General features: G+C 33.9%; 3 protein-coding genes and 1 pseudogene across 3 annotated transcripts in view; all 4 read left to right on the top strand.

Annotated features, from left to right (window-relative positions):
- The window catches only part of LOC126713280 (3-oxoacyl-[acyl-carrier-protein] synthase I, chloroplastic-like), a 4235-nt gene extending 1305 nt beyond the window's left edge, over nucleotides 1–2930 (top strand). The window contains exons 2-8 of the mRNA XM_050412991.1: nucleotides 666–1021; nucleotides 1107–1538; nucleotides 1668–1841; nucleotides 1957–2070; nucleotides 2193–2294; nucleotides 2402–2468; nucleotides 2652–2930. Of these exons, the coding sequence (XP_050268948.1) occupies nucleotides 666–1021; nucleotides 1107–1538; nucleotides 1668–1841; nucleotides 1957–2070; nucleotides 2193–2294; nucleotides 2402–2468; nucleotides 2652–2719 (1313 nt within the window). The 3' untranslated portion in view covers nucleotides 2720–2930. The remainder of the gene's footprint in view (nucleotides 1–665; nucleotides 1022–1106; nucleotides 1539–1667; nucleotides 1842–1956; nucleotides 2071–2192; nucleotides 2295–2401; nucleotides 2469–2651) is intronic.
- Nucleotides 2931–30476: 27546 nt separating this feature from the next.
- Nucleotides 30477–35401, top strand: LOC126713279 (auxin response factor 9). Its single transcript, XM_050412990.1, has 14 exons — nucleotides 30477–30986; nucleotides 31111–31226; nucleotides 31461–31556; nucleotides 31904–31960; nucleotides 32083–32235; nucleotides 32320–32404; nucleotides 32592–32682; nucleotides 32793–32957; nucleotides 33077–33190; nucleotides 33281–33353; nucleotides 33434–33587; nucleotides 33688–34298; nucleotides 34409–34596; nucleotides 34814–35401. Exons 1-14 carry the CDS (start codon nucleotides 30932–30934, stop codon nucleotides 34950–34952), a joined length of 2097 nt encoding a protein of 698 aa, XP_050268947.1. The 5' UTR covers nucleotides 30477–30931; the 3' UTR covers nucleotides 34953–35401.
- Nucleotides 35402–43030: 7629 nt separating this feature from the next.
- LOC126697363 (cellulose synthase-like protein G3) lies at nucleotides 43031–48989 on the top strand (annotated as a pseudogene).
- Nucleotides 48990–59912: 10923 nt separating this feature from the next.
- LOC126697360 (uncharacterized) lies at nucleotides 59913–60583 on the top strand. The gene is made up of 2 exons (XM_050394328.1): nucleotides 59913–60134; nucleotides 60281–60583. The coding sequence occupies exons 1-2, from the start codon at nucleotides 59916–59918 to the stop codon at nucleotides 60581–60583; spliced, it is 522 nt and encodes a 173-aa protein (XP_050250285.1). The 5' UTR covers nucleotides 59913–59915.
- The last annotated feature ends 11506 nt before the right edge of the window (nucleotides 60584–72089 follow it).

Raw genomic sequence — 72089 nt, 5'->3', positions numbered from 1 at the left:
GATGCTCTAATGATCTCTCTTTCGTGAGTTCTACTTCTTTCTATAAACTTTTTGGGTTGCTCTTTAAATCACAATTTAAGGTCTTGTGCACTTGGTAGGTGTACTTGGTGAAATGTATATCACTCAACCATGAGAATGAAGTTCTCTGATGTAAAATGTATCTGATATTGAGAAAAAGCCAGAACAATATTTTGGGTTTTACACCTCTTAAATTGTGTACCTTGTAGATGAAGTATATCCAATCCCTGTCTATCCTATCTTTCCTTACCTTGTTTGCAATGACAGAAATGGGAGTATCTGGAACTCTCTCCATCATTGTAGCAACATGGAATGAGTATTTCGCAATGCCTCATCAAACTAATCGGGACCAGCAACATCATGCTCTAGCTATATTTTGTTGACTAATTTCCACCCTCACTTTGTCTCCCTAATTGCAACATTTATTAGCCACCGTTTTGGCTGGTGCACTTTAATGTTGTTCTTTATAGATACTGTTTGCAATTTCTAAATGTGCTTATTCTTGATTTATCTTCTTTTAATTCAGCTACTATTTTGTTTTTTTGGTAATGGTTGATTATGTATTATATATGTTTCTTTCAAGCTTGACGTCTAGCAGGGCATAATCTTGGATTATTACTAACTTGTTTTTTATTTCCCATTCTTAGCTCCAAAATGCAGAATAATTAAGGCCCAAGCTTCAACAATTTCAGCTCCCACACGGGAAACGGATCCTAAAAAACGTGTTGTCATAACAGGAATGGGCCTTGTTTCGGTTTTTGGCAATGATATTGATACATTCTATAACAAACTTCTTGAGGGGGAGAGTGGGATTAGCCTAATTGACAGGTTTGATGCTTCAAACTTCTCTGTCCGGTTTGCAGGTCAGATTCGTGATTTTTCTTCCAAAGGCTACATTGATGGGAAGAATGATCGCCGGCTTGATGATTCCTGGAGGTATTGTTTAGTTGGCGGCAAGAGGGCCCTTGAAGATGCCAACCTTGGAACTGAAGTTCTTGAAAAAGTTAGTCATTCTATGAGCAGCACATTATAGTTTTATCAGCTTGTACATTAAGCATTGTAGATTTATCATTTTGCATGCCCTGCAGATGGACAGAACAAAAATTGGAGTTCTAGTGGGAACAGGCATGGGAGGCTTAACAGCATTCAGCACTGGAGTGGAAGCTCTAATCCAAAAGGGATATAAGAAAATCACACCATTCTTCATTCCTTATTCTATCACCAACATGGGTTCAGCATTGTTAGCTATAGACAATGGCTTAATGGGACCTAATTACTCCATTTCAACTGCTTGTGCAACGGCAAATTACTGCTTCTTTTCAGCTGCTAATCACATTAGAAAAGGTGAGGCAGAAATCATGGTAGCTGGTGGGACTGAGGCTGCAGTCATGCCTACTGGGGTTGCTGGGTTTATAGCTTGCCGGGCTTTGTCTCAGAGAAATGGCGAACCCCAGGGAGCTTCGAGACCATGGGACAAAGATCGTGATGGTTTCGTCATGGGAGAGGGTGCTGGAGTGCTGGTACTTATACAATCATATAATGTTCTTTCAATTTAATGCGATTTAGCTCATGTATTTTCTTCCTTTCCTAACAATAGTTTGTCTAAATCTTATACTTCTAACAATACTAATTTTTCATAAACCAAAAAGATTATGGAGAGCTTGGAGAGTGCAATGAAAAGAGGAGCTAAAATATATGCAGAGTATTTAGGTGGTGCTATAACATGTGATGCTCATCACATGACTGATCCTAGGTCAGATGGCCTTGGAGTTTCATCTTGTATAAAGAAGAGTTTAGAAGATGCTGGAGTTTCTCCTGAAGAGGTAAAACTACTCATTGACCTCAAGGCTAAAGTATTTCTCAGCATCTATATTGAGATATTCTATAAGGTTATATACATTCTGATATATATAATCATTTTAAATTTATGATTTGCAGGTGAACTATGTGAATGCTCATGCAACATCTACACTAGCAGGGGATTTGGCTGAGGTCAATGCAATCAAGAAGGTTTTCAAGGACACATCAGAGATAAAGATGAATGGGACTAAGGCAAGAAACCTAAAGACCATTCCATGTGAAACCAATTCAAGTCTTTTAATGAGAACATATTCACCAAATTAAATGGTCTAAAGTGAAAAATAGCTAATTTGTTGTTGTTTTCCTTGTTTCAGTCAATGATTGGACATGGCCTTGGTGCTGCTGGTGGTTTGGAGGCCATAGCAACTATAAAAGCAATTAACACTGGCTGGTTGCATCCAACTATTAACCAAAATGTACTACACCTTATTCCTAGATTTCTCATATTCATATGCGTCATTTTAGCTAATTCCAATGGTTTCTTAATGCATTTCATGTTCATATATTTTTATTTCTTTTGTAGAACTTGGAGCCTGATGTTACAATCGACACTGTCCCAAACGTAAAGAAGAAGCATGAAGTGAATGTTGGTATGTCAATAACCTTTGTGCGTGTGTTTGTTTTGTAGGGAAGTTGATGAATTGCTTTCAATAATATTTTGCAACAAGAAGCAGTTTTTCTTTTTATCATTTTATGTTAGTAGTATCTGAATGATGACATAATGGTACATTTATTCCAACATTTGACTAATCAAAATTTTCGATTTTCTGCAGCTATCTCGAACTCATTTGGCTTTGGTGGGCACAATTCAGTGGTTGTCTTTGCCCCCTTCACACCCTAAATAAAACTCAACCCCACCTTCACCTTTATATAATTAGAATCATCAATTTTGAGATGTTAAAGTTGTTGGAAGGATAAAAGCGTTTACATGAGTATTGCAATCAAGTGTGCTATAATGAGTCCTGAAGGCAATGTTCCCTTCATCATTGTTTTGATGATTCAGATTTAGTGATTTTTTTCAGTGAATAAAGCATTCATGCCAAATTTCTCTTTGTTGTTCTTGTGTATTTGTGGGCTTATTTGCTAAGAATGGAATTTTGGATTATATTGTTACAGACTCATGTCTAGTGGGTCTGACTTGTCAGATTCAGGAAAACAAGTATGTTTTTGCCTATGGACTGATGGATACAAACTTTAAATGACATTATAGCTAAAATTACAAGGACACATAAAAGAAAAATAAATAAATTGATTTTGTTCATGGATCCAGTTTACTTCTAAGAGTTCACGGCATTGAGACCCTTCCTAGCCTTTCTTATTTTGTTCAATCTGCGTCAAAGTCTCTAAAAGAGACGGTCAATGAGGGTCCCATCCCAACATAGTGGTGCCTCCTTTCAAGTTTCAACAATTTTTCCCTGAATGACAGGGGAGATCATAGAATGTGAATTCAAAGTCTTGCCTTCTGTAATTTGACTCAGAAAAAAGGCTGATTATGAAGCTTGGTTTGACTGACTGTACAAAATATATTTAGTTACATAATTATTTCCTGAATTCTGCCATTTTCCATTAGCTAGTCCTATATAACTCTCCACCTTCTATAATTCCAAATTTATCCTACTATTTAAAAAAAAAAAAAAAGATGATACAATTTAAAAGGAAGATTTAAGTGAAATATACGGCAAAAACCTTATTCATCACATCAAACCTCAGGAGAATGTATCTATCATGACTGGAGGAAACTCTTTACATATATACACTATAGTACTCTAGGACTAATCAAGTTACAATTCAAATTCATTGCAATTACTTCTATAGTTTAGTTTGAACTTCTTCTTTTTTTCTTCTTCTTTTTTTTAATACGGTCCAGTTCAACCTAATAAACACCTAATATAGGATTCGTTACACAACCTCGCCACACCCATTTATACATTTTAATTCACATAATCCGGGCCTCCGGGGTACAATATGTCCATTAAATTGCATCATTGCATGTGTCATCCTTTGCTTTTACTCTGTATCACTGTATGGATGGAATATCACATTCTACCAATTGTTTGAGAAAGAATGTTAATCATAGAAGAGAGGATTAAATATGATAAGCAGGTTCTACTTTAGCAAGCCAACTTTTGCAATTACTTGCCCTCAGAAAGGTTTGTCAAAGAATCACTTTGGACTATAATTTTTGGCTGGTTGAAGGGTGCCCTTTGAGATTCTATTTGTAGATAGCCTAGAAGTAAATTAAAGTAATCCAGCTTTTACACTGTCATTAAAGTTAGTAAACCCACTAGTTTGATGCTGATTACTGCTCTGGTGAATATGACCAAGAAGATGGGTAAGCTTGATGTTGACATTGAGGACTTAGTTACTGTACCGTCTCTTCTAATCTATTAAATTAACTAAACCCCTAAGTAAGGTTCCTATGATAATACGAATGGATTAGGATGTTATTACCTAAATGACTTTTTAATCTTTTTTTAATCCCAAGCCACATTATAAGGGCCTTTAACACTAAAGCATCATGAGCTTTATAACAACTTATTAGTATAATGAAATGTTTAATTGTGGGAATATGCCTTTGGAAGATCCTGAGTTTACTTCTGCAATTCTGTGCCATGATGTATTCACATATCTGACTTTCAAACGTTTTGTTACCATAATGAAGATTTCAGTCTGCAATTTATTAATCATTCAATCCTTGCCTTTTTATTTCTAGTCCAAACCAACTTGATGCAGACTGAAATTTCCATAATGTTACTAACTTATATTTTAAATATATCATTCTGATTCCCAAGCATATAGAATAAACCTCATATTAAAAATAAGAGCTCAAATATTTTTTGAATAAAAATTTAGGTATATTTTCATAGAATAATAACTGATGGAAACCTTCAGACCACAAATTACAGAAGTTGAAGCATAAAAGGGCTCTTTTCAGGTTCATTGAACTAAGCCAAAAATTGAAACTGGAGAACAGAAACAGACCGTTCAACATGTCATTGCCTGAATAAAACAGCCAGATGAGTTTTAGTGCTGGATGATGATAGAATATGCTGTATTGAGTGCATAAAACTCACACTTCTGCGAAATTAAGGGAAGTGATTTAGCTAATTGTAAGTGGTGGAAAAAAGTGATAGGGTCATGTAAATGTGATATACAGCTAGTTACAGTTTGCCACATAAGATAATTGTGAAAATATGTGTGGAATTAGTTGTAATTCTAGAATAACTTGATCTATCCTCTTCATGACCAATCCGCCCAAGGACACCCAAATCCACACTCATTTTCATAACATGTTTGAGTGTCAAACTCGTGATTTTATATCAGTGCTTACACACATGACCACCATAGGTTCTTGGTGAAAAAGTGGATTTGGGTGCACTAATCACAAGCTGACACTTAAGCATATTATGAATTTGGGTGTGTCTCAGGAGTTTTCCCTTCGTGACACCTCTTCGAGACGGGAAAAACCTAAATAGGATAAGGCAGGTTAGGTGACACGGAGCTTTTTTGTGATGCCTATTTTTAGGCCAGTGGATTTCAAGCTTTTGAAAATCCTTATTACACAATCGATCCAACTCTTAGCCTGATTTTGATTTTTGAACACCATAATGCGACATGGTATTAGTGGAGGACCATCAAACCCGACTAAGCTTATCATCAATTGCAGGGGTTGAACAATATAGGATAAGGCGGGTTAGGTGACACGGAGCTTTTTTGTGATGCCTATTTTTAGGCCAATGGATTTCAAGCTTTTGAAAATCCTTATTACACAATCGATCCAACTCTTAGCCTGATTTGGATTTTTGAACACCATAATGCAACATGGTATTAGTGGAGGACCATCAAACCCGACTAAGCTTATCATCAATTGCAGGGGTTGAACAATATTGAATCATATGATTAAATACTAATAACATTGCAATATCTCTATAAAATGTGTCCCTTAACAAAAAAGCCACCACTAGCACTCCCCAACAAATTCTGAAACCAAAACATGCATCAACTGTGTAAAATGATCTTTAGACCCCACAAAGAAAAAAAAATGTGAAATGAAATCAGATCATGATGATGTTGAGCCCTTCAGCATCAGAAGCTGAAAAAAAAAAAAAAAAAGGACTTGAACGACATACAAATGTCCCTCATAAAATGTTTCCAACTGGCAATTGGAGATTAATTTCCCTTTCAGAAATTGCTTAGAAATTTTCGAAGTAAAATGTTTATACACCAAATTTTTGAGTGACATTTAAATTGGTTCCTTAACTTTAAAATATTTCAATTTTTTCCATCGACTATTTTAAATTAATAATGTCAATATATCCCTTCTACCACAATTCATTACATTTTTTCACTATTAACCCACCTAAAAACAATGTCTTTTCCCCCCTTATTTTATACAGTATCTAAAATGATATCGTTTTTAACACCAATATGCTAACATATGTTGATAGAATGGAGACATTGAGAATGTTGTAATATACTCAGTAGTATAAATTACAAGTTCCTCAAAAAAAAAAAAAAATAATAATAATAATAAATTACAAGTTTCAAAAGTTAAATGATCGATTTAAAAAAGGTCCCAAATTAATGGGTAAAAATAATATTTTAACCAAAATTCATGGAGAACGAAAAAAAAAATCTCAGTATCTTTGTTCCTGCACTCACATCACATTTTATTTTATTTTTTTATAAATACTTCCACATCACATTAGTAATGTTTAATGAAGGTGTTCGAATATGCTTAGTGAACAGTTGGTCTTCTAACTTCATAAAAAAAAGTTTTAAAAAAAAAGTTGGGTCTTCTTATAAATTGTCATCAAACTCAATTTGACTGATGAAAACGAAATTCAGCCATTCTAACACGGTTCAACAACTAATTATGCTTAACTTCGTATTGTTGGTCGGTAATCTAACATTAACCCTACCCCACATCCTCATATATAGAATATAGAGAGAAAATGCCATATTTAATCTCAATATTTAAAAAATAAAAAATAAAAAAATTTAAGTGCTTGTCTTGAATAAAATGTTATTTTCACACAAGTAAGTTGAAGACATTGTTATATATTTATATCCTCGCGTGCTTTTGACAGCGATTGCCAACATCATGCTAATGGCATGGCTCATAAGATCTTATTAATTAGACTTTGATACCACCGGGCCAAGTGGTACCCGATTCACCAAGTAATCGTCAGTGCGGGGTTCTATTCCTGTAATAAACATACTATTTTAGTTAATTTTTATTTTTATTTACAGTATTTTTAGTAAAAAATTTTTAATTTTAACAAAATAAACAGATCTTAAACCAATCTTAGTGTATATATATATATAACTCTTCCTTGGTCTTATCAAAAAAAAAAAAAAAAAAACTCTTCCTTGGAAAATAATGCAGACCCTTTTGTTTGTTGTGGCATCTGAAATGATAATAGCAAGGGCCCCTATTACCTTCTGAGAAAAGCAGAGGCTGCATGGAAGACAGGGTCGAATTGAACTATGTCTAGGACCATTGTATAGCTACTGACTACTGAGACAGAACTCCATTATTGGTCTTTGCAAAAGCTATCACACAGAGAGAGAGAGAGAGAGAGAGAGCTTTGTCAGAAAATCGTACATGTCAGATCTGTGAGGACGATTTGTTAGTCGAATCGTATGTGATATCGTTGTGATTCGATTATTGTCTGAAGAAAAATTCTAAGACCACCTCAAATGGAACGTGTATCACAACTTTCGGCGTGGCAGGCTGTATGTGATGAAGCAAAAGTAATGGATTCATATAAAAATAATAAATACTCGATTACAATTTAACACATAAAATAATTGTGACAAAAATTATTTCAATTTACGTGGTAGTAGAGTTATTCTTGTTTAAAACGGAAGGTCATTCTTTGTCGTCTTTTAAAATGAGTTGTAGAGGCGATACCAAGTTTTTGAGGACAAAATATGTGACATAACAAATGCATTCCATTGGGGGTGGCGTTACTTACTGGCCAGGGTGAAATGAACCCCCTGACCTGCAATTTTTTTTTTCATATATAAATCTTTTTTAAAAAATTGTTTTGACTCTCATAAAATAAATTTCTGATCATTCTGATCATAAATTTTGTTTAAATCTAGCTAAAATAAACTTGAATAGGATTATTTAAATGTTATTTTCACAATAATTTCACAATAAAGGATAAGTGACAAGTTGTAACTAGTTTTTATTTTGACTCACAACTAACATCAATTTTTTATATTTCTTTTTTGCTAATATATCACCTTTTTTTTTACCTACTTTTAACAACTTGCCATTTATATTTTGTGGTGAAATTTTTGTTCAAGTGTTGTGTCAACGACACTACTCTTAAAAAATTTAATTTTATAATAAAGAAAAAAATGTTTCAAATTTTTGCTCATTTGTTAAAAATAAATAAACCTTCTATCTAGGACTTTAGCTTACTTTTCTGTTGACAACAAAATGAAGTTATTTTTCCCTGCACTTCTCTTCTTCATTAACAAAAATTTACACTACCGTTCCAACCAACTAATTTATATTTATATCCGTGATTTCTTTCTTTATTCTCTCTATCTCTCTTTCTCCAATCTATGTTTTCTTAGCTTTTATCTTTGTTTGATCAAGTAGTTTTCTTAGCTTTTATCTCTGTTTGCTCCAATTCTAAGAGATTTTCTTCTTTATTAGCAAAAATTTATACTACCGTTCCAACCAACTAATTTATATTTATATCCATGATTTCTTTCTTTATTCTCTCTATCTCTCTTTCTCCAATCTATGTTTTCTTAGCTTTTATCTTTGTTTGATCAAGTTGTTTTCTTAGCTTTTATCTCTGTTTGCTCCAATTCTAAGAGATTTTCTTCTTCATTAGCAAAAATTTATACTACCGTTCCAACCAACTAATTTATATTTATATCCGTGATTTCTTTCTTTATTCTCTCTATCTCTCTTTCTCCAATCTATGTTTTCTTAGCTTTTATCTTTGTTTGATCAAGTAGTTTTCTTAGCTTTTATCTCTGTTTGCTCCAATTCTAAGAGAGTGACCATGTGTATGGTTAAAAAACCGTACACTTCAAAAACAAAAATTTATATCATTTTATTTTTTTTCTTAGTTCACATTTACTCCTAGTCCCACTCCTAGGTTTGTTATTATTCTTCTCTATCATATATTTTATTTAATTAATATTACTTATAAATATAATAAGTTATTATGTATTCAATGATTGTTGTCTTACTGATCTTCAAACTATTAATAAATTTTTTAGACTATTACACGATATAGTTGTATTGTATATTAAATTGTATATAATATGGAAGTTGTATATACAAAATAATAATAATAATAATAAATAATCATTTTATTTTTTAATCGCCCCCATGATAAATTCCTAATTCTGCCACTATTGACCCCCTTAAAAAAAATCCCTGGAGCCACCACTGCATTCCATGACAAAAGTTGCCAGTGGTGGTACTAATGAAAGAAAATTTTCAACTTTTTTATAATTGTTGGAGAGGGGAATTTGAATCCTAAATATCACTATTGAAAACACCCAGAGATATTAACTAATTAAGCTACAAGGCTCTTAATCAGATTTTTTGAACTTAATTTCATTTCTTCTACATAATTTAGAAATGCATTGAAAAAAAAAATACAAGGATATGCTTAGATTTCTTCAATAAAAAAAACTAGGGATTACCACGGGTCAAGTTTGGGTGGGTTTTTGTTCCAATCACTGCCTAATTCAGAAATTATTAACAATGAGGGAGGGAGATGTTGGGGAGATAAACATCTTTGGGGACTATGTTATATTTATCACTCATTATTCTTGTAGGGTCACGTTCCGAAACGAACCATAATAGTAGTTGGGTCAGGACGTGAATGGGCCCATACAATATCATTTGTAGAGAATGGGATCGAAAGGCTAAGTCGTGTTTACTCGGCGGTGGTTTTTGTTAAGGTGTTCATACATGGTTCAGGTGTATTCCCCTCAGGAACCCTCTTTTTCCTAGTGGGACTGGAGGCCCTCTTTTAGGTTACATATTTTTTCTTTTATACTAGCATGCGTTCAATTTCCTTCGTCCACGTGTAGGGTCAACCTTTCCAAGACTGATACTTGTCCCATCTGTCCCAGACCCAAGTCGTTGGGAGTAGTTGATAAAGCTAAAGAACACGGCTCTGTTAGGTGCAAAGCTCAGTCTGGGAAAGGCAGTAAGGGCAGACTTTCCTAGATATTTCAGATTTTCTTTTAAGATTGTCCCTATACCACTTTTGCCCCTTTTCTTGGTGGAGCTTTGGACCAGCTGAGGGCTGCACCGTCCTCGGCTGCCTCTCTGGGCCCATTTGTGCTTTACACTAATAAGCTTGGACTACCACCTTATTCGGCTTGGGCCTTAAAGTTTCCTGTAAACAAGTGGGCCTGGCCCATACATTGTTGGGCCCCACAATAGCCCCTCAAAACCCTGCTGTCCGACCTCTTGGTTGGAAAGGGGGGTTTTGGTAATTCCGAGCCTTTATTACGGCTCATTTAATTCGACCCTTCCCTGGCGTTGGCAATTCTCCAAATGCCTAGGAAACGCTCCGATCTACGTGATATCCTTCTTGATTTAGCCCTGATACGTTCTGTCCGTTTGGCTACCCGAAGTAGGTCTTTAATGTTTTCCCTTCACGAGACCTCTCAAATTCAATGGCTACTGATGACGTGGGGGAGCGGAACAGGCGCATTCTCGCTGGCAGATTTCCTTGAAGATCTGAACACATTTAATGCCATCCTCTTCGTCCCTTATATAAAGAGGGTGGACATGAGTTGTTTCTTCCATATGTGAATCCCTTAATCCCCCAGAAAACTGAAGTCCTTAGATTCCTCCCAGAATTTACATTTACCCTCTGATTATACCTCGACTCGTAATACGTTAGCCACAGTCATAGGTGATGAAGAAACCTTCTCCCTCCCAAAAATACCTTGTTCTGGCCAAGCTCGAGATGGCTCGATCGGGGCAAGGATGGTGGAGACTCAAGATTTGTCTCGCCTACCTTTCAGCCAAAATCCGAAGCAGGAACTCGTCACGTCGCACCTTCGACGTGACTGAGCCGAGGTCACACAGCATCATCACCACCCGCTCTCTCATGAGCATATCTAATGTGGTACCGGTGTGCTAGGAGTCAGGACTGGGGCAGGGACTAAATGCCCCTGCTTCTTCCTCTCTTCGTTCACTGGCGCCACCCTTTACTTTTCTTTCTTCTTCTTTCCACCACCAGCTCCATCCTGGGGCTTTTCCTTCTCCCTCTTTTGCTCCTTTCTCCTTCTTTTCATTTCTTCCCTCTTCTTCTCCTCCTTCTCTTGCTCATGTCCTCCATCTTCCTTATTCATCTCCTCCATCTTCCAATTCTTCTTCCTTCTCCTTCAAATTCTTTTTCCTTGTCCTTCATCTTTTTCTAAAGAAAGTTCTTCTCTCAATATGAGTAATACTGAGGCAGAGATCGGACAGACTTTGAAGATGAGTTCACAAGACCCCTGACTGTTTACTTATCTGTATTGCAGTGGTTATTGCTGCTTCGGCAGTTCACCTTTTGTAGAGGCTTGTTTAAGCCCTTCTTTGTACGTTGTAACAGTTTTCCATATTAATAAAAGTTGCTATTCATTTATTTCGCATGTTTTGTTTTTATGTTTTATAAGTTTACACACGCTGCTCGGCACAATAATATAGCATTTGAATTAATGACAACTAAGGCTGAAATATTTGTTAATAAAAAGATGCCACCATAACTTTAATAAAATTATTATTCGACATAACAATCCAACCAGTGAGGAACGAGGCTTACCTTAAAATTAGCCGAGATGGGGGCTAAGTGCTCGATAAGGTGTAAGAAGTAATTATCCGAGGACATGTCACCCTCCCAATGAGCAGTTTCCTTAGGCTAACGATCATCAGGTCGTTTCGTCATCTCCTTAGCATACTGGCCTTAACCTTTTCCAGTATTTGAGCCGAGAAACTTCTCCATCCGAGCAGTTGATTTCCCAAAAGGCCTGAGTCCGAGGACATCGCAAAGCCTGGGTCCTGTTTAAGACTTATGCCTTTTTTTATGTACTTGGTTTCCCCATAGGCTTGAGTCCGAGGACCATACAAGTCCTAGGTTCTGTCCAAGTCTTATGTTTTTCCCAGTACTTGGTTTCCCCATAGGCTTGAGTCCGAGGACCATGCCAGCCCTAGGTTCTGTTCAAAACTTTTTGAGTTCAGTTTCTCCCTTTCCTCAGGTATTCCACGAGGTGCCGAGCAGGAAGTTGTCCTCGGCAACGGTTATTCCTCGGTCTGGGCCATTGCCCCTGGGCCCCCATGCTGAATAGGCCTGGGCCGCGAATTCACTTGGCCCACAACTTAAAGGGTATTTATGTAGTTTTTGGTTACGTAGTACTTTTTGGGCGTCCCAATGTTCGAGGTGCACCTTCCAGAGACTCCTTTAATCTCCTGGTTGCAGGTGGCGTTGGAGATTGAGCCTAAGCCATCTTGTCTGTAGCGTTCCTTAGGACGCTGCGTGAATTAAATGCCACCACCTTATCTCTTTAAATAAATAGGAGAGAAAATTACTTCATCTTCGCACCAATTCTTTAGTTTTCTACCAAATCACAGCTCCTATACTCAGTGCTGTCCTCTTTTAGCACAATATGTCTGAGGCAAGGGTTGGGAAGAAGGAAATCTGTCCGCCACGGAAGCGCCGTGCCCTTATGAGACTAAAAATGGTGAGGTATGGACACAGGAAGCATAAGTTCAAGAGAGTACTCCATTTCAATCGAGGGGAAAGGATGTCTCTCCCTCTTTTAGTCAAAATCTGAAGCAGGTTCTGTTCACGCCAGAACTTAGGTGTGTCAGAAGAAAGATTCTCCGCCATCAGCGCCTCTGCCTTGTGGCGGGCGAATATTTAGAGAAAGCCCCTCAACTTCCAACTCCCTGCACCTTTCCTTCAGCGGTGTCAGGCTCAAGTTGGGTCTCTTTTGCTGTTTGAGTTATGGGCAAGTGAAAGCATTGAGGAAGAACAAGGTCTTGGAGCTGTAGCCAACCTCTCCTCTGATCTACTTCCTCGGCTTTACTTTATTCTCTTGTACCTTCCTTTCTTTTTGGTTATGTAGTGAGCTTTGACACAAACTGATTCTAGCTTTTCATTGTACGCTGTACTATTTCTTTATTTTAGTAAAAAATGGAGATTTCTTTACTTGTTTTGAATGCTGTTCCTTTGACAACACTACTTTGTGAGTGGGTGTGCTCCATGTGTGTGTTCCTCCTCGGCGGTATTTAAAGCAAGAACTCTTGAAACACAATCCAACTAATTCTAATCTACCGACACTATCAGGCATAATAATAATAACTCATAGTAAGTTAAACTTAGGAAACTAACCGAGATAACGGTTGAACGTTCTGTAATAAGCGCGAGAATATTGTCTGAGGACGACAAATTCTAAATAATTCATCCGAGGGAGCGACCGAGCATTGCATGACTTCGGTTATGCTTTTGGAAACACGTTACTCCATTCCATACTGGTCCCTTTAGCGTTGAGGATCCGAGGGCAAACTAGAAAATCCATGTAACACAGTTTTTCCTTTTAAGTAGTTGGTTTCCCCAGAGGCTTGGGTCCAAGGACCATACAAGGCCTTGGTTCTGTCCAAAACTTTTACTCTCTTTGTAAGTAGTTGGTTTCCCCAGAGACTTGGGTCCGAGGACCATACAAGGCCTTGGTTCTGTCCAAAACTTGTATTGTCTTTGTAAGTAGTTGGTTTCCCCAGAGGCTTGGGTCCGAGGACCATACAAGGCCTTGGTTCTATCCAAAACTTGTATTGTCTTTTTAAGTAGTTGGTTTCCCCAGAGGCTTGGGTCCGAGGACCATACAAGGCCTTGGTTCTGTCCAAAACTTATATTGTCTTTGTAAGTAGTTGGTTTCCCCAGAGGCTTGGGTCCGAGGACCATACAAGACCTTGGTTCTGTCCAAAACTTGTATTTTCTTTGTAAGTAGTTGGTTTCCCCAGAGGCTTGAGTCCGAGGACCATACAAGGCCTTGGTTCTGTCCAAAACTTGTATCGTCTTTTTTAAGTAGTTGGTTTCCCCAGAGGCTTGGGTCCGAGGACCATACAAGGCCTTGGTTCTGTCCAAAACTTTTATTCTCTTTGTAAGTAGTTGGTTTCCCCAGAGGCTTGGGTCCGAGGACCATACAAGGCCTTGGTTCTGTCCAAAACTTGTATTGTCTTTGTAAGTAGTTGGTTTCCCCAGAGGCTTGGGTCCGAGGACCATACAAGGCCTTGGTTCTGTCCAAAACTTGTATTGTCTTTTTTAAGTAGTTGGTTTCCCTAGAGGCTTGGGTCCGAGGACCATACAAGGCCTTGGTTCTGTCCAAAACTTTTATTCTCTTTGTAAGTAGTTGGTTTCCCCAGAGGCTTGGGTCCGAGGACCATACAAGGCCTTGGTTCTGTCCAAAACTTTTATTCTCTTTGTAAGTAGTTGGTTTCCCCAGAGGCTTGGGTCCGAGGACCATACAAGGCCTTGGTTCTGTCCAAAACTTGTATTCTCTTTGTAAGTAGTTGGTTTCCCCAGAGGCTTGGGTCCGAGGACCATACAAGGCCTTGGTTCTGTCCAAAACTTGTATTGTCTTTTTTAAGTAGTTGGTTTCCCCAGAGGCTTGGGTCCGAGGACCATACAAGGACTTGGTTCTGTCCAAAACTTTTATTCTCTTTATAAGTAGTTGGTTTCCCCAGAGGCTTAGGTCCGAGGACCATACAAGGCCTTGATTCTGTCCAAAACTTTTATTCTCTTTGTAAGTAGTTGGTTTCCCCAGAGGCTTGGGTCCGAGGACCATACAAGGCCTTGGTTCTGTCCAAAACTTGTATTCTCTTTGTAAGTAGTTGGTTTCCCCAGAGGTTTGGGTCCGAGGACCATACAAGGCCTTGGTTCTGTCCAAAACTTTTATTCTCTTTGTAAGTAGTTGGTTTCCCTAGAGGCTTGGGTCCGAGGACCATACAAGGCCTTGGTTCTGTCCAAAACTTTTATTCTCTTTGTAAGTAGTTGGTTTCCCCAGAGGCTTGGGTCCGAGGACCATACAAGGCCTTGGTTCTGTCCAAAACTTGTATTCTTCTTTATTTATTTATCTTCCAAAGGTTTAGCTCCTCGAATAAGGTAGGGGAAGCTAGCCTGATGTTTGAAGCCCCTAGACTTGCCCATGTCATTGACACCGTGGAACGTAGCCCCTAGTGGGAACTTATGTTGGAATAGCGACAATGTGTCGCCGGTGATAAAGGCACCCTCGTAGTCCCTTGTTCGACAGAAGCTCAACTTCACCACCGTTCGAGCTAACACGCAAGCCTTTCCCACAGACGGCTCCAATTGTAGGGTCACGTTCCGAAACGAACCATAATAGTAGTTGGGTCAGGACGTGAATGGGCCCATACAATATCATTTGTAGAGAGTGGGATCGAAAGGCTAAGTCATGTTTACCCGGCGGTGGTTTTTGTTAAGGTGTTCATACATGGTTCAGGTGTATTCCCCTCAGGAACCCTCTTTTTCCTAGTGGGACTGGAGGCCCTCTTTTAGGTTACATATTTTTTCTTTTATACTAGCATGCGTTCAATTTCCTTCGTCCACGTGTAGGGTCAACCTTTCCAAGACTGATACTTGTCCCATCTGTCCCAGACCCAAGTCGTTGGGAGTAGTTGATAAAGCTAAAGAACACGGCTCTGTTAGGTGCAAAGCTCAGTCTGGGAAAGGCAGTAAGGGCAACCTTTCCTAGATATTTCAGATTTTCTTTTAAGATTGTCCCTATACCGCTTTTGCCCCTTTTCTTGGTGGAGCTTTGGACCAACCGAGGGCTGCACCGTCCTCGGCTGCCTCTCTGGGCCCATTTGTGCTTTACACTAATGAGCTTGGACTACCACCTTATTCGGCTTGGGCCTTAAAGCTTCCTGTAAACAAGTGGGCCTGACCCATACATTGTTGGGCCCCACAATTCTCATAATTATTCAACGTATAACTTTATTTACATGTATATACCTAATGGGAGAGAGAGTGCACTTCACAAATAGATTGCGGCCTCCCATGACTATATCTTGAAATTGTCAATAAATATTCAGCTTCTCACGGCCAAATCTTGGCCTAAAAAATGTTGGAATGGCCTTCCAAAAGGACCAAAACAACTATTAAGAGATTTTGCTATGCAATAACAATGGCCACCCACGATATATATATATATATAGAGGGGATAAAGATTCGGCCTCCCATGGCCAATTTTTGGTTTCACGAATGCTAGAATGCCCTTCCACAACAACGATCAAGGGATTTTGCTATGCAATAACGATGGCCATCCACGTTATACATGTCGAGTTTTTGATCAATCAAAAACTAATACCATCTAATATCCAACCAATGAGGATCGAGTTTTATTGCGTGAAATCTAATACCATCTTTCCTTTCCAATAACTCTTATCTTATATAAAATTCTAAATATATGATTCATGATTGTTACATCAAGTGGAACCGGGAGATTTAGACCATAGTTTTTTTTTTTTTTTTTTTTTGAGAATGACATAGTTCTTTTTCTAAAGAAAATAAGACAATTTTCCCCGAGTTACAAGACTTGTGACATTTATATCAAAACTTATATAATATATAGTTTTTTTTTTAATTTTTTAGAAAAAAAAATAATGCATGACACAGTTACTTTTTTTTTTTTTATCAGTAATTTAGCAATAAATTAAATCCTCTAGGCCATGACAGTATCAATTGACTAACTGTACATCACTACATCGTATTAGTATATATTCTTTTTTTACATCATTGGTTTTCTTCTACTTTCACTTTTTTATTTTTTAAATTCCTGTGGCTCTAACTATATATTGATTAATCAATTGTTATTACTAATTTACATTTTCCAATCTCTAGAACCTCCGATCTGGAAATCATCTAGCCATCGTGCAATCTGCTTCGAACATTATTATGTGGTACCCCCATTGAACTAATTTATGCACTAAATTCATCAATAATTGGGTTAGCATTGGGCATTGGCTAATAGATTTGTAGTAACATGGACTTTGACTTGTTTACTGGTTAGCCTTTCAGTTTGACCAATCTTATGCCATCTATATGACTTGCTTTTGTGAGTTTATTATTCCAAATCTGAGCCGTTAAATTGGGAGGTATCTTGCGTGTTAAAGAATTCTTTTCTTTTTAGATTTTTATTTTTTTAAAATTTATATACACATTTCTTTCACGGATCTAACACGTATTCATTTTTTTTACTATGAATCATATATGTGTCGTGTTCAATGCTCCGCGAACACCAAAAACAAGTCAAACTAACTACTAATTTGCTTTGTACACATGCATGGTGTATTATTATCACAAATTGGAATTGTGGACCTGATAGAGAACTAATATACTTGTCTTGGAATATTTTTTAAGATATTTTTAAAAATTATATATGTTGAGCAAGTTGTGGCTCAAATTCAATGCTAAAATGACATATATTATAACTCTTCATGTAAAGAAGATGGTGTTATATATGGTTAGGTCCCAGATGAATGTGTCCTTTGTCTAATGGTGAATGCCACATTAAAATTGTGTCCTACCTTCTGCAAAGGAAGTATAAAAAAGAAAAGAAAAAGAAGAAGGAAAATGAGGGTCCAGTGGGTCTAAATCTCAACTCTCAAGCTTCATGGAGTAATAACTAGGTCCACATAACCAATAAAAGAAGTCCTAGTCATATAAGATCAAACGGCTAACAAAGCATCAAATGAGTTCAAAATAAAGTATAACTTGGGGGACCAAAATCCCACTCAGCTTTCCCTCACATTTATTCGAGCTAATACAATATGCTTACATGGAAGCAATTGTGAATTATATTAGCCTCCAAGGCTAAGCACTTAGCAGGCTTAAAAAAAATTCCCGTTTGCCCATGATTGTCCTCACATGGATTCCAACCCAAGATGCTTCATTTAATGCATTTTTTTAAGGTATCCACCTAAAATAAACAAAACCTTAGTTGCATTTCTTTTAGTAATCTAAAGTTAATTGTAGGGTAGCCCTCCACATAAAGAATGCTAAATCCTATAAGATTGGTAAAAGAGGCAAAGAATAGGAGTGTGGCTCAACTTCAACTTGTTGGGTCATTTTGTTTGCAAATCTATTTATTTTATTTCTATCTGATGCTAATGAGGTCTCTAATTTGTGCAGCCTATATATATAGGCAGCCAAGTAACAATTTGGTGTCCACATGGGGTGTGCATACACATCACTAGCCGTCTAGCCCTGCTGTGTACCAATCATACTACTCTATCTCTTTCTCTCAAACCCAACTTATATTTTAAACAATTCTTGTCTCTTTTATTTTTCACTTTTTAATTTTTTGTTAAAAAAAATTGTTGCCTTTAGTATAGTGACGACAGTAAAAGGAATTCCTGGTTTAAGGGGCTGGTGGGAGAAATCCATGGCATGCTTCATTGGAGATTGTAGATTAGATCAAGAGGAACCTGTTTATGTTGATGATTATATTAGAGGATTCTAACTTTATCTTTACCTTTCTTTTTTTGCACCACCATTTCTTAATTTCAGCCCAATGTGACCAAATTATTATTTTGGGTGGACAACACAACATCCTCCAAACTCAAAAAATGCTGCATTTCAAATCTAACCCTAACAATGATTATAGTTTAATATTTAAGTTTATAGACATTGCTTAGTAATAAAATCTGTTGCATAATTAAATCTTAAAATAGAGTAGATCTTGTTTAATGGAGTAGAGTGAACAAATATTCAAGTCGCTTTTAGCCAAGCTGATTTCAAGTCAACTTTAAGTATTTCCTGTACTCAAGAGTCATGACAAGTAGTTTTAGAAGGCCCCAGATTTCTTAACTAGTCCTTTGATCCAAGCAGCTGATAGTTGAATAACTATTTAGTACACCAACATCCACTTCTCTAGAACCTTATTTTCAAACAACTTGATGCATTCTTATCGTTTTTGTCGAAATTCTATTCGAAATATATATATATATATATATATAAATAAAAATAAATAAATAAAAAACTAAGCCCTATTTTTTATTGGTCTGATCGTGGATTTCTATGAAAATTAATTTCCTTGACAAAGAAATGAATTCTATAAGATGGGTGAGTTTCTGGTTAATTATCTTTCATTTTGATCAAAGAAGAATTTTTGAGATGGATATAATTGTAAATAGCTTTGTACTTGAATTCCACATTCTTCTAAACTACAAATTTATAAGACATCAATTTCACTAGTCTATTTTCTCTATTAGCACTGCAGTTGGGTCGAATTATCTAGAACTTATTGTGGTAGTCTTTTTCAGTCTTGTAAGAATTCATTTTTAAAGGCTCTTTATTAGAACCCTCCAGTCTCCACTTGTATTTTAGATTTATTCATAAATTTCTTCTTCTTCTTTTTCTTCTTTTTATTTTATTTTATTTTATTTTATTATTATTTTTTTTTTTACAAAAAAAAAAAAAAAAAAAAATTGTTTTCACACTTTGCTAGGTTTCCTTTTTATGTCTAGCGAAAGTTAAACACTTTCTTATTGTTGGGTGGGTTTCCTCTGTACAATCCTCGTGTACTTGAATCTTGTCGTTTTATATTTTCTTAATAATCTTATTTATATAAATGGTTAAGTAAAAGAGAAACACAGATTTATAAAATGTATAACTTGCGTCACAGATTCTTAATCTAAATTTCATAGCTCATATCTTTTGAAAAGATTTCATGAAATACTACTTTATTGAGTCATTTCTCTAATCGAGCTTGGTTATTGTTTAATAAATAAATAAATAAATAAAAAACTAGTAATTGTTTTAGGTAAGATTCAATTCTAAAACCCATCTCATCCTTAACTAATATTTAGATAGTCATTATTAATGATATTGTAATAATATCCTAATCTCCAATAATTGTGTTACCGGCTTACCGCTCATTTCCCCATCCTTATATTAATCTAAAATTTCCAAATTATGTTGACAATGAATACTATTACTCTTCCAAAAAGAGCAAGAGTCACTCATAAACATTTCCCATTACCTTAAAGCATGGTTCAATTATATCATAATAATGGACAGGTGTCAAGCAATAAAGTCATGTATAAGAAATCTATTATGGTGCCTAATTATGCACGGGGGACAGACGAACACACACATAACCCAATTGTGATTGGTTTGTCTTTGCTCTCGTCCATGTTCTCTGATTAAAAGCCTAAAAAAGTTTGAACACCTAAGCTAATAATAATGCTTATCCAAACCACTATAATATAAGGTAAAAATTATTAAATAAACCAAGCTCTGACATGGACTCAACGAATTTTCACATTGTCTCTTTGGGGTTTCGAATTCACACCCAAGATTGATTCAATTACAGTTTAACCAAAGAGGGGGGAGAAGAATTTGCCAATTGATAGCTACATGTATTTAACATATATTACCCAAAAGTTCACTATAAGGAAAAGCTAATCAACTTGGCCCATTGGTTCATTTAAAAAACTATAAGCACAGTTTGGTTAATTGAATCGTAAGATGTCAATTACAATGTACCAACAATAAAATAGTATTTACAAGAAGTAACACATTTAGAATATTCTAACATTCTGGATAAAATGGGCTTCTACCCTTTTGGGGCAAATTAATTAGCCTTTTACCCTTCTTCCCAAACTAAATAGGGAAATGCCCCTCTTTTGAAAATCGAGTTTCTCAAAATCGAGTTAAAAAAAAAAAAAAAAATTTGCAGCCCTATAGTGACGTTTTTAAGGACCTATAATGACATTTTAAGAACCTATAGATTGCCTATAACTCGATTTTATGGATATCAAGTTACAAAACGCCACTATAGGTCTTTATAAATGTCACTATAGGTCCTTGAAAACGTCACTATTGGGCTTAAATCGATTTTCAAAAACTCGATTTTCAAAAGAGAGGTATTTCCCTATTTAGTTTGGGAAGAAAGGCAAAAGGCTAATTAATTTGCCCAAAAAGGGCAAAAGCCCATTTTGTCCCTAACATTCTTATATAGCTTCTTCCTTTATCTCTGTTCCAATTTGTTGGAACTGAGAATAAAAACTCTCTATATTCAACGTACAATTAATGTACTGATTTCTGTCCTTAAGTGTATGCAATTTCCCCTTTTTTTTGGAGAAAAGGAAAGGAAGGCATTGGAGGAGTGGGCTTGAGTACTCATAAAAAGAAGGGATCCAAAATGTGAGATTTTTCCTTTGAAAGTTGAACAATTTCTTAAAGTTTACTCGAAAGAAATGTTATAATATAAGACTTATAAATGTATCAACTTTTAAAGATAAATAATAGAATAATTTAAAAGTTTATTTATATGTTGATGTAATACCAATCACGTTCATTATTTTGTTAGTTTATAAATCTTTTGTGGTAAAATTGATAATAACTTTAGTATTTTCCTATAAAAAAAACCTACATACAAATATAGACAGTCCTTTAACTATTCTCCAATTTTGTCCTTCCTACTTACTGTGCATGCTTTAGCCTTAGAGTTTTATTTATTAAAAAGAAAAAGAAAAGAGGGCCTTAAGTTTTATATAATTAAACTAGCTGCTAAATTGGCAGTAGCACTGACAATTAGTTATTTGCCATTGCCAATTCAACATAACACTAGAAATAATATATACTTCTTTTTGGTTCCCTTTTAGATCCATGTATGGTACTACTCCTACTACTAGAATTCTAAAATACGTATTATATATATATATGTATCAATGTATGCTATTTTAAAAGATAAGTTGATGGATTATAAAATAAAAGATAGGTTGAAACTCTCTAGTGATTAGGGAAGAGCATATAAATTAAAGTGGTGGGGGTAGGCATCCTGTGTGTAAACATATCATATATTCTTATAGGGGACAAAGAGTTGCTTAAGGTGGAAAAGATGCAAAGTAAGGATTGAAATTAGGTCATTTTACTAATTAATTAATCCCAATATGGGTTTAACAAATCCTCTTTGCTTTCCTTTATATTGTTCTCGCCAGAAGGAGGCAATAAAAGCAACTTAATCTGACGTAAGGTGATACCATATTTTATTTTTTGAGAGAGTTTCAACCTATGACGTTCGCTTCTAATAATAGTTCTTTATCATTAGATCAAGACACCAATCAATTTTTTAGTGTAGGTAGGGATTAAACCCTAGATCTCTTATTCAACCATTATAAACTTTACCAGTTGAGTTAACTAGAACCTCACACGAATTAAGTTTTAATGAAATCAAAGTTTTTGTTTTTTTAGAGAGTTTTAACTTATAATCATTAGACCAATAGACCAATAAGTTTTTGATATAGGTAGGGATTGAATCCTAGATCTTTTATTCAACCGCTAGAAACTTTACCAGTTAAGCTAATAATAGTTTTTTTTAATAATAAGTTCTCTTTTAAAGATCTAAAAATTTTAGATGTATTTAATATTTAATTAAACTAGTCAGTAACACGTGTAATACACTGAATAGTTTAACATAATATAATTTTATTTTTTACTTTTTATGATTGTGTTTATATATGAAATTATATATTCTAATATTTAAAGAAGAAATGATGTGCAAAGGTTCTAATTGATGGTTTAAATATAGAATATAATTTTAATTTAATTAAAAAAATTAAATAACCAATGCAATGTATGAGAAAGTTTTAAAATATATAAATTTTTCTTTCCTTTATTTATTTATCTTTAAATCCTAAATTGATAATTGATAATATCTTTTTAAAAAGTAAAGTCTAAGTGTACACAAATAAACTAATAAATTATTAATAACAAATATATTTTTCTTTGAAACAAGTGTAAATTATAGCTCATAATTAAATATTTATCATTTTTAACTAGTATTTTTAGGATACACTTTAACAAAAAAAAAAAAAAAAAAAATCTCTAATAAACTATGAAGAGTTTTGTAACTTAATGTTATTGATTAGTCTCTTTTACGAGGAAATCAATGATTCAAATCTCCTTCACCACTAATAACAATTATCAAAATTCTTACTCAAGGAAATCCTTCATATAATAATCTGGTATGTGTGAGCCGAGAGAGCTACACACACTTAATGGAATAGTGAAATATTCAAGTTGAAAACAAATGTAAATTATAGCTCATAATTAAATATATATATATATATATATAATTTTTAACTAGTATTTTTAGGATACTTTAAAAAAAAAAAAAAACCAATTATTAATTACTCTAATAAACTATCAAGAATTTTAAAACTTAATGGCATTAATTAGTCTCCTTTACGAGGAAATCAGTTTATTCAAATCTACTTCACCACTAATAATAATTATCAAAATTACCACTCAAGGAATTTCTTCATATAATCTGGTATGTGTGAGACGAGAGAACTACACACGCTTAATGGAATAGTGAAATATTTGAGTAAAAAAGATATGAATATTCTTTTTTGTATAATACATACATACATACATATATATATATATATATATATATATATATATATATATATATACTTCACCACTAATAATAATTATCAAAATTACCACTCAAGGAATTTCTTCATATAATCTGGTATGTGTGAGACAAGAGAACTACACACGCTTAATGGAATAGTGAAATATTCGAGTCAAAAAGATATGAATATTCTTGTTTGTATAATACATACATATATAAATAAATAAATATATATATATATATATATATAATTAGGACAAAATAGGCTTCTATCCCTTTTGGGCAAAGTAATTAGCCTTTTGCTCTTCTTCCCAAACTAAATAGGGAAATGCCCTTCTTTTGAAAATCGAGTTTCTCAAAATCGAGTTAAAAAAAAAAAATTTCTGGAGCCCTATAGTGACGTTTTTAAGGACCTATAGTGACATTTTAAGAACCTATAGTGACGTTTTATATGGATATCAAGGTACAAAACGCCACTATAGGTCTTTATAAACGTCACTATAGATTATTGAAAACGTCATTATAGGGCTTAAATCGATTTTGAGAAACTCGATTTTCAAAAGAGGGACATTTCCCTATTTAATTTGGAAAGAATGGCAAAAGGCTAATTACTTTACCCAAAAAGTACAGAAGCCCATTTTGTCCTATATAATTACACTCGTACGAACTTAGCTATAGTATATAGTCAACTTGTTTCATGAAATGTGTTTAACCTTGTAAAATATTGTTTTTCCTCTTAATTATATAGCTGCTCCCTATAGGCACTCAAGTCTAGAGCAACCACGATTAATATATATATATATATATATATATATATATATATATATATATAATTACACTCGTACGTATATATATATATATATAATTACACTCGTACGAACTTAGCTATAGTATATAGTCAACTTGTTTCATGAAATGTGTTTAACCTTGTAAAATATTGTTTTTCCTCTTAATTATATAGCTGCTCCCTATAGGCACTCAAGTCTAGAGCAACCACGATTACCTATGAACCTATCAAGGTGGATGAGTGTGATATATGATATATATGAGTGTAGCAAGTAGCAAGTAGCAACACAATTATATGTACGTACCGACTTGTTCAACTTCAAGCACAAACACCGACACAAAGCGCGGGTATAATACGATACAAACATGTCGAAATAATAATGTAAAATCTAGGAAACATGAACAAGACGTGGCGAGAGCACGGTGATTATTATTATTCTTATTTTTTTTTATATACATTAATCAAGTTTATTTCATCTGTATAAAATGATACTCTTAATAGAATATATATAAATGCTCTAACATCGTACTTCTCATATTTTATGGGGAAAGCTCGAATAAATATGTTTAAATAAACTATTGGGTGCCATTTCTTTAGTAACAAGTAACGACAATTAATTAATGTTAGAAGTAGTAATAGAAGAAATAACATATGGCAACATGTCCAACACACATATCTAATTAGGAGAGTTGGAGAAAGGTTGAAGAAGTATTAGGGAAGTTTATAAAATAAAAATCAAATGGGACAGAAAAAATGTATTAGATATAATGTTAAAAAAAGTATTTCAATTTTCAAGAAAAAGTTGGTGTTTCATGATAGAAACTAGAAAGTTAAATATAGATAAAACTTAGTTCTAGTGTACTTATACATTGGATCCAGTAATATTTTAACTGGTGGTAGGTATTGAATATATGTCAGCATTCTATCAGATCTAGTATACAAAAGAATTGTATCTAAGCCATGTCCGCTAAATAGATGGCCAATTACAAGGTAGCATTTTATGTGAAAAGGGAGTTGATCATCATAAATTTCTAGTTAAAAATTAAAAACATCTGCCATTGTTAATAGTTTAAAAATAATTGGGTGAAGAAAATATGCCCTTCTGTTTATCAAAACCACGAAAACTAATATATATGCATGAGCTAATGAACCCGTGGCTTAATTATGTATGTTGTAGCATTTTCAATTTTTAAATAATAAATATTTATGTGTAACTCTCATGTATATATCAAATTTGTAGAATCGCGATTAGTTAAATCTTTTTAACCAAAATGATAAAAAGGCGTAAAGATTTTATTTAATGTGTAAGAAAAAGAGAGATTCAATTTTACAATTAAAATTTTATTTTGCAATCTAAAAATAAATAGAATGTCATATCATTTAAAATAACATGGCTATAAATTAACACGATTATGGATGGGTTACAAATTCCCTCTTACAATTATGGAAGGTGTGAATTTGTACATTTTTCTCAAATACAATTTTACTGAAGTTGTAAATTTCTATATTTTTCTCAACCAAAAAAAAAAAAAAAAAAAAAAACTAAACTTATACTTAACCTAGAGGTGGTCCAAAAATTTACCCACCAAAATAAATAAATAAATAAATAAAAGAGTGGTGGTGGTCCATCATCCAAACTACACTTTTATTTATTTTTTTCTTTTGGCTCTAAACCTCCAATTGAAGATTCACCTAATAATGACTGATGAATAGGACATGTCAAGATATAAACCTCATTCATCTTCAATGGGGACCGTTACTTTCATGCATCCGAGAGGGGCATCCAATTTTTTTTCAATTTGCCAAACTCATGAAAATATACGAAATTCGAACTATAGAACTATAAATTCGAGCGATCGACTTTCATTTCATGGGGACCAGCCTTCACACATAGGTTAACTAGCACCCAACTTTTTTCATTACCCAACCCATGAAAATGGTAGGAAAACACCTCGATAATTAAGTATACACTTTCCAAACGACAACTCATTCAAAGCTTTACTCTTTCCCCAAAAAAAAAAAAAAAAAAAATATATATATATATATATATATATTTTTTTGAGAATCTATATATATATATATATATATATATATATATATATATATATCAATCTAATTACACTCATTTTTTATTTTGATATGAAAAAGACGAGAAATCATCCATTTAGGGATGACAATGGATTGAGATTATAAGTGTTCTGATCACATGATCCTAATAATAAGGATTTGGAATTCTTTTGGGCTTGAGTTCACATTTTTAAACCCTAACCAGTTTTCAGAAGGGTTTAGGCTATATAACTTAGGTATTTGAACCTACCAAGAGTTTTGTAGTTTAATTGACACATTTTCATTCACAAAGTGCTTAGAGGTCTAGAGAGAAAATGATTCTAATTGCGGAGTTAGCAACATATTGTAACTATCTAATAAAAAAATAAAAAAAAGTAGTTGAATCCAACCAAATTAGTAATTTAAAATTTTCTTACCAACCAAAAAAAGAAGTAATTTTTTGTAGTTGAATCCAACCAAAAAAGAAGTAATTTTTAGTTTTCTTTACACAAAAAAAAAAAAGTAGGGTTTCTTTAACGAAGGTAGGTGTGTTTTTCCTTTACTCTTTAAAATATTACTTAATTTAGTGTAAAAATACACACTAAAGCTTAAATTTTGTTAAATAGTATTTTAGATATTTTATTTTACGTTAATTATTATTATTATTTTTTTAAGAATACTAAGTATTTTTAACACACACACGGGGAGAGGGGAGAAAGTTTTTAAAAGAAATTTACAGTGATCTATATCTAAAAGAGCCTAACTCTTGGATACACAACACAAGCTTTAAATTTCTTTAACTCACACTCATTTTCCAATATGGGATTAACCCACTTTTTTTTCTTTTGAGAATACTAAGTATTTTTAACACACACACAAGGAGAGGAGAGAAGGTTAAATACTTAATCAGACACATTTGACATAAATATTGATAAAATAGTTGGGTAAGTTTGGTACATGATTGGATTTATCAAAAATAAATAGGGTGGGTTTGGGATATAATTCCAAAAATTTAATAGAATTTGATATATAAATAGATAGGGGGTTTGGGTTTGGAAAAGTTATTTTAGTACCAAATCAACTGTGCCATTCCTAATTGAATGTCCAAATTTTTTTTTTTTTTTTGATTTTTTACATTTTTGGATAGCTCTCTTTTCTCTTGGATTAAATATGCAAATCCTTGTTAAGTAAGTGAACAAAGAAAATAAATGGAAGAAACATGATCAAATTCACCTTAAAAAGAATTACTTTAATTATCAAAATAACTTAAAACATGTATAAACTTAAATACTTGCTCATTAATGAATCAAACTCATTAACACCTATATACTTAACAGTGTGTTTGGGAATTTAGAGGGGGATGAGAGGAGACTAATTACCCTTTCTCTTTATTTAGATATTTTTTAAAATGAAGTAGAGAGAAGGGGAATAGCCGAATAGACATTCCTCCTTTTTATTTGGATGTTTTAGAAATTAAGTAGTAATCATATAAATTGACAATTTTAAATAAATATATATAAATTGACATCATAAGGGTAAAATATATAATTTAATTTTTAAAAAATATAAATGGAATCTCTTCGTTGCCTCTCCTCCCCCCTTCATCCAAACACATTATGAGACTAATATAATGGTAATAGAACAAAAATTAACAATTTATAGAGCATACTTTTTTTTTTCACAACATTTTTCATAACTAGTTAAGATGTTAAATTATAATTAAAGAAACATAATTTAGTATAGACCAATCACTAATATTACTTTATTATATATGGAAATGAATAATTATTCAATACTTTTTTTATTATAAATACGATAAAATTTTAACTTATGACGTATGTTCCATGATAATTGTTGTTGTTATTTTCATTAAAAAAAAATGTTGATTATTGTTTATTAACAAGCTAAAATACTGATTGGTTTTTGGTATAAGCAAGATTCAAATCTTATAGTTCTTGTTTGAAGATAAGAGATTTTTACCAATTAAGTTAATTGAAACTCACATAATTATTAAGCACTCTAAGAATATAGTGATGTGATACTTCATTTTTTGGTTGTTGTTTATAACCTCAGTTTATAATTACAAAAGGTTAGGCTCTTTTGTAGTTGTACTTTGATTATGTAATATATTATAACCCGATTTAAAATACTAATATTATTATTTTTGTATGTGTTTTAATAAGTATTATTGTTTACTATTTTTTTTTTTTTTTTGGTTGCTTGAATGCATAGTATTTATTAAGAGATATATAGGGTCTGTTTGGATACCGTTTATTTTGTTGAAACTGAAAATTTATTACTGAAATTATTATAGATAAAGTTAATTAAAATAATATAGTGGAATCTATAAATAGTACCAAAAAATATAGTGAGGCTTATAAATAATAACAAAAATGTGTTAAATAATAAAATAAATTTAATTTTTAATCTCTTCCTAAATGCACACATAGTTTTTAATATATTTTATGTTATGTGTTGCAAAAAGCTCAAAGTTAGTTAATTTAAATAAAAAAAAAAACTAAAAACTAAATTATTATCTAAAAAGGGATTGAGACAAAAACTAAAAAGCAAAAGAAAAAAAAAAAATTTTTAACAATTTCTAGACACGCTTTATTACAGACTCCAAGAGTATTATTCCCTCTTCTCATGTAATAAGTAGACCCAACACATAGGTCCTATGATGAGCCCACCCCTCATCCTGATACGAGAGAGGGGAGATCAATGCTCCCAAAAAATGTAATAACCTCCCTTAAATTCATGACAGTACTAGGCATTTTACGTGATTGTCGTACTCCCAAATTGATTTCTATAACATAACACAACAGCAGCCATGTCTGTGGTTATTGAACAAAATTAGGTCAAAGAAAAAGGGTGGAAAAGATTGGGGGCTGATAAAAGAGGACATCAACAATACACGTGGAGAAGGGTCCTACAAGACTTAAACACGTGGAACCCCAGAATGAGGACTCAGCTGACGTGTGTCGACCAGGACCACTGAACCGTTCCCAGAGATTGTCTGCGAAAGAAAAGGAAAAGTTAAACATTTACCAAAAATAAAAATAAAAATAAAAACACTCCCACGTGTCCTATGGTCCCTAACAAATTAACAATGCTATAGTATATACGCAACCATTTTTCTTTTTTCTTTTTTAAAGAAAAATACGCAACAAAGTTTACCATGCAATTTTAAGTTCACAAGTTTTTAGTAGTTATTATATTCCCTCATTATTCACATTACTTTCTTACTTATTATTAAAAAAAAAAATTGTCAATTTTTTTAGAATAATAATATGTTCACAACATTTTATAACAAATCCAAATCTTAGGTGACATTGTTATTAGAACATTCACACGTATTCTTGCAAAAATTTATATTTATTTTAATATAAGAACCTACTTTTCTATTTTACATAATCATTTTTTAAAAATATTTACGTTAAATTATCTATTCTATTGTCTATTTTATTAGAATATCAATTTGTTTTTGGATTTTTTAATTGTTTCTCTCTTCACATGTTACAATTACCATCCACTATTTTCCTCAATTCTCGTGAAACACAATGAATGAATGAAAAATGCATATACACAACTATAGTAACCATGTAATTACTATAACTAAGCATTTACTAATGTTAGTGATTTTTAAGGTTGATTGTCAAAATTTTGCTTTTAGGCTATTTTGCATGGACTACTTATGCAAATGCTCTTAGTGGGTAAAAAAACTAATTTTGTGATGACCAAATTAAAACCATAACACCTTATTATCTGGGTTTTGTTGCTTTTTTTTTTTTTTTTTTTGGAGAAAATCTGGGTTTTGTTGCTTATTGTGAACATGAACGTTACTCAAAATTCATTTATTTTTGATTTGGTCTATACTTTATACTATTTTGCTGGTCCCCACATCCCCAATGGCATACCACCGTAAATACCCACATACACAAGGTCAAACTCAAACCCAATTTAAATAAAAGAATAAAAGAAAAAAAGAAAAAGAAAAAAGGTTCCAAGAATTCTGCCGGTTTAGCTCAAGCCAACCCTGTTGCCTGCTTCGAAGCAGACAACGATAGGGACGGCAACAACTAACGGTAACGGAAGCCCATCACCTAACGTCTTCCGTTAAATCCCCACGCTTCCCAATTTTTCCGTACACTCCATCAATTAAATTAAAAAAAAAAAAAAAAAAAATCAAATCCCACCACTATTCCCCAATGCCGACCGTTATCTTTCTCACGGCACTACCACCACCACCTTTCCGTTACTTTTAACCACACTCTCGAGTTAAATCCCAACCACATTTAGTTAAAGTCTCAAAAAACAAAACACAAAAGCAGCAGCAACAACAACAACAACAACATACATTGTCACAACTCACAACATAGTCGCGTAGAGTGTATTATAAGACGCGCGCAAAGCGGTTTTGTGGGATTCTCTTCGTAACGCCGTTTTTCTCCACCTGAGATTCTCTAGAGAGAGAGAGAGAGAGAGAGGGTGGTTTTGCGAGCTTCAAAGGTGGTTTCGTAACGGTCCGAGGTGGTTTTGCGTTACAATTTGGATCGCAGTCGTTACGAGAAAGGGAAAAGTCGGAGCTTTTCTTGTGTGTAATTAACGGTTTTGGTGTAGTTAATCAATAATTAGTGTTAGTTATTATCTGTATATAATAAGTTAAAATCAGGGTCTGACTCTGAGAGACTTGAGAGAGAGAAAGAGTTAGGGAGAGAGAGAGAGAGAGAGTGTGTGTGTGTGTGTGTGTTGTGTTTTAGTTTTGTTTCTCTTCTGGGATTTTGGTGTACAATGATGGCGAATCGGGGAGGGTCGTTTTCGCAGGCAAATATTGCGGCGGGTGAAGGTGAAATGAAATGGCGGTTGAGCCGTTAAATTTTTTTATTTTATTTTTTTCTTTGGAGTGGGGTTTGTTTGGTTGATTTTCCGGGAAAATGTTGAGAAAATTTTGGTTTTTTGAACTTTGTCAGGGTGTTTGAGAGATGAGCTGTACGTGGAGCTATGGAAGGCTTGTGCGGGCCCACTTGTGGACGTGCCTAAGTCCGGCGAGAGAGTCTTCTATTTCCCTCAGGGTCACATGGAACAAGTAAGTGTTTTTTTTTTTTTTTTTTTTGTGTTTTGGGATCAGGTTCTGTTTGTTTTGCTGGAAAGCTTCTGTCTTTCCCGGAAAAGTCAGAATGGATGGTTGTTTTTTTTTTTTTTTTTTTGGTCTTGAATGTTTGAATAGAAACCTGGGGGGGTTTTCCATTTTTGGGTGTGTGTTATTTTTGGTGGGAAATGAAGAAGAAATTAAAAAAGTTTCTATTTTTGAGCTTTGTAGTTAGAGGCTTCAACAAATCAAGAGCTGAATCAGAGGATTCCACTGTTTAAGCTTCCTTCGAAGATTCTTTGTCGTGTTATTCACGTTGAGCTTCTGGTATTTGACTCTCTCTCTCTCTCTCTCTCTCTGATTATTTTGTTGTGTTTAATTTTTAATTTTGGTTCATTTCTGTTTGGTTACTGAGAAAATGGAGGAAAGAAAATAGAGTGGTATGGTTTCTGGGTCTTACTAAATATAGAAAGCCCAGATCAGCTGGACCAATTGATTGAACTAGGCACAGTTGAATTGGGTTTTTTACTTTCATTAGTTTCCAAATTACTCAAAGTTTGGGACAAAATTTAAGTAATTCTCCCTATTTGTTGCATTGTTTAAACAAGAAAATAGAACACTGGACTTCTAAAAATTGTTTGTTCGGAAGAACTTATTTTGAGCCTTTTTTTTAGGCTGAACAAGATACGGATGAGGTTTATGCACAGATTACTTTGCAGCCAGAATCAGAGGTAAGAACCAAACGTCTTTGTTTCTGATTTCAACATCTTTTAAAGTTATGGGCTGAAAAAAGTTTTGTGCTGTTGCTTTTGGTTTTGGTTTTGCTTGACTTGTATGATTTTCAATTGTGTAGCAAATTGAGCCTACAAGTCCTGACCACTGCCCTCCTGAACCACCAAAACCAACTGTTCACTCTTTTTGTAAAGTTTTGACTGCATCTGATACAAGCACCCATGGCGGGTTTTCTGTTCTCCGCAAACATGCCACTGAATGCCTTCCCCCACTGGTAATGATTTTCTTTTTTTAGATTAGTGGTTTTCGATGTTCTCTCTCTCTGTGTTACTGATTTCCACAACTGAATTTACTTCAGGATATGACCCAGTCAACCCCTACTCAAGAATTGGTTGCCAAGGATCTTCATGGTTATGCGTGGCATTTTAAACATATTTTCAGAGGTAATCAATTTTATCTGCTAGTAAATCTTGTCCTTTGTTGTTCGGGTGTGGTTCTACTAATTTAGTAACAGATGGTTTTTATCCCTTTTGAGTTAATTGAACTGTCCCTGGTGAATTAGATTTAGACATGCTGCTTGAAGAAATCAGACAACCTAATCTATACTTTTGTTTTCATTTAAATGAACAGGTCAACCACGAAGGCACTTGCTTACAACAGGATGGAGTGTGTTTGTGACATCAAAGAGATTAGTTGCTGGGGATACCTTTGTATTTCTGAGGTATATACTGTACTTTGTTTTTTTCTTCTTGTCTCTTTATTATTCTTTTTTGTTAGATGTCTATTTCCAATGTTACAAAGCTTTAATTCATTAATGAATTGGTTATCTAGGGGAGAAAATGGACAATTGCGTGTTGGGGTAAGGCGTCTTGCCCATCAACAGAGCAGCATGCCATCATCTGTGATTTCAAGTCAGAGCATGCACTTAGGAGTGCTTGCAACTGCATCTCATGCTGTTTCAACCCAAACTCTCTTTGTAGTCTATTATAAGCCAAGGTATCAAATGTTACTTTAAAAAAAAAAAAAAAAAAGAACTAGAAAAGATGTCTTTGTTTAATAATTCCTGTAAAGTATATCACATCATTGAGTTTATTTGCTTTGGCAAAAATGATTAGGACAAGCCAGTTCATAATAAGCCTGAACAAGTATTTGGAAGCTGTTAACAATAAAGTTGGAGTTGGCATGAGATTTAAGATGAACTTTGAGGGGGAGGATTCTCCAGAGAGAAAGTAAGAAAATTCCAAAACATATTACTATTAGTTTGTTTGTTGTGCAAGTTTTCTTAGAAAGATTCTTTTTCTGCATTTTTGATTGATCAGGTTTTCGGGCACAATAATTGGGACTGAAGATATTTCTCCTCATTGGGAAAAATCAACATGGCGATCACTAAAAGTAATTTATTTTTTCCCATTTTCCTCGTTACTTCAAATTAATATGGCCATCCAATTTCATCATTTTCTTCTTTATATTAGGTTCATTGGGATGAACCTGCATCAATTCCAAGACCTGATAGGGTTTCACCATGGGAGATAGAACCCTTTGTGGCTTCTATACCTGCAAGCCTAACTCAACCTGCCATGGCAAAGAACAAAAGGCCCCGAACACCCATTGAGCTTCCAACTCATGGTGAGATAAACATTTTTTTTCTTTCATTCCATTTGCACTTTTCACCTGATTAATTGGTTACATTCTAAGTACCTCTTCACTCTCTCTCTCTAACTTTTAGATAATACTACTTCGACTACATCAACTCTCTGGAATTCTGGATTGACTCAGACCCATGAAATGACACAACTTATGGCTGAAGGCAAAAGAAGTGAAAACCATGTGTGGCATCACAAGCAGATAGATATTAACAGCAACAGCAACTCTATTTCAAGGACTCAGACTGATGGGAGCCGGTTTTCTTCTCCCCATGCATGTGCTACTCAGCATTTATTTCAGGAGATGGTGGATGATAGCAAATGTGTCTCTGCTTGGCCTGCTCACCTAGGCTATTCAACTCCACACTCATTAAAACTAAACAATGATCCATTGCCCGACCCTGTAGAAAAAGCGAAGAAAACTGAAACTGCTACTAGTTACCGAATCTTTGGTTTTGAGCTGATTAGTCACTCTACAGGCTCACTTCCTGTAGAGAATGCAACTGTGCAACCAGTCAGTGTGTCTAGTGGCTCCACAGAAGGACATGTCAGTACCCTCTCAGCAATTGATTCGGACCAGAAGTCTGATCTCTCCAAGGGTTCTAAAGATAGGCAACTGGGACAGCTGCAAGTGCCGTCAAAGGAGATTCAGAGCAAGCAAAACTGCTTTGCTTCAACCAGAAGTCGCACCAAGGTGCTGATTGGAAAATGATTTATTATTTAATAACAAGATTTTATGGCCCTTGTACAAAGTTCTGAAAGAATTTTTTTTATTTTTTTGTTTGGTCTTCGAATTTGCAAAAGGTTCAAATGCAGGGGGTTGCTGTTGGTCGAGCTGTGGACCTAACCATGTTGGAAGGATATGAACAGCTTATAGATGAACTTGAGGAGATGTTTGATATCAAGGGACAGCTTTGCCCTCGTAATAAGTGGGAAATTGTGTATACTGATGATGAAGGGGATATGATGCTCGTGGGAGACGATCCATGGCAGTAAGTTTCTTCAATCCTATCTGTGACAAAATAAAATATGATTCATACTGAAATGTTTGGCTGTTTCTATATGACATGTTCCATAGTTTTATGTCCTTTCTCTATTGCAAAATAAAAAATATGGTTTCATATTAAAGTAGTGAAATTATTTGGAGTTTTCTCTATGAAATGTTCCTCAGTCCAGTGTTTTTAAATTTTTGTTGTAATTGTCTTGCAGGGAATTCTGTAACATGGTGAGAAGAATCTTAATATGTTCTAGCCAGGACGTGAAGAAGCTGAGCCCAGGAAGGAAACTGCCTATTTCTTCCATAGAAGGCGAAGGGACGGTTATAAGCTCGGAGTCAGCAGAAAATTGAAACATGTCTTTGTTTAGTTTATTTGCGTCTTTTCTTTTTGGTCAGTCATTGTTGTTTGTTTGTGGGGAGAGAAAGTGGGTTTATTTTTTGTGCTAGGACATGTTTGAAGTTGGAAGGAGAAAAAGACATACTGGCTAATTGATGGCTCATTTTTAAGAGTTAACATCTTGAAACTCAACAAGCTCATTATGCATTAGTGGGGGAATTAGAGAGTCTAGGCTTAGAAAATCTTGTGCATACTTAATGGGAAATTGTGGTGGGGGTGGCAGTGGGGTTGCTAGTGAGTGGGACTCACACTCACTGTGATATAAGGGTACTGAATAATTAGAGGGGTTTGGGTGAGTGGGTGTTGGCATTCAGTCTTTGTTTATTGTGATTGTAAATAGTGTTATTTAACTGTAATCTTGCTCTTTAGCGAGTGGAAATTGGCATGGTTTCTTCTTTAGCTATATTGGCTCTTTTTTTTTGCATGATGTAATTAAATTACTAGGCTTTATAATACAATACTGAGAGGGAGAGAGAGAGAGCCCCGGGCCTTGGCTGGATGGCCTAGCCGGCTGTTGTTCTTGTCGCCTTATGCATGTTCAATTATATCTTGATTGTACCATGAAAGGAGCGTACTTGTGATGGTTTCAGGAGATGCTCAAAAACTGTGGGAAGGGTATTAGGCATACCTGTTGGTTTTAGGGGACCCAAGCCGGCTGTTGTTCTTGTCGCCTTATGCATGTTCCATTATATCTTGATTGTACCATGAAAGGAGTGTACTTGTGATGGTTTCAGGAGATGCTCAAAAACTGTGGGAAGGGTATTAGGCATACCTGTTGGTTTCAGGGGACAATCTACCTAGTGGCGAAGCCAGAATCTATATATGATATATGCACTTACACAAATTTATGTGAATATATAATATTTGAAATCAATTTGAAAAATTAAAAGAGATTCATTTAAATACTAAGTGATATTTAATGTAATTATAAAAAATTAAAATAAAATAAAAATCTACAAAAAAAGAAGAAGCTTATTCATGACATTGTATTTATTTATTGAGATATTTATAACATGAGTGATCTATTTTTTTAATTTTTTTTAGAGCCAAAACTCAAGTTATAAATGAAACTATAGTAGTTAGATAGGTACTAAGTGCAATATATGTGAATTTCTATTATTTTGGTTAATGTGTTCCCATAAAATGTTCAAATTATAATATGGTATAGACAAACTAAAAAAAAATTCAGTACAAGGCATCTAGTGGAGGACTTAAGGTTCCTCAATGATTCATTTAGAAGTTATGTTTTTTTTAAGACCAAAAAAACAAAGTGACATTTAATAAACCCAAAAACAAAAAATAGACGGGAGTATTTAATGATAAAGGTATTTTTTCACCTTTTAAAAAAATTGTAGGTATTTTTTAGGTGGGCCAAGGAGGGCAACTCCCACACCACCCCCCCCCCCCCCTCCCGGGGGCAAGTGGGCGGGGGAATCTACACCATGTGTTATGGGCCTTCTGGCTCCTTCTTGCTATTGCCAGTGAAGAGGATGAGGCAGGTAGAAAGGTCCATCGGCCTAGAACTAGCAACATCGATGAAAATCGCAAATTTGGAGTTGGACAGTAGTGAGAATAGTGGAAAAGATTTGAGGTTGGAAAATGGTGGTGATATGAAGGAGGTATAGTGATGGCAATTTTAGGGTTGTATAGTTGGATCAGATTACTCAGTTCTTTGACACCAAAATCGATGACCGATCGATGAGATTTAGGTCTGACATGTCAAAAACTGCCATCGACCAAAGGTTGTTGTTGAAACCTTTTGAACCTTGTTAGTTTGGTTCTATCCGATCAAATTTAGGTAGGATGTCAAATTTGTGGACACCCCTAGTTGCTACCCATTGAAGTAAGGAATCATGACATATATGTTTGAAAATGATTCAATTTTGAGAGAGTTGAAAAAAACCTATTAGGGAAAGGTCCTCTTATTGCTTTTATGCCCACATCGTATATAGTCCAAACTTTCTCATAATGTTCATTATTGAACTCAAGAACCGCTTCAATGGGCTCATAACCTAGCCCTTAGAAAATACTACAGCCCTAGGTGGGTGAACACTACCTCCTTTCAACCCTTTGAGCTAATTTTAGTGCAAATATGCAAATAAACTATATGCTCATTAGTTTCTCTCGTCCAATGGTCCAGGCAGCCAAAATTTAACTTCAGGTGGGCCGGGGTTTGTCCCCCTAGGTAATCACTCCTTTTGAGTTACTTAGGACTTGTTTGGTTTAGGGCTTACTCAGTTTTCATAACTCAGTACTCAATTTTCATAATTCAAACTCAAAATCCATAACTCATAACCCAAACTCCACTATCACTTAAAAAATCCAACACGTTTGTTTGGTCACAAAACTCAGTCATATATCTCAGTTTTTAACTCCACTTTATGCCAAAATGATGGACCCACCCACTAACAGTACACAAAACGTTATGGTTGCTACCCATGTCCCTTTTCTTTTTTGCTCTTCATCCTTTTTCATATTCTCCAATCAGAAAACCCATAAAATGCAGAGTAGCCGATACACCCAAACGAAGCTCTACCACCACCAATGACAAACCCATAATCCACCACCATCAACCAAGCTCCACCACCACCAACGGCAAACCTAGAAACCCACTACCACAACCTCCACCACCAATAGCCCTCAACACAACCACAACCTCCACCAAAAAATCCAAAAGAATAAAAATCCAAACCCACCAATAACCCTCAACCAAAACCACAACTTCCACTAAAAAATCCAAATGAATGCATAGAAAACCCACAACCAGAAGCTCCACCATAGCCCAAGCCTCAAACCACAACCACAACAAAAAACCCAAACCCAAATCCTTAGATCGGAAACCCAAATCACGAAAATAGAAAATTGAGGAGAGAGATGAACTGATCTAGCAAAAGGGAGGAGTGAGGGAGAGACAAAATGCTTACCTAAACTTAAGAGAGAGAAAATGATCTAGCAAAGGGAGAGAAAGAGAGAGAGTATGGGCCGGAGTGAATGGGGCTGAGCTTGTACTGATCTGGGCTGCTTGAATTGAGAGACTCAATTGAGAGCCATCTCACAGTGGCTCGTGGTGGTTTATGGAGGAGCGATGGAGGTTTGGTGAGGAGAGAGCTCTAGGTTGAAGGGGAGGAGAGGCAATGGTAATATCACATGAGTTTTGAACTGATGTGACAACACAGGTTATGGGCCCCACAAACTCCTTATATTTACCATTGTTGCCACTGAGAATTAGTTTTTAGTTTTTGAAAACACCCAATTCCTGTTTCTGGTTTCCATCACTCTAACTCAAATTTTTGAGTTTTGAGTGATGGAAACAAGTGTTAAAAACCAATCCAAACAAAAAAAATTTTATGGGACCCACACGTTTTGGAAACTCAGTGATGAAAACTGAGTGATATGATCCAAAATCTTGGTAATCTAAATAGGCCCTTAATAATTAATATGATTGTAAATCCTCCAAATTTACTAAACGATTTAGTCCACAAAGAAGAATTAACCCTGCACTTAGAAATTGTCATTGATTTTCTTCTGGAAATGGAGGAATAGAGTTATTTTTTCAAGGGGAGCTGGTGAATACAAGAGACCTTGCTATTGCTATATCTTAATGTTTTAAGGAGCATAACAAAGCCCAGAGTATATAGAAAAGAGACCTCACATCTAACGACTCTTTGAGATCAATGGTATCAGGTTTCTATTGGGGTTAACTTCGTGCCTGGATGAGAATCATTATAAAGTGCATTCCATGCCAGAGGCAAACGCCATTTGAAATGCACTTCGAGTAGCGAAAAACACACACACACATGAACCTCTAACTCCCTCCTTTTTTTAGAACTCTTGTGGCTAGAATTAGACTGCAATAGCCCACCTATTACCCCAAGGTTTCAGGAAAAAGCCTATCATAGGATCAATGGTTCCAAGATCACTGGCCTAGCATGTAATCTCTTAGTTGCTGAAAAAAATTAGAAAACTCCCTCCTTTTCTTTTCTTATAAAAGCCTTAAGAGATTAATGTTCCTCATGTAGACATTAGCATCTCTACATCTGCTTTCGTGGGTTCATACTTCATAATTGCCTCCATTAAGAAGAATTTAATATGCAAAAATTCAGAAAACTTACAAGTAAATAAATTCACTCTCAAAGGAATGATAATATATATATACTAGTCAATCTAATTGCTATGCTCTCATAAATCATATGTAAGCATTTGTGTGGGCTCCTAGTATACATAGCTCATTCATGCTCCCTTAAAATTCTTGCCACCCCGTTCTTGCTCCTCACACTATCATTATGTCCAATGACTCCAATCTACTTGTTAGGGAAATAACACCTTTGAAAAATTTCAATTGAGACCTTAAATATAACATATAGGGATACAAGGCACTATTTATCCAAAAGTTTAAGCTTTAAAATTGGGCCTAATTATGTTATATTAATTAATTTATCAACTTTTATACTATATATCCAACAATAACAAGTATAATTTTGCTCAATTATTTATATCTATCATTAATTTTACATTAGTATCCACAGTTAATACAAAAGTGACCAATTTTAAAACATGAAAGTGGAGGTAAAAAACGTTTGTAAGTTAATCATTCGCACTTTTACCAAAAAAAGGCTGTGATTAACGTGTGTAAGTTAATCATTACCTTAAGTTAATATTAATGCGTTCTTAAGGGTAAGTTAATCATTAACACAAATCAAAACAAGAAATTTGAAAAACTTACTGTCAGCCTTGTGAGAGTGTCTTGAGTGAGATTGAGAGTTCAAGAGAGAGAGGGAGAGACCTAAGGCTTTGTCGATGCCGATTCTTCTCTATCGACAAATGCCTGCAAACCCAACTCAAAATCAGTGAATCAAACCCTAAATATGTTATTGCATATAGAGACAGTGCAAAGTGTGTGTGAGAGAGATAGAGAGAGTGTGTGTGTGTGTTACTGATTGATAAGAACGGAATGGAGAGGAGGGAAGAGTGGAGGGAGGAAGGGGATTCGGAGAGGGTGGAAGTGAGGGAAGGAGGGGAGTGTGTTGGAGTTTTGAGGTTGCTTGAGATCGTTGAGAGTGGTTTGAGAGTGTTTTGTGGAGTTAGGGCTTTTTTCAATTGTGTTTCGTTGAGGGATTTTTTTATTTTATTTTTTATTTATACTGAAAGTTGAAGCCGCGTTTAAAGAAACGCAACTCCAGACATGTAGAAGCTGCGTTTAATCAACGCAGCTCTATAAATGTCTAAGCTACGTTTATTAAACACAGCTCCAGACTTGTAAACCAGCTGTGTTTAATTAAACGCAGCTCCAGGAGCTGCGTTTCTTAAATGCAGCTCCAGGAATGCAGCTCCAGACATATTGAAAAAAAAAAAAAAAAAAAAAAAAACCGGGATGGGACTGAAGCCGCGTTTTTAAAAACGCGGCTTCAGTACTTATTATGATGCAAAGATTTTAGAATCTACTTGGTTCAAAGTGGGATTTACATACAATAATGTTTTGAATTTACATTACACTGTGATAATATTACAGGTTATATATATACATAGAGAGAGAGAGAATGACGTCCACGTGATTGGCCACAACACCTAAACAAATGGTGTTACTGGTATGCTAGGATTTACAAGTTGGACTGGATATTTTTAAGTTGATGGTTGTGCATGTATAGCATTTTCACTGCATTCAAGAAAGTAGGAGCCTCTGATAGCTATTGATCATGATGCGTACAAGTGCATGTTAAACTTGGAGTCTTGCTCACTGCTGATCAGTGCTCACCCATACCACATTAAACTCTGATAGCATGAAACCTTAGGGAAATATCTCCCAGAGCTTTAAATTAATATGAATATGCCACTGACTTTGTTAATTAATTCATACCAAATCTCTGACGTTGATGCACTGATCTGTAGTTTTAATTGGTAATGAGCAGTAGTGCATGCACAGCCTTCACTTTAAGTTAAAAGTTTTAACCATGACCCGTTTGGACACCAGATTTCATTAAGTGTTTAGTTCGGTAAATGTGCAAACACAACGGGCGCTCTAGGATTTTATTTTTATTTTTATTTTTATGGTAGTCATTAACATTATTCATATTAAAATGTCACAAATGCCAAATTTTACACAACTAACCACAAAAATTACCCACATCATCTTATTTATTATTGTGCAAAATGTATTTGTAGTTACAGTAAGTGCAAATATACACGTTACTGTTCATATGCATATTTGCTTTTTAATACTTTATTTACTCATATGCATACACACATGGATGATTCGAGAGAGTAGTAAAAAATTATAAAGAAATAATATTTTAATGAAATATAGTGTAACATAGATAATTTAATGTAGATATTTTTGAAAAGTGGTTATATAAAATAGAAAAATTAGGTTTTTATACAAAAATATATAGAAAATTTTACATTAACTGATGCAAATACTTTAAGATACTTAAATATATTATATAAAATCTAATAAAAAGAGAACTTAAATATATATAATATATATTGACGTCATAGAAAATAAGACACACACACCAATACATCAAATTTTACATTTTCCTTATATTAAAATGAAAATTCAACTCATCAAGTTACTCAACTCTAATTTTTGTTGTTGCAATATTTTTATTGTGTGCATAGCATTACTCTATTTCAAAAAAAATTTCTTAATACTTTAATAATTTTTATTGTATCTATAGTATCACTCTATTAACAATTTAACTCAACTCAAATTTTTTGCTGTTGTTGCATAATTTTTGTTGTGTCCACATCATTATTTTTGTCATTATTACTTATTTTGTAACTGTGTTTATACTTATTGGTTTTTAATAACTATATCTTAGGGTGTTCATTTTTATTTATGGTAGACAAAAAAAAAATATTACATATAATATTACAAAATATTATATATATATATATATATATATATATATATATATATATATATAGTCATGATCGTTACAAAAAAGTGCTCTTTAGCTCTAAGGGGAAGCTAATTAAACATGTTATCCAATCATTAATTTTCCCTAGTAATTCCCCAATTTTTTTTAGAGAGTTTCAACTTACAAAGTCCGCTCCTAATGATAATTCTTTATTATCAAACTAAGACAACAATCAGTTTTTGGTGTAGGTGGGAATTGAACCCCAAATCTCTTATTCAACAACCAGAGAATTTACTAGTTGAGCTAACTAAAACTCACGATTAATTACGTTTATATGTATAACCACTCATAAAATGTGGCACGTACATCCCATGTATGTAATTTTTTTTTTAAATGATCGTTTTCCTCAAGTTTGTTTGTTTGTTTGTTTGTTTTATTTTTGTAAGATAATTAACCAAGAAATCATTTAAATGACGGATAATAAAAACCAAGTTAAAATGTGTACTGAGTAATCAATAGAAATTCTCGAATATTTCAGTTTATATTATATATATTCCACTATACTAGTGCATGTTGATAGTGATTGCTTTTGTTTGCTCCCGAAAATCCAAAACCGTAGAATTTAGTCACAAATGTTTTTTTTTTTTTTTCCAGGCTCGAGCATCATTACAATTATTGGGGCTGGCCACATTCTTGCGCTGTATACATCATAGAAAACCAATAATGTAGAGAGCCTTGCTCTAGTTTTCTACTCATGCATCCCCACATATATACGAGATCTGAGAAAGAAGCCTGCAGACGTGTCGTCCCACATGTACAAAAGAGTAAAAAAAGATGTCGTATACCTATACCTACCCAATACACAAAACTATCATATATTATCATTTGACGAAAGAGCCTATTTCACAAGTAATATATTATTTTTCAAATTTGATATCAATTACAATTTAAAGTAACGCGGTATAAATAAATACAATCTTAAACTTGTAATCTAAGCATGAAATTAATCAACTTTAATTAAATGAAGAAAATCCTAATACCATTTCTACAGGCTTTAAGAGAGATGATTGGTAGGTACTCTTTCTTTCATTGTGCACACGCCTATAAAATTATAAATTGAGGCCAAACCACTTGTAGCCCATATAATCCATTATCATACAGCAGCACCTAAAAGAATGGAGGTTCTGAAAGGAAGCAGCACAACCAAATCCACAACTCATGGCTCTCCTCTTCACACACTTGAGTTCTCACGCCTCAAATTGTATAACCGTGTGTTTGCTACAGTTTACACATGTGCCATCCTAGCCTTGCTCTATCACCATGCACTCACACTCCTCAACTCCACAACCTAATCCTCCTTCTTCATCACCCTCTCCTTGCTTATCTCTGATATTGTTCTTGCTTTCATGTGGGCTGCAACACAGTCTTGCCGCTTAAATTCAATCCATCGCAAGGAATTCCCCGAAAACCTCAAAAGGGTTGTGAAAGAATCTGATTTTCCTGCACTCGACGTGTTTATATGCACTGCAGACCCTTACAAGGAACCACCAATGGGTGTATTGAACACGGCCTTATCGGTTTTGGCATATGACTATCCAACAGAGAAGATCTCAGTCTATGTATCAGATGATGGGGGCTCGCAGTTGACTCTCTTTGCTTTCATGGAAGCTGCTAAGTTTGCAAGTCACTGGTTACCTTTCTGCCGAAAAAACAACATAGTAGAGCAAAACCCAGAAGCTTATTTTGCTTCAAATAATTCTTGGCCCTCTGAGGCTGAGAAGATTAAGGTAATAAAGCATAAAGCTTCCTTAAATTTGCATGAACAAATTTCATATAATTTATACTAACTTTATTGTTGGTATAATAATTTGACCATTATTTCATTTCGTGATCATAATTGTTTCTTTTTTTTATTATAACAAAGATGATGTTATGATTATTATAAATTTATAAATCTTATAAACTAATATATTAATTTTTTAAAAATAAACTAAAAACAGAACTTAAAATTTTATTTATTATTTTATCACAATTGCATTTATCAATTATTGGTCAATTTGCAAGTATAAATTATAACAACTTTAACATTATTTTTTATTTTTAAGCTTTGATTTTCTCTATATTCCTTAAACAATATTTTTACTTTGAAAGGTTTTTGGGTTTGTGATAATAATTATCATTCACCCATAATTAGGATTGCATCGTGTGTAATTACCCTCAAGAAACACAAGTACTCATCTACTCATTTGTTTTTATTTTTATTTTATTTTTATTATTTTTATTTTTATAAATTAGAAACAAACGTACACATACAAGGAAGAGGAAAAAAGAGTTATAAGTTCTAATACAAAGACGCATCACAATTCCACTCAAAAATCATAATAACTTTTAAAGAATGGTGAGACTCATATTGACACATCTACACACATATAAGTACTCATCTTCCCATCTGATTGGTGGCTGATATTGACTCATCTAGTCATCTGATTATTGGGCTCCTACCAAAAAAATAAAATTTAGGCTATTTGTACAAAAAATATTGACAAATAAGAGTTACAGAGTTGTCCTCTCTGGATTCAAATCTTCTAGATTTCCTAGGATAATCTACCAGTAGATTTCCTTAAATCCTAACCACTTTTTAATGATTTAATGGTCAAGATTCCGTCATATCAGCATTCCACTAACAATAATCTTAAAATAATAAAATAATATTACAAACAAAATAATTAAGATTATTGTTAGTGGAATGCTGATATGGCAGAATCTAGACTATTAAATCATTAAAGAATGGTTAAGTTTTAAGGAAATCTATTTAGAAAAGTACCCTAGGAAATCTAGAGGATCTGAATCCGTTTTGCCCTTGACAACATGGGTTGGCACAATTTGACCATTCAGCACTAGGAAATGGAATATGTAGGAATATATATAGAGAGTGCCCACAAAGATTTAACTCGTTTGTGTATGTTTCATTTGGGTTTTCATTTTAACACCTCCAATCTATTACTTGTATATATTTTCATGCGTTAAAATGCTGACATTCCTACGTTAATTATGGATATATATATATATATATATATATATATATATATATATATATATATGTGAGAAATAGTAAACGTGAAGGACTATGAAAGAATATTTTTCCGTTTTATATTTCATTTGTGGAAAGTTAATAGTAGATGAATCGATATGAATAGCATATTTACATCCTTTAAAACTTTCCCCTATTAGAAAGGTGATTTGATTCCAAATCTTTGATACTACAAAAAAGAACTTCTACCGCACAAAAGCAAGTTTTAGTTGATTACTTATATTCGTCTAAACTTTTTTCATTTAAAGCATCATATTTTCAATAAGCAACTGTAGCTTTATACAATAATAAAAAATATGGGTTTATCAAAAAATATGAAAATAAATTAATAAAATAAATTCATCCAAACACACAAAATATTTAGAGAAATTATTTAAGGTAGCATCCTTTAATATAATCACATGGTCATATCATACTATATCAATTTGAATTTGATTTCATGGTGGCTAAATCTTGTAATGAACAAATTGGCTGTAAATGAGATTAGTCTATCCTAGTATTAAAATTTTAAAATTGTTTCATTCTTTAATATTAGCTGACTTGAAGTCATCATCAAACAATATTACATATTTAAGCTTGATTCATTTTCTTTATGAACAAGCTCAATCTTATTCACAAATTACTTGATTAACTTATTCTTTTATTAATTATATACAATAAGCATCATAGATAAATTTTTTTTACCCTATTTACAAATCTATTCTAATAATCAATAACTAAATTGTAGGTGAGATTATATCAATTATTCTATTCGCCAGTCTTGTTTTGTAAAAAATTATACATAATTTTTACAAAGAAATTGACTATTCCTATTTTTTAGTAGATTACAAATAATAATTTGATATCTAGTATTATTTACAAATTTAGACAATTCAATCCGGATCCATGTAGTTATATTTTATACATGTACACATATCAACATATAATATTATATATACACTCAAATCCCAATACTCACGAACTTATTTGTGAATACATTACCATTTGAATTTGGCTTATTTAGTAGTAGTCGAGTATAAACTTGATTTTTTAAGATTATCTTGTTTGAATAAACAAACATAAAGCTATAATTGTTTTCTTTCTCGAATCAAGATCGAGTTATTTATTATATAAAACAACTTAGTTCACTTACAATATGGAAATAATACAGTTGATACAAAGATGATGGGAGACACCAATGTGGTGAACTATTTGATCTAAACAATGACACTTCGTATGTTACAATTACAGACAATGTACCATAGCATGAAAATCAAGGTAGAAAATGTTGTCAAGAGAGGGAAAGTTGGGGATGAGTACATTATTGGAGAAGAAGAGCAAAAAGCATTTAACAAATGGAAAGATAGCTTTACACGCCAAGATCATCCTACAGTCATTCAGGTTTGTATTTCTGAATGTGGAGCCCAAAATATATCACTAATTAAGCCAAAATGATAGTAATATAATCCTTTTAATTGAAATAAAATTTGGAAGAATCAAGTTTTTTTGGCCTAGTGATCAACATATAAATCAAGTAGCCAGTATCTAAAATACATCATAATTCAATGGTAAACATGGTCATGAGCAGGTTTTGTTACAGAATAGCAAAGACAAAGACATCATTGGTCATTTGATGCCGAACCTCATCTATGTCTACAGACAGAAAAGCAGGACTTCGCCCCACCATTTTAAAGCAGGTGCCCTTAATGTCCTGGTGAGCAATTAAGCATCCCTATAACTAAGCTAGACAGCACCATGTTACATATTTTGCACAGAGTAACGATAGGAACATAATATTTTTCATAACTTCACTTAACCTGTTATAATTAAAATAACATTACTTTCAACTTAGTCAACCATTGATACGATTTTTATTGTGCACAAATCACAACAAGCAAAGATGAAAAGTTTCTTTACAGTTATTGTTTTGCAAATTCATGATCTATTAACCTAACTTTTATTGATTTCTTTTTTGTTTCTATTTATGAAGCTCCGGGTATCAGCTACCATGACAAATGCTCCAATAATCTTGACTTTAGATTGTGACATATACTCCAATGATCTTAGTATGCCCCTTCATGCATTATACTACCTATTCAATCCTCAAGATTAGTCGAAATTTGGATTCAATCAATTTCCTCAAATTTTCAATGGGATTAACAAGAATGACATTTATGCTTGTGAATTTAAACGTTTGTTTCAAATAAATCCTTTGGGGTTTGATGGACTAAATGGTGGCAACTATGTCGGAACTGGATGTGTTTTTAGTAGACGAGCCTTTTTTGGAGGTCCATCAAAGTTGGTGTCCTAAAATCCCCGAATTAGGACCATACAATGTTGTTGACAAACCTATCCAGTCACAACCAATTATGGAATTGGCACATAAGGTTGCGGGTTGCAATTACGAGAACCAGACCAAATGGGGCTACGAGGTGAGCTTATTACTTTATTAGTTATTAATTATCTCCTTTTTGACAATATAAATCTGTATTTACTATCATGTCATTTTAAATTTTTAATGATGTCATAACCTGTACACTGTGATATCCAAAAAATAAAATCTTAACCAAGAAATGGATTTTCTTGATTGTCTCTTTTTGCTTTCTCCAAACATATTTTTGGAAGCAAAAATCTTGTAGATCAATTGACACATCTTAGTTTTTTTAACAGGAACATACATAGTTCAATTTTCCCCTCCTTATTGAAACAATCAAATTTATAAGTAAATAAGCATATTTTTTGGAATGTATCTTACATAGTTGCAAGTCATTCTTAATTAACTGAGATTTTAGAAAGATCTTTCTAGCAAGGTAATTTTTATGATACACTAATTTTTTACTGAATTGCACAGATGGGTGTCAGATATGGATCATTGGTTGAGGACTCTTTCACAAGTTATCGGCTACATTGTGAGGGATGAAAGTCCATATTCTGCAATCTAAAAAGGCCAGCATTTTTGGGTGATGCACCCAACACCATTATTGATATGCTAAATCAACACAAGCGATGGGCCATAGGCCTATTTGAGGTCGTTTTCTCTAAATTTAGCCCACTAACCTTTGGCATAAGGTCTATGGGCCTCCCCCTGAGTCTTGCTTGTGCCCAACTTGGGTGCTGGGCCATATGGTCTATTCCAATAACCAAATATGCATTTCTCCCTCAAGTAGCTCTCATCAATGGGATTAGCATCTTTCCAAAGGTATGTACATGAGCATATTATAAACCTTTATAGTTAAATTTTAACCACGTGGAACACAAAATGAGCTAGACTCTTTCATTTGTTACCCATTAATTCATAGATTAATAGCGTTGTTTGAAAATTTCTAGTTCATTATGTTGAATTTCACAAAAACCATAGTTTTGATAATGTAATTTGATGATGCACCAAATCCAAAATATTTCTTATCATAATTGGCTGTACATTGTAGATTATTAATTAAATTGTACTAAAATAATAATTTTCATTTAATTGAGTGTACATGATTTAACTAATTCAAAGTGAAAAATGTGTTGCAGGTATCAGAGTCATAGTTTCTCTTCTATGTGTTCCTTTTCTTAGGAGCATATGGATAGGATTTCCAGGATTTTATCTTATCTAGTGGAACAGTTGAAAGATGGTGGAATGATCAGAGGATATGGATGATAAAGGGACTAACATGTTACTTGTTTGGATTCATGGAGTTTTTTCTCAAGTTCTTAGGCATTTCAACACATGGTTTCAATGTGACAAGAAAAGTGATTGATGATGAACAACACAAAAGATATGAGCAAGGGATGCACGAGTTTGGAGTTCCACCACCCAGTTTGTGCCACTAGTAACAGCAGCAATTATCAACTTACTCTCATTTTTTTGGGGGCTTGTAGAGGTTTTTGGAGGCAGCAAATTGGAGGGACTGTTTGTGCAAATGTTCATAACAGGTTTTGTAGTGGTGAACTCCTGGCCAATTTACGAAGCCATGGTCTTGAGAAGTGATAAAGGAAAGATTCCTATTAGAACTCCATTAATTTCGATATTTCTAGTATGGGGTCTTGTTGCTGCAGCTTCTCTTACTCTAAGGAGTTGAAATTATGAGCTTTGCATAGCTTTCTATACCAGGTTATTATTACTTTTCATCGTGTAAAAACTTTAATATTTGTATGTTAGGGTTAATAAAATATTCTGGTGGAAAAAACGAATTATTATGGTAATTTCTGGAAATTTGGGCAACCTTCAATCTCAACCAATAAAAATGATTGAGTTTTTTTTTTTTTTTTTTTTTTTTTTTGGGTTGCTAAGAAAATGAGAGAAAATAAAATAAGATTTTTATTATTTAAATGCTGATGTGGCATTTTTTAATTTCTATTAAAGTTTATTAATTATTATTTTATTAGTCATGTAAGCTTCAAGCATGCTAGCAATGCATACGAAGATATTAATGAAAAAATGGAACTATAATTTTATCATTTGGGGGGTCAAAGTATGAAAAAACTTTGTCATTCTAGGATAAGAAATCAACGAAAATTTCAAATAAAAATTAATACCTTAAAAATAAAACTAGTATCTATTTAATATTATTGAGCGGGGGAAAGTTAGTGATGAGTACATTGCTAGAGATCAAGAGCATGAAGCTTTCAACAAATGGAATGATAGATTTACACTTAAAGATCATCCAATTGTGATTCAGGTTTGAACTTTCAATGCAACCAATGTCTCTAATGCTCTATCTTATTCCAAATGAAAAATAATAAAGCTACAATTTTTTTTACAAATTTTTGATGTTATGAGTTGTTAGGTTTTAAGTACTTAGGAACTAATGTATTAGAACTCTAATTTGTATTGGTGGCAAACCATGATCAAATCAGGTTTTATAGTCTTGTTTAGACTTGCTCAAAGTACGTGTTTTATGTAAAGTTGGAATCGAGCTACTGTAGAATTCATTATGCAATTCGGTTTGGCTTGATCGATCGAGAATTAGGCTTGATCGATCGAAAGTCGGGCAGAATGTTTTTTCTGCAGAATTTCCAACTCAGTCCTAAGCCCATATGACGTGTAGGGTTTTATGTTTTACCCTAGGTATAAAAGGGAAACCCTAGCCATGTTTTTGAGGTGGCTCTATTTGCTGTGTATGTGAATCTCTTGTGAGATCTAAGAGATGGATGTCTTCACACATGCTTAGGATTATCAAGCCGGAGATTTCATTAAGAGCTTGATGATCATTCAGTTGCTGCAATAAAAGTTTAAAGATACACAAGTAGGAGTGCTTGTACTTGCTAGAGAATCCAAGAAAGAAGGAGTTCGTGGTCTCAGAGCTGTCATGTGGTCATGTCAGTAAGTTTTCTACTAGTGGGTAGCAATAGGATGTTAGTGGTCTAAGTCGCTATTATAAAATTTCGATTCTTTCATAGTGGATTCAAGTTTACATTGAGGATAGTTAAGTTAAATTCTCCCTAGGTTTTTACCAGTGTGGTTTCCTGGGTCATCATATCTTTGTATTCTTTATATTCCGCACTTTACATTGATATGATTATATGATTGTGTGTTAACCTAGATCTGAAATTTGGACTAAGTAATTACTTGGCTAATTAAATAGGTTGTTTCAATTGTGTTTTAAGGGGTCTAAAAACATACAAGTGGTATCAGAGTTGGTAGCTCTCTTGTTGTAGATTTTTTGATCTCTGAGATGATCCTTGATCCCTGTTGTCATGGAACATGGACACTTTCTGGTTATTCCTCCTCACTTTGATGGGAATAATTATGCTTATTGGAAAGTAAGAATGAAAGCATTCTTGAAATCTATTGATGAGAGAGTTTAGAACTCCGTTGAATACGGATGGGAGAAGCCCACTACTCCTGTGAGTGAGTGGCAAACTTTGCAGAAAGAAGCAGTCGCTTTTAATAACCAAATTATGAATGCTACTTTTAATACTGTTTCTATGGAGGAATTTAAGAGAATCTCTAATATTGAGATTGCCCACACTGCTTGGAATATCCTCCAGACTGTGCATGAAGGTACAAAGGCAGATAAAATCAATAAGTTATAGCAATTAACAACTAGATTTGAAAGCATTAGGATGTCTGATGATGAATCTTTTGATGAATTCTATGCTAAGCTTAATGATATTGTTAATTCTGCTTATATTCTGGGTGAAATCTATGATCAACCTAAAATTGTTAGGAAGATTCTTAGATCTTTAACTGAAGAATTTAGACCCAAAGTGACTGCCATCACTGAGAGTAAGGATGTGGACTCCATTCTTGTTGATGAACTTGTAGGATCTCTTCAGTTTTATGAGTTAGACCTACCCAAAACTAACAAATCCAAATTAATGGCTCTTAAGTCAGTTGATGATGTTGATGTTGGTAGATTTAATGATGAGCTCTCTGCTACAAAGATTGCTTCCCTTGCCAAGAACTTTATGAATTTCCTTAGAAATAACAACAGAAGGGCAAAAGGTACAAACACTGCTGAACCTAGAAACTTTAGGAATAATGATCCCACTAAGGTTAATAACACTGAAAAATCTAGAGAAAAACTAGGTCAATCTTCTAATAATTCTATGGGTCCTCAATATTTTGGATGTCAAGGGTATGGTCATATGAAATCTGAATGTTCTACATACTTGAGATTTAAGGGTAAGGCTATAGCTGTAACCCTTAGTGATGATAAAGTTTCTAATGATGAGTCTGGGTGTGAAGAGGATGGAAACTTTATTACTTTCACTGCTACCGTTATAGTTAATGAAAGGTTATTTGTTAAAGAGAACCCTTCTAATGGAGAACTCTCTGAGGATGAAGATTTTCAAGAAGTCTATAATAAACTTTGCAAAGTTACTACAAAGGATGTTATGAGTATTGAATTAGACTTGAAGAAAATTGCATCTCTTGAACCTGATAAGAAAAATTTGCTTGTGAATTTCTTTGATGCTAATGAACTTTTGAATAATGTGAAGTATGAAAACATGCTTTTGCTTGAAAAATTTGGAACATGAACTATCTGTTGCAAGAAAACAAACTAATAGGTTTGCAAGCTCCAAACTTGATCACTTGCTGAGTGTTCAAAAGTCTCCCTCCGACAAAACTGGCTTAGGTTTTGTAGAAAGCATCTCTGTGCTTGCACCTCATTCCACAAACTTTGTTCCTTCTTCTTTTTTGGAACCTCATGTGAGTGAGGTTGTCAAACCCTCTATGAGTGAGGCTAAATCTATAGAAGTTACACCTCCTAGGAAAATTAGGGTTAATCTTCATGAATCTAAACCTAAAGCTTCTAACCCTCCTAAGGGCAAGACACATGATAAGTCTGCATGAGTTTGTCATTTTTGTGGAAAGTTTGGGCACATTCATCCAAACTGTTTCAAACTGTAAGCTGCTAAGAGAGCAAATAAACCAAAAATACATGTGCCTCAAGCATAAGATCCTATGGTACTTATTGTTAAATTGGTAAAGGCTCTAAACCTTTATTCCAATCCTAGAGTTGGTAATAATTCTCATGTGAATAAGAATTCCAATGCTCGGGGTGCAACTAAAAAGTTTTAGATGCAAAAGACTCAATCTAATTGAGTTTTTCTGACATGGTCCTTGTGCTTCTTTGCTCTACCCTTTGTGACCATTGTTTTTTTTTTTTTTTTATTTTTGTTTCTAGGACTTGCATTGCATAACATTCATGCATTTCATTCTAGGACTATTTTTGTTTCTTCTTTTCAAAATTATAAAAATAAAAAATAAAAAATAAAAAGGAAGCAAATTGTGTTTTGCATTTATTTTCTTAACATTGAAAACAAGGCTGATCAATTTATTTTCATATAACATGTCTTTGTACCTTGTTTAGCTTGGATGAGTTTATTTATTGCATTTTACTAGTTGAAGTTTTGTAGTGCATGTTGTGTGGGAAGATGTTTATAGTTTTTGATCACATGATTTTGATCTTGAAAATCACATGTCTTTGACTGTCGGACTTGAACCTTTGGAGAAAGGCATAAATAACCATCTCACTACTGTTCACTAGCCAATCATGAACACCTTAGTGCATATGATAAGATTTTGTACTCAAAAAAGTGTAGCACATGCACAAAAAGAATATATGGTGTAACCTCGGTTTAAATGCTAAAATTGGTGTGTACATTATTGGACTTTAATTAAATCAATCAAATAAAAATGGTGTGTACATTATCTCGGCTATATTAATAAGTTTCTGCTAAATTAAAATTTGTGTGTACAATATGAGGCAAATCAAGAAACTTACATGATTGCAAGCTTATAATCTAGGAGATGTGAGAGGTATATGATGTAATTCTTTAGGTGATTGTCTCTTTTAAACTCTATGTGATGAATTTTGTAGACTTTGTGTTTGATTTCTATTCACATATCACCTCACATGTAGCTCAAGCTTTTGCTAGTTGCACACACTACACAAGTTACTCTTTGCTAAATTTTGTACATGTTATTGTGTGTGTTTTTGGTTTGACCAACCAAGTTTGAAAATTCCTTGAGTTTTATGCAAAACATATTTGATGGTTGAGATTTTAAGAGAATGGATTGAAAATATTAATTTTGGGAAAACTGGGTTCAAAATATGTGTTTTTGAAAAGTATTTCATCTCATACTCATGCATGTGATTTATAAAATTCAATGCTTTGAGGAGTTTCTGCATTATTTTGCTTTATTTTTTTTTTAAACTGATTTTTCCAGAATTTCGACCGATCGAAATTGCAATTAAAAATGTTTATGAGTCTCTGTCTGTTTCGATCGGTACTCAATTAGTGTTGGATCAATCAAAGCATTTTCGACCGATCGAATCTGTTTTTTGATTAATCGAAAATCATGGAGAGAATTTTTTTAAAAACTGTTCTTCACGTGTTCAAACTCACTTTTTCAAAAAATTTCATCTTTTTCTCTCTCCATATGACTCGATCAAGGCTCCAATCCACTTTTTTTTTTATCATTTTCCTCCATTCTTTTTGCAAGATTTTTCTCTCCCAAGGCTGGTAAGACCTTTATACCCTTCCTTTTACATTTATTTTCATTTTTCATGCATCAAATCATGCATTATTTGGGGATTTTGGAACCTATGCAATTTTGGGGTTTTGTTGAATTAAGCCTTTTTCTTCACAATTGATCAATGGGTTTTTGTTGGGGGATGTTATAAACATGATCTTTGGTGTTTAATTTGATCAATTTGATGTATTGTGAGAAATTGAAAATTCTAGGGCTTGAAACTACCCGATTTGGGGATTTTGTTCAACTTGAGTTTAATTGATGAAACTGGGATTTTGGATTGATTAATTTGATTATTATAAACTGTTTTCTAACTTGTGTGATGATCAATTGGGCAATTTATTACAAACTGAACAAGTGCTTTTTCAAAATTTTGGGGTTTTTGTTATAAATTCTATGCTCACGCCAATTTTGTGATTCTAAACATAAATTGAACTTGTTATCATTGTATTAGAGCATGCATCATGACATTTATTTGTTCATGCATCATATAGATTGTTTTCTATATATTTTTTTGTGCTAACTTGTAGTCTGCCTTTGGTATTTTTTTTTGTTTTTGTTTTTGTTTTTGTTGTTTTTGTTCTTTCTCATGTGTCTTTGTCCTTACCCTAATACCATGCCTAGGAAGACTAGAGCCCATAGGACATCTTCCTCTTCTTCTTCTCCTTCCTTTGTGAGCACTTTGTTTGGGAGTGAGAAAAGCCAAGAGTTGTATGAGACACTAAACCTTAAGAGAAAAATTTGGGTTGAGTGTAAGGTTTTGTTAGATGAGTTAGATCCTGCCATTAGGGCCAAATTTAAGCGTCGGGGTTGGTTACCACTTTTGGATATTGATTCCTCCTCCTGCTACCTTGATTAGAGAATTCTACTCGAATCTCTCTATCCACGTCTATGATTCCAACACTTTAGTCAAGAGTTGGATACGAGGTGTAGAGTTTACCATTATTCGTCGTGTAGTGGCTGATGCTCTTGGGGTATTCATGGTCCCGAACCCTGTTTATCCGCATGATGAGTCTCCTCCCCTAGACGACATCATGTCTTACATCATTGGTACTTCAATCCAATGGGGTTCTGATCCTCGGATCACTTTTGCTGAGCTCACTGAGACTACCTATCTTTTCTTTAGGATAGCGTGTCATTCCTTGTGGCCTATCTCTCATCTGCACACCATTCCTTTGGAGCGATGTGCATTTTTGTATGCTCTTATTACAAATGCTCCTATTAGTTTTCTTCATCTTTTTTTTCGTTCTTTCAACGAAGTTCATAGGAGTTCCTTTATTGCTCATGCTCCTTTTCATTTTGTTTTCATTCATAGGATTTTGTTGTTTTTAGGTTTAGATGACTTTCCCGCTTCTGAGCCAGTACACATTATTGCTCCCATATGTGTCACCTTTCTTAGGCAGAGGGCTACTCAGTTAAGATCGAGCTCTAAATGCCCTAGAGTTGAGCCTTCTGGTACTGCACCCCCTCTTTCTTCTGCTACAGGTGCTACTTTTGGTGAGGTGTCTACTAATCCTGTTGATGATGCTGCTGCTGCTATTCCTCCACTATTTGCTTCAGATGATTTTGACATTCGACGTACATTGGAGACTATCATAACCGTTCAGGCGGCTCATGGTCAGCATTTGGTGGACGTGCTTGATAAGATTCATGCTTTGAGAGCTGATCTGGAGCATCTTCAATGTTCGCCTTCGCCACCTCCTTTTGATGATGGATTCTGAGTGTCCTTTGGCATTCCATCACAAAAAGGCAGAGTATACTTGTGTTTGTAGAGGAGATTTTTGTTTTAGGGGGAGTTTTATGTTTTGGAGCTTATGGAGTTATTTAGATTGTATCTAGGTGCTTCACTGTGTATTTACATTTTTTGGCTCTTGATGTATTTTTTATAAGGGGAGATACATTGTTATCTATGTTTCTTGTTTCACTGCTCATTGATTTATATTTATGAGTTATTCATGATATATGTCCTTGTTTTGTGTTTTGTGAAGTCAAGAATTTATTTTTGTTTTACTTGTACTTTCCACACTTGCTTTTATGCATTTGTTGAGTATTTTAGGAAATATTACAGGTTGATTCAGTCGTGCTGCTGTCTACACTTGTAACTGATAGATAGTAATTAGGTTAGATTATTTTGTAATGGGCATGATTTTTGTAAAGGGCTTTTACTTGTAACTTTGAACATTGTGTTTGTGTTTTGTCACGGATTGCCAAAAGGGGAATTTGTTAGGTTTTAAGTACTTAGGAACTAATGTATTAGAACTCTAATTTGTATTGTTGGCAAACCATGATCAAAACAGGTTTTATATTCTTATTTAGACTTGCTCAAAGTATGTGTTTTATGTAGAGTTGGAATTAAGCTACTGCAGAATTTATTGTGCAATTCGATCTTGCTCGATCGATCGAGAATTAGGCTAGACCGATAGAAAGTCGAGTAGAATGTTTTTTTGCAGAATTTCCAACTTAGCCCTAATCCCATATGATGTGTAGGGTTTTGTGTTTTACCCTAGGTATAAAAGGGAAACCCTAGCCACATTTTTGAGGTGGCTCGATTTGCTGTGTGTGTGAATCTCTTATGAGATTTGAGAGGTGGTTGCCTTCACACATGCTTAGAATTATCAAGAAGGAGATTTCATTGAGAGCTTAATGATCGTTTAGTTGCTACAATAAAAACTTAAAGATACACAAGCAGGAGTGCTTGCATTTGCTGGAGAATCCAAGAAATAAGAAGTTTGTGGTCTCGGAGTTATCATGTGATCGTGTCAGTAAGTTTTCTATTGGTGGGTAGCAATAGGATGTTAGTGGTCTAAGTCGCTATTGTAAAACTTTGATTCTTCATAATGGATTCAAGTTTACCTTGAGGATAGCTAGGTTAAATCCTCCCCAGGTTTTTATCGGTGTGGTTTCTTGGGTCATCATATCTTTGTGTTCTTTATATTCCGCACTTTACATTGATATGATTATATGATTGTGTGTTAACCTAGATCTGAAATTTGGACCAAGTAATCATTTGGCTAATTAACTAGGTTAATCCAATTGTGTTTTAAGAGGTCTAAAAATGTAGATGAGTGATTATTAATAAATAAAAATGTGATATTAATGATAAGCCTAGATGAGAACCAAAAAGATTTTGCCACATCAATAGTGTGTAAATAAGTTTGTGGCTGTAGCATTTTGCATTGATTTGGTCCATTCCGATTACTTGTAAACAACATAAATGTGCAAGCAAATATGTATTGCAAATAGTACATTGCTAATAATCTTGAGCATTGTGTAATACCAAAATTTAAAAGAAAAATCTTAAATCAAGTCCTAGGTTTTCAATTCCTAGTGAAAGAGATATTTTGTAAGTGAAGAAATAATTACACCCTAAAAAATAGCTGGTGTTAGTTGGCTATCTAGAACTTTCAATAAATTTTATTTAAAGAGCGACAAGGACAAAAATATCATTGGCAATGTAATGCCAAATCTCATCTATGTCTCTAGAGAAAAGAGCAGGACTTCAACCCCACCATTTTAAGGCAGGTGCCCTTAATGTCTAGGTAAGTATCCTGTCCTACATGCTGATTGACTATACCTATGCACATGTCTCCTTGCACAAGAATTTATTCTTTTGATTTTAGATAATTTTCACAATAAATTTTAATTTTGTCTTGACTACTGAATTCACATATTGTAATTCATGTACAATAAAATTAGTGTAAGTTAGGATCAATATAAAAGTGATATTACATGAGTCATAATTTATCAGCTCAATAAGTTGAGAAGAACATTGTAAAATTTGTTATGTATCTAATTAATATTATTAAAATTTGGGAATCAATTCTTTTTTATATACTATATTTAAATTTTAAATAATATAATTTTAATGTAGCTTTGAGTATCAACTACCATGACTAATGCACCAATTATCTTGACCCAAGATTTTGACATGTACACCAATGATCCCAAACACCTTTTCAAATATTGTGAAGACTTTCTAGGTCAAGAAGATTGACCAAAAATAGCTTAAAGTTGTTACTTTTTAACAAAGCATTTTGTATATTAAGAAAGTTCTTAAATTCTTACCCTTTAACTTTTCAAATTGAGTATTTTTTAAGAGAGTACAAACTTATGGTGTTCACTCCTTATGATAGTTTTTTATCATCAAATCAAGACATCGATTAGTTTTTCCTATAGGCGGAGATTAAACTCCAGATCTCTTATTCAACCATCAGAAACTTTACCAGTTGAGCTAATATGTGTATTAAATTGAAGTTAATGTGCTAAATCAAAGTAAGCAGTGGGCTATTGTCCTAGCTCTTTAGCCTTGAGAATTGCTTCAAAAAAAGCTTCCTAGATTGCAAGATAGTGAGGTTTCCTTCCACAGCTAGCTCCTCTTGTGAATAGAGTACTCCCATCCAGATTTATGGCTTCAAAGGCATAGTCACTTCTCTTGGATTTTTTGTTCCTATATGCTACCACATTGATGATAATCTGCCAATCCTAGTTAGTGAATGGTTATGGAGGATGCTGTCTAGAGTTATGTTCCTGTTCTTGTTCTTGAATTTCTTGAAAAGCTTCCTGGTACCTACAAATGAGAGATTGAGATGTGAGAATAACTTCCATGGGGTTAGGAAATTTCCCTCGGTGAAGGACCAAGTTTCTATAGTTCCATATTGACCAAAGGATGGTGAAGAGGGAATGTAGGAAACTTATTATGTTTTGCTCCATGGATTTACTTGTACTGATACGATTTGATATCCATTGTTTAACTATGTTGTGAATTAAATCAGAGGTTCTAATCTCAAGGATAGAACCATGCCAAACAGCTCTTGCAAATGGACATTGTAGGAAAAGGTGAGTTATGATTTCCTCTTTTTCATTGCATATAAGACATCTATTAGTAGTGGCGTTCATAAAATACCATGCCACTATGGGCCCTTATTTATTTATTTTTAAAGGACTTATAGAAACACCACTATAGCTTTTAGTCTTACAAGGGCCTAGTGGTGTTTGTAAAATGCTACGATAGCCCAACCAAAAAAAATTGAGGGACCTATAGTAGCGTTTTATAAATGCCACTATAGGTCCTTCCCAAAAAAAAAAAAAAAAAAAAAAAAAAACCCCAAAAAAAAAAATAAAAAAGGACCTATGGCAGCATTTCATAGAATGCTACTATAAGTTTTGGTCTTACATGGGCCCTAGGCATTTGTCTATAGGCCCTTGTCTTATAATGGCCTACAATGGCATTTTATGAACGCCACTATAACTCCTTAAAAAAAATAAAAAAAATCCCAACCGACTTTTTAAAATAGTTGTATATTCCTAAAATCTTTAGTTATAAAAATTTTTAAAAATGACCTATAGTGACATTTTTAAAACGCTATTTTAAGCCTTTGGAAACACTGCTATAGGCCTAGTGTTTTAAAACGCTACTATAGAGCCCTCTAAACGTGACTATAGATATGCCTATAGTAGCATTTTTAGAAAACGCCTCTATAGGGTAACTATAGTGGCATTTTTGCAAAAGCTACTAAAAAAAATGCTGCTATCGGCAGCTTTTTTTGTAGTGTGCTACGGGCACTCCTGTCTTTGGTGCCTCAAGCACTCCTGCACTTTGTTCCTCTACTTCTGACAATTCTTCCTCCCCACCGACTCCCATGGGTGAGATGTTTGGTGACCATCTTCATTGTTTCTGTAACTACTCTTGTTAGATCATGCATCTAGGTTATTCTAATGTCTCCTTATGAGTTTTATGCACTCCAACAACAGAAGTAGATGGTGATGCACAAGCTAGTGGCAATGTGATACTTTTGTTATTAGTTGTGCCCTCGTTACAGTTGGTGCAGGGGTGGGAGAACTACCAATTGAGAGATATAGGTACATTTTTGAAAATGTGTCAAAATTTAAAATTTCCTATGGTGCTTTTTACCAGCGATAATAACTAACATTTAAATTTTGATATTTTAGGTGGACCACTCTTTGCTGGTCAGCCTCCTGTTAGATAATCCAATCAACTGAAAATCATTTCTCTTCCTCAATGCCTTCCAATCCATTTGCATCAAAAATTCCCTTCATTGTTGATTACAATGTAGTCCTAGCCACTCCTTTATTTAGTTCACCTTTTAGCACGTCAACTTCATCTCCACCATCGCTTTTCATTTCTGGTCCAGCATCAACTACTAACAATCAGGTAGTTGCAAACCCATTTGGAACACTCCCTCCACTGCCTCAATTGTCAATTGGTCGACATTTGAATGTAATATGACTTGCTTTGCTTGTTTTTTTTTTTTTTTTTTTTTTTTTTTTTTTTTTTTTGATAAGTTACTTTGCTTTGTTTATGATAAGAATTGGAATGTTTATAATTTTGAGTTGAGTATGAATATTGATAACATTTTCTTTCAGGTTGTTGATAAACCTGCTGCAGTACGAATTTCACCCTTATTGACTCCAAGACAGTCGTCACTAAGGTCAATTAGGTATAAGAATCATAGTTTGAAGATCAGTCAGAAACCAAATGGGGTTCATGAAGATCATTCTTTTCAAAAAGATGATTTTTATTTGACACTTGGTGGACACAGAGCTGGTGAGGCTGTCATTATGTCTGTCTGTCCCTCTCTCCTATGCTTCAGTTTTCAATATGAAAGTCGTGTGGTTCTTATGCGCATTATTGCAATGATAGTCATGACTTGTATAAGAAAGATATAATATTGTATGAATTACTGATTAATGTCTATTAAAGTTTATTAATTATTATATATTAGCCATGTAAGTTTCAAGCATGCCAGCAATGCATACCAAGAAATTAATGAAAGAACGGAATGGTAATTTTATCATTTGGGGGGTCAAATTATGAAAAAACTTTGTCATTCTAGGATAAGAAATCTACGAAAATTTCAAATAAAAATTAATATCTTAAAAATAAAACTAGTATCTATTTAATATTATTGAGAGAGGGAAAGTTAATGATGAGTACAATGCTAGAGATCAAGAGCGCGAAGCTTTCAACAAATGGAATGATGGATTTACACGTAAAGATCATCCAATTGTGATTCAATTTTGAACTTTCAATGCAACCAATGTCTCTAATGCTCTATCTTATTTCAAATGAAAAATGATATAACTATAATTTTTTTTTTAATACAAATTATTGATGTTGTGAGTGATTATTAATAAGTAAAAAAGTGAATTTAATAATAAGCCCATATGAGAACCAAAAAGATTTTGCCACATCAATGGTGTGTAAATAAGTTTGTGGCCGAATTCGGTCCATTCGAATTACTTGTAAAAAACATACATGTGCAGTCAAATATATATTGCAAACAGTACAATGCTAATGATCTTGAACATTGTACAATACTAAAATTTAAAAGAAAAATCTTAAATTAAGTCCCAGGTTGTTAATTCCTAGTGAATGAGATATTTTGTAAAATGAAGAAATAATTATGCCCCAACAAATAGCTAGAGTTGGTTGGCTATCTAAAACTTTAAGTAAATTTTATTTAAAGAGTGACAAGGACAAAGATATAATACCCAATGTGATGCCAAATCTCATCTATGCCTCTAATGAAAAAAGCAGGACTTCACCCCACCATTTTAAGGCAGGTGCCCTTAATGTCTAGGTAAGTATCCTGTCCTAAAAGCTGACTGGACCATACCTATGCACATGTCTCCTTGCACAATAAATTATTCTTTTCATTTTAGATAATTGGAATGTTGTAAGTAAAATTAGTGTAAGTTGCAGTTAATATATAAATGATATTACACAAGTCATAATTTATTAGCTCAATAAGTTGAGAAGAACATTGTAAAATTTGTTACATATCTGATTAGTACTATTACATTTTGGGAATTAATTTTTTATATATATTATATTTAAATTTTAAATAATATAATATTTTTTAAATGGGGCTTTGAGTGTCAGCAACAATGACTAATGCACCAATTTTCTTGGCCCAAGATTGAGATATGTGCACCAATGATCCCAAACACATTTTCAAATATTGTAAAGACTTTCTAGATCAAGAAGATTGATCAAAATAGCTTAAAGTTGTTACTTTTTAACAAAGCATTTTTGTATATTAAGAAAGTTCTTAAATTCATGCCCTTTAACTTTTCAAAGTGAACATTATTTTAGGACAATTCAACTTAAAATACTAGATTTAGGTGTATTAAATTGAAATTAATGTGCTAAATCAAAATAAGCAATGGGCTATTGGCCTTCTTGTAGTGGGCTTCTCAAAAGATAATCCCACAATTAACCTTCGTCTCACAGGCCAAGGGACCTCTGATGGGCCTTACTTCTGTACGCTGGATATTGGGCCATATGGTCCATTCCAATTATTATATATGCCTTCATCTCCTGTTAGCTCTTTTTAATAAGATTACTACTTTCCCAAAGATACGTAGTATGTATGTTTTCTTACAATAAGTTTGTTGTATCTATTTTTTGGTTGGGTCATAAATGTGCATTTGGATTATATTTATAAAAAAAAAAATTATCTTAATTATTTATAAAAATTTGTTTTAAAAGCTTTACCTTTTTCAATACAATGAACTTTTTTCTATTTTCAGCAAATCAGTAATGATTTGTTTGGATTGAGGGAGAGGAAGAGGGAGTAGAATAGAATTGGCCTAAAATTAGCCTATTTTCAATCAACTCTACTCTACTCTACTCTACTCTCCTTCACCCCCCATCCCTTCCCCCTCAATCCAAACAGGCCCTAAATTAGTAAACAAACTAATCCATATACATATGAAATGTGTTAGGACTATGTTTTACTTACCCAAAATTCATGAATAACCAATATTGTTACACTTAGAAGTTAGAATACTAGTTTGTAACAAAATGACTAATCAAATTAAATTGAGAAATGTGTTATATAAGTATCAGAGCGACGGTTTCTCTTGTATATGTTTCTTTTCTTGGGGGCCTATGTGCAAGATTTCCTAGACTTTTTCTTAGCTGGAGGAACCATGCAGAGTTGGTGGAATGATCAAAGAATGTGGATCACAAGTTGACCCTTGTGTTACTCGTTTGGTTTAGTTGAGTGGGGTTCAAAGAAATTTTTAGAGGCAGCAATTGGGAAGGATTGTTTGTGCAAATGTTCATAACAGGTTTTGTCACCTTGAACTGTTGGCCAATTTATGAAGCAATGGCTTTGAGGAGTGACAAAGGAAGGATTCCTACTAAACTTACTTCGATATCAACACTTGCGACTTGTTTTACCCCCAAGGAATTGAGATAGTGGCTTTGTTTTTTGTATTTCTTTACCATTAAAATTTTATTGTTGCACCTGATGAAGAATTTGGTATTTGCCTTTGAACTTGTGAATCATTATGGTTATTAAAAAACTTATGTTCTTACAGTTTATTGTGAAGATCTTAGTGTGAGTTGCATTGGCCATCTATATAGGTTTGTAGACAATTAAGTTAAAATAATAAGATTTGTTAAGAGTCTTGCAGCTCAACTAATTGATACTTGTTGGTGTTTTTAAGACATCTCGTGTTCAAATTCTCCCTTTCCACTGTACTAGGTATAGTTTCAGTATTATATCTTTCCTTTTTTATTTAACAATTAAATTCAACTATGAAATTTATTGGCCCAACAACTATATTGTTTATTTTCAATAACTTTTTTGCATAGTATTTATCTAAATATATAAGTTTTGGCAATTTTTATGTTAAATTTATTTTTAAAAATTAAAAAAAAAAAGATTATGTAAAAAAACAATAAAGGTGTGTTTGTTTGGAGAGATTTTAGGGAAAATGAAAAATTTATGAGAGAAAGGTGAAGAGATAACATTAAGTGATTGTTTGGTTAAGAGGGGGAGAGTAAAAATAAGTGGTGGGACCCGGGTGTTTTCTCTCCGATCCCACCAAAAAGTTTTCATTCTAAAAATGGAAAGAAAACTAGGAGGAGAAGCTCAATTTGAGCTGATCAAAATGCCCACATGCACAATGCACATAGGCGTTGTTCTTGCCTTCTTTATTTTTTTTATTTTTTTTTCTTTTCCTTCTTCTTCTGGGCCTGTTCGTTCCATTTGCTTTTTTTTCCTTTTTTTTTTTTCTTTTTCTTTTTTTTTTTATAATTATTTTTTTTTTTTTTTTTTTTTGGTGGCTTTTCTTGTAATTCTAAGTTTTTTTTTTTTTTTTGGCTCAAATTCCTTTGGTTTGTGCTATTGAAAAAAAAAAAAAAAAAATTGAAGTGTCCATACACAATTTTTTTTTTTAAAATGTGTTACTTTTTTGTTTTATTTAAAGGTCCAGTTAATGTAAGCTTTTAGGGCACACATTAGAGCATTACTATTAGTTGTGCTAAAAAGCTAAATTGCTATTTTTAGCATCACCATATACAAAAAATGTGCAACATTGGGGGTGGTATAGATAAAAAATTTGCCTATTCAACTACAATGCACAACCATCTCAAACCTAAACTCAAAAAATATTTTTTATTCCCATCTCTCATTAAAATAATATTTCTTTCTTTCTTTCATTCTTTCTTTCTATCTTTCTATTTCTTTTTTTCCTCTACTTGTTTCACTCATTCTTTCTCAAAAACAGAACTCTCAAACTCTTACCTCTCTCTCATCCTCCTTATCAAACTTCCACCTTGGCCAATTCATCATACTCCTAACCACCGCCACCGAAGCTCACGCACCATCGCCGACCTGATTCATTATCCTCCTCACCCATCTTCGAAGCCCAGCTCCGGTCATCCATCATCCTCCTCACCATTGACCCAATTCATCATCGTTGTCCCTCGCACCATCGCCGACCCGATCTACCTCACTGACCCATCTTAGAAAATCCTCTACTTCCAGCCACCTCTACCTTCGCATTAAGTTTGGCTTCGACTGTGACTTCGATCTGCCCCTCTCTCTGCTATCTTATTTTCTCTACCGTAGGTGTGGTGGGTCTGTGTTTGTGTTTTTGGGTGTGGTGGGTCTGTGTTTGGCTGATTTAGTGTTGCTGGGTTTGTGTTTGTGTTATTGCTAATTTAGGATAGGGTTGCTAGCTTTTTGGTTTTTTTTTTCCCATAAGAGTTTCACATTGGTGGTGGTGTTGTGGGTGCTTATAGATAGTGAAGAATAGAAAAATAATTATAATAAATAAATGAATTGTTTATTGTAGTAGATATAACATTTTATTGTGTTGTTTATGTTATTTTATGGTATTAAAAGCTAAAATAAAACCATTGATGTTCGGTATTTTGTTAAGTGAGAAGGTAAAAAAGATAAAGTAGGCATTGCTTCGGGTGGAGCTAAATAGCTAAAACTATGGCTCCATCAATATGGATGCTCTTAATCATCCATTTTAGGAAACTTTTTATAGGACATTAAAAAAACTGTCAAAATAGTTAATCACTTTTTTGTTTTCCTATAAAAAAAAATTCCTAAAATGATTTACTAACATATGCCCTAAGGGCATACATTAGTAATACTCTTTATTTAATAGGGGACATAATTATAAATTTATACTAATTTTATTTTTCGTCATCTCATTTTTCTTCTCAAACAAACAAATAAGTTTTTTATCTCTCTACTTTTTCATCCTCTCAACTAAAGAGAAAACAAAATCTCTTCTATTCTCTCACTTTTCTATCTTCTCTTCATTTTCTATCCTCCCTAAAAATTAAAATTAAAAAATATATATATATATATTGAGACAAAAAAAAAAAAAAAAATCAAAACTTTTTTCCAACCATTCTAAAGCTCATAGTTTACATGGCTGGACAAGTCAACATTACGCATCCGTTCGAGTTCATAATTTCATACGCAATGCATGACTGTTTTGTTCAAAAATTGATATTTTATACACACTAGATGATTATTTATTCTTTTTATTCTTACTAGGTATGGAAATCATTCTGTACATTAATCTAAAATGTGAGTGGTACTCCTGCAAGCGTTTATTAGAGACCAATTTTACTAGTCAGTTGCAAGCTAAATTGCTTCCTGGTAATTCAGCAGCTGTAGCATAGCTTAAAAAGCTGTTTGTTTGCTTCAAGAAGTATAATTATACTACCACTATATGACAAATATAATCCCTCTACCTAAAAGCCCTGAAAGTTGAAATATTGGAAAAGATGTATGGTTCCAAGGGCAACCCTACAAACTCAGCTAAAATATATGGTTCATATACGTGTATTGAAATATATGGTTCATGTAAAAGATGTATGCAATATCTAGTCATATAAAAGCTGAGAAATGTGATAGCAGACTTTTTGGTAAAGACCACAAGTAAAATTCTTTATCATTCCAAATTTTCTCCATAACAGCAAATTGTTTGTGATAGTTTTTAGACCCCTTAAAACACAATTGGATTAACCTAGATAATTAGCTAAGTTGTTACTTAGTCCAAATTCCAAAACTAGGTTATCACAATCAAACAATCATATCATGCAAAGCAGCAGAAAGATAAATAACACAATGATATGATTACTTAGGAAACCAAACCGGTAAAAACTTGGGGAGAATTTAACCTTGATATCCTCAAGGTAAACCTGAATCCACTATCTTGAAAGAACCGAAATTCATACAATAAGACTTACAAGCCCCCACGCTCGACTTCTTATTGCTATCCACTAGTAGAACTTATTGACATGACTACGTGCAAGCTCCGAATCCCCGAACTCCTTCTTTCTTGGATTCTCCAGTAAGTACAAGCACCCCCGCTTATGTTTCTTTAAGTTCTTATGGCAGCAACTGAATGATCATCAAGCTCTTGAACGAATCTCCTTCTTGATAATCCTAAACTTGTGTAAAGGAAAGCTCCTCACAAATCTTACAAGAGATTTACACAAATAGCAATATGAGCAACACTAAAACGTAGTTAGGGTTTGCCTTTTATACCTAGGGCAAATTAGAAAACCCTAAACATTTTAAAACAAACTAGGGCTGAGTTGGAATTTTGCAGAAAAACGCCTTTGACCCGATTTTCGATTGATCAAGCCTAGGCTTCGATCAATCGAACCAGGCCGAGAAGCATAATGAATCCTGCAACAGCTTATTCCAACTTTACATAAAAGAACCAATTTTGAGCAAGTCTAAACACAACTAAATATATTGTTTTGATCATGGCTTGCCAACAATACACATTAGAGTTCTTAATACATTAAATCTAAGTCTTTAGAACCTAACAAACTCCCCCTTTGGCAATCTATGAAAAAACACAACTAGAAGCTCAAAGTATACAAAGAAAAGCCCTTTACAAAAGTAATGCACATAAAAACAAATTCAATCCTAACTACTATCCATCAGTTAGAAGTGTAGACAGCAGCTCAATTGAATCAACCTATATATTTCCTGAAACACTAAACAAAATGCATAATCGCATGTGTGGAAAATACAAGTAAACAAAAAAAAAAACTCTTGATTTCAAATAACACACAATAAAGACATATATCAAAGAAAAACTCATAAATTAAATCAATAAGTAGTTGAAAAAAAGAAATATATAAAGCAATAAAAGTATCTCCCCCTAACATAAATAGCCCAACAAAAATATGGCAAGAGCTAAAAAAGGTAAAATACAATGTGAAGCACCTAGATACAATTTAAACTCCACAAGCTCCAACCAACAAAAAATGTTCTCCCCCTGAAAACAAAACTCTACAAGTGCTCAAATATGTACTCGCCTTTTTTGTGACTGAATGCCAAAGGGCAATCAAAATCCATCATCAAAAGGAGGTGGTGGTGAAGATCGTCGAAACTGTGCCAACTCTGCACCTAAAGCACGAATCTCATCGAGCATGTCCACCAAAATTTATCCATGAGCTGCCTAAACGGTTAAGACATGATCCAACGTACGTCGAATGTCCGAATCATCCGAAGTAGTCAGTGGAGGAACATCAGCATCAGCAGCACCACCACCACCAGATGCCTCAGCAGCATCAGCACCTGTAGAAGAGGGAGGAGGGGGAACAACACCAGATGACGCACCTCTAGGACATGTAGGATCAACTCTCAAGTGAGCAGCCCCCTGCATAAGAAAGGTAGCACCTATAGGAGCTACAACATGAACGGGCTCACCAGAAGGGAAACCATCTAGACTAAGAAACAACAAAATTTTATGAATGAAAATAGGATGGATAAGCGCATGCCCTATGGCATAACTCCTATGAACCTCATTCAAAGAAGAAAAGAATAGATGTGGAAAGCTGATAGACGCACCAAACACAAAAGCGTACAAAAACACACATCGCTCTAGAGTGATGGTGTGGAGATAAGAAATAGGTCACAAAAAATGACACGCTATCCTAAAGAAAAGATAGGCAATCTTGGTAAGCTCAGCAGACATGATCCAAGGATCAAAACCCCACTGGATAGAAGACCCAATGATGTATGACATGACGACATCTAAGGATGGAGATTCAGCATAGGGATAGACAGACTCCCTAACGACCGGAACCCCAAGATCTTTAGCCACTATCCAAGGGGTAAGGGTGAACTCTACACCTTGTATCCAACTCCGAATAAGGGTGTTGGAATTATAGATGTGGCAAGAGAGATTCGAGAAGAACTCTCTAATCAGGGCAGTCAGAGGTAGATGATCTATCTCTAATAGGGACAACCAACCTCTAGACTCAAGGTTTGCCCTAATGGCCAGATCAACCTCATCTAAAACCACAAAACGCTCAGCCCAAATCTTATGCTTACTGTTTAATTTCTCAAAGGCCTCTCTGCTTTTGTCATTCCTAAAGACCTCACTCCTAGAGGGAGACTCAGAGGAAGTGGAGGGGGTCTTATGGGCTCAAGTTTTCCTAGGCATGGTGCTAGGATAAGGACCAAGACACAAAGCAAAGCAAAAAACAAAAAAAAAAAACAAAACAAAACAAAACAAAAACCAAGGGCAAACTGCAAGTTAGCACAACAAAAATATAGAACAAAAATCTATATGATTCATGAACAAATAAAATGTCATGATGCATGTCCTAATGCAGTGCAATTAAGTTCAAATCAAGTTCAAAATCACAAAATTGGCTTGAACATAGAGTTTCTAAAAAAAAACCCCAAAATTTGAATAACCACTTGATCAATTTGTAATAAATTGACGAATTGATCATTACACAAGAGAGATTACATAAAATAATGATCAATTACATCACTTCAACAAGCCAATTTCATCAATTGAAACCAATTTGAACAAAATCCCCAATTCGGGTTCAATACGAGCCCTAGAATTATCAAATTATCACAAAACCCCAAATTGATCAAATTAACAATCATAGATCAAGAATATATCATTGTGGCAACAAAACTCATTGATCAATTTCACAAAATAAGGTTTGATTCATCAAAAATCCCAAATTATGCATAGTCCGAAAATTATCCAAAAACCATGAGATAATGCATGAAAATGTGAAAATCAATGCAAAAGGAAGGGTAATATAGACATACCGGCTTAGGGAGAGAGAAACTTAGAAAAAATTTGGAGAAAAAGGACAAAAAATTTCTCTGTGGAGCCTTGTCGAGTCGGAGAGAGAGAGAGAGAGAGAAAGTTTTAAATTTTTTTTGAAAAAGTGGTTTGAACAAGTTAAATCTAATTTTTAAAAAACTTGATTCACGAGTTTCGATTGATCGAAACAAACAGAGGCTCATTAAAAAATTTAAAAAAATTTCAAAACAGTTTCGATTAATCAAAAAACAGATTGGATCAATCGAAACAGACAGAGGCTCATAAATATTTTAAGGAAAAACACTGTTTTTGAAAAAATTTTAGGAACAACTCAAAGCATTGAAATTGATGAACAAAATGCATGAGTATGTGGTGATATGATTTTCAAAAACAAGGATTTAAGCCCAATTTTCCCAAAGTTAAAATTTCTTACATTCTCCATAAATTTTCAAGCATCAAATAGTTTTGCACAAAACTCAAAGTATTTGCAAACTTGGTTGGTTAGACCAAAGACACACTTAATAACATGTACAATGTTTAGCAAAGAGTAACTTGTGTAGTGTGTGCAACTAGCAATAGCTTGAGTTACATGTGAGATGATATGTGTATAGCAATTAAACACAAAGTCTACAAAATTCATCACAAAGAATTCGAAAGAGACTATCACCTAAAGAGTTATATCATATAACTCTCACATCTCCTAGATCATAAGCTTGCAATCATGTAAGTTTCTTGATTTTTGCCTCATAATATACATACCAGTTTTAATTGTTTGGAAATTTATTAAAATAACCGGGATAATGTACACACCAATTTTATTTGATAGATTTAACATTAAGTCCAATAATGTACACACCAATTTTAGCATTTTAACCGAGGCTACACCTCATGTTCTTTTTGTGTATGTGCTACACTTTTTCGAGCACAAAATCTTACAATATGCACTAAGGTGTTCATGATTGGCTAGTGAACAGTGATGAGATGGTTATTTATGCTTTTCTCTAAAGGTTCAAGTCTGTCAGTCAAAGACAAGTGATTTCAAGATTAAGACAAAATGATTAAAACCATAAACATCTTTCCCACACAACATGCATTACAAAACTTGAACTAGTAAAGTGCAATAAGTAAGCTCATCAAGGCTAAACAAGGTACAAAAGACATGTTAAGTGAAAATAAATTGACCAACCTTGTTCTCAAAAACCAAGAAAAAAATAGTGCAAAACACAATTTGCTTCCTTTTTTTCTTTTTTCTTTATTATTAAAAAAAACCTAAAATGAAATGCATGAATGTTATGCAATGCAAATCCTAGAGAAAAAAAAAAAAAAAAAAACACAACCAAAGAATAATGGTCACAAAGGGTAGAGCAATGAGGCACAAGGACCATGTCAGAAAGACTTAATTAGTTCAAGTCTTTTGCATCCAAAACCTTTTAGATGCACTATGAATATTGGAGTTCTTATTCACATGGGAATGATTACTAACTCTAGGATTGGAATAAAGGTTTAAAACTTTTACCAATTCACCAATGAGTACCATAGGATCTTGTGCTTGAGGCACAGATACTTTTTGGTTTGTTTGCTCTCTTAGCAGCTTGTAGCTTGTAACAATTTGGACGAATGTGTTCAGACTTTCCACAAAAATGACAAACCCATGTAGGTTTATCATATGACTTATCCTTAGAAAGGGTAGGCTGGTTAGGTTTAGACTCTTTAAGATCAACCCTAATCTTCCTAGATGGTGAAATTTCTATGGGTTTGACAACCTCACTCACAAGGGGTTTGACAGTTTCACTCACAATCCTACTTATAGAAGGTTCAAAAGAAGATGAAAGGACAAAGTTTGTGGAATGGGGAGCAGACACAGAGATGCTTTCAATAAAACATAATCTAGATTTGTTAGAAGGAGACTTTTGAACACTCAGCATTTGATCAAGTTTAGAACTAGCAGATCTAACAACAGATAAATCAAGTTCCAATGATTTAACTTTATCAAGCAATAGCATATTCTTAGTTTTCATATTGTTCAAAAGTTCATTAGCATCAAATAGTTTTACAAGCAAATTCTTCTTATCAAGCTCAAGAGATTCAATTTTCTTTATGCCAAGTTCAACATTCATAGCATCCTTTGCAGCAATTTTGCAAAATTTATTGTAGGCATCTTGAAGAACTGCATCCTTAGAGAGTTCCCCATCAGAAGGGTTCTCTTCAGCAGATATGCTCTCATTGACTACAGTAGTAGTAGTGAAAGCAATGAAGTTTCCATCCTCGTCACAATTAGACTCATCATCAGAAACTTCACTATCACTAAAGGTTACAGCTATAGCCTTACCCTTAAACTTCAAATAGGTAGGGATATTCAGATTTCATGTGACCATATTCTTGACATCCAAAACACTGAGGACCCATAGAATTATTTGAAGATTGTCCTACTTTTTCTCTAGGTTTATCGTTATTGTTAACCTTAGTGGGATCATTCTTCCTAAAGTTTCTAAGTTCAGCGGTGTTTGTATCTCTTGCCCTTCTATTATTATACCTGAGAAAGTTTCTAAAATTCTTAGTAAGATAAATAATCTCTGTAGCAGAAAGCTCATCATCAAATCCACCAATCTCAACATCATCAATTGACTTAAGAGCCATTGATTTGGATTTGCTAGTTTTGGGTAGGTCTAACTCATAGGATTGAAGTGATCCTACAAGTTCATCAGCAGGGATGGAGTCCACATCCTTATTCTTAGTGATGGCAGTCACCTTGGGTCTAAAGTCTTCAGTTAAAGATCTAAGAATCTTTCTAACAATTTTAGGTTGATCATAGGTT

The sequence above is a fragment of the Quercus robur genome, chromosome 2, assembly GCF_932294415.1.
Source record: "Quercus robur chromosome 2, dhQueRobu3.1, whole genome shotgun sequence".
NCBI lineage: Eukaryota > Viridiplantae > Streptophyta > Magnoliopsida > Fagales > Fagaceae > Quercus > Quercus robur.
This window is presented reverse-complemented; position numbering and strand designations above follow the sequence as displayed.

What these genes read in the sequence shown, in the direction of transcription:
- LOC126713279 (XM_050412990.1), top strand. Translation starts at nt 30,932, where the DNA reads ATGATGGCGAATCGGGGAGGGTCGTTTTCGCAGGCAAATATTGCGGCG. An exon ending in AAATATTGCGGCGGGTGAAG is followed by an intron (nt 30,987 to 31,110) that starts GTGAAATGAAAT and finishes GAACTTTGTCAG; the next exon opens with GGTGTTTGAGAGATGAGCTG. An exon ending in CTCAGGGTCACATGGAACAA is followed by an intron (nt 31,227 to 31,460) that starts GTAAGTGTTTTT and finishes TGAGCTTTGTAG; the next exon opens with TTAGAGGCTTCAACAAATCA.
- LOC126697360 (XM_050394328.1), top strand. Translation starts at nt 59,916, where the DNA reads ATGCCTTCCAATCCATTTGCATCAAAAATTCCCTTCATTGTTGATTAC. An exon ending in CAATTGGTCGACATTTGAAT is followed by an intron (nt 60,135 to 60,280) that starts GTAATATGACTT and finishes ATTTTCTTTCAG; the next exon opens with GTTGTTGATAAACCTGCTGC.